At 40.3% G+C, this 71,486-nt stretch overlaps 5 protein-coding genes across 10 annotated transcripts in view; 2 read left to right on the forward strand and 3 right to left on the reverse strand.

Annotated features, from left to right (window-relative positions):
* Positions 1-3,025: 3,025 nt before the first annotated feature.
* On the forward strand, positions 3,026-16,953 carry acanb (aggrecan b). The gene is made up of 19 exons (XM_044035370.1): positions 3,026-3,082; positions 6,952-7,030; positions 7,631-8,014; positions 8,232-8,406; positions 8,740-8,867; positions 8,992-9,285; positions 9,398-9,652; positions 9,900-10,074; positions 10,202-10,329; positions 10,419-10,712; positions 10,841-10,951; positions 11,167-11,268; positions 11,815-12,924; positions 13,005-13,118; positions 13,246-13,404; positions 13,767-13,849; positions 13,998-14,142; positions 14,255-14,437; positions 14,808-16,953. Exons 2-19 carry the CDS (start codon positions 6,958-6,960, stop codon positions 14,897-14,899), a joined length of 4,005 nt encoding a protein of 1,334 aa, XP_043891305.1. The 5' UTR covers positions 3,026-3,082; positions 6,952-6,957; the 3' UTR covers positions 14,900-16,953.
* Positions 16,954-18,584: 1,631 nt separating this feature from the next.
* Positions 18,585-24,661, reverse strand: hapln3 (hyaluronan and proteoglycan link protein 3). Its single transcript, XM_044035321.1, has 5 exons — positions 24,539-24,661; positions 23,614-23,766; positions 21,864-22,262; positions 20,449-20,751; positions 18,585-20,078 (listed from the first exon to the last, which is right to left on the reverse strand). The coding sequence occupies exons 2-5, from the start codon at positions 23,753-23,755 to the stop codon at positions 19,801-19,803; spliced, it is 1,122 nt and encodes a 373-aa protein (XP_043891256.1). The 5' UTR covers positions 23,756-23,766; positions 24,539-24,661; the 3' UTR covers positions 18,585-19,800.
* Positions 24,662-33,736: 9,075 nt separating this feature from the next.
* On the reverse strand, positions 33,737-53,239 carry mfge8b (milk fat globule EGF and factor V/VIII domain containing b). Of its 4 annotated transcripts, none has more exons than XM_044036627.1 (11): positions 53,074-53,239; positions 44,871-44,993; positions 44,635-44,766; positions 43,861-43,893; positions 38,160-38,273; positions 37,744-37,925; positions 37,081-37,236; positions 36,608-36,752; positions 35,391-35,575; positions 35,143-35,298; positions 33,737-34,229 (listed from the first exon to the last, which is right to left on the reverse strand). In XM_044036627.1, exons 1-11 carry the CDS (start codon positions 53,141-53,143, stop codon positions 34,086-34,088), a joined length of 1,440 nt encoding a protein of 479 aa, XP_043892562.1. In that variant the 5' UTR covers positions 53,144-53,239; the 3' UTR covers positions 33,737-34,085. The 4 variants fall into 4 exon arrangements, with proteins under 4 accessions (XP_043892562.1, XP_043892560.1, XP_043892564.1 ...); XM_044036625.1 differs by having other exon boundaries at positions 35,391-35,593; XM_044036629.1 differs by lacking the exon at positions 43,861-43,893.
* Positions 53,240-58,168: 4,929 nt separating this feature from the next.
* abhd2b (abhydrolase domain containing 2, acylglycerol lipase b) lies at positions 58,169-70,842 on the forward strand. Of its 2 annotated transcripts, none has more exons than XM_044035918.1 (11): positions 58,169-58,298; positions 58,602-58,680; positions 59,521-59,754; positions 61,559-61,734; positions 62,060-62,227; positions 62,880-63,063; positions 63,158-63,250; positions 64,567-64,668; positions 64,741-64,810; positions 65,273-65,357; positions 67,736-70,842. In XM_044035918.1, the coding sequence occupies exons 3-11, from the start codon at positions 59,543-59,545 to the stop codon at positions 67,993-67,995; spliced, it is 1,350 nt and encodes a 449-aa protein (XP_043891853.1). In that variant the 5' UTR covers positions 58,169-58,298; positions 58,602-58,680; positions 59,521-59,542; the 3' UTR covers positions 67,996-70,842. The 2 variants fall into 2 exon arrangements, with proteins under 2 accessions (XP_043891853.1, XP_043891854.1); XM_044035919.1 differs by having other exon boundaries at positions 59,524-59,754.
* A 57-nt stretch (positions 70,843-70,899) lies between these two features.
* Positions 70,900-71,486, reverse strand: part of rlbp1b (retinaldehyde binding protein 1b) — a 5,208-nt gene continuing 4,621 nt past the window's right edge. For both annotated transcript variants that reach the window (XR_006361139.1, XM_044035920.1), the window contains exon 9: positions 70,900-71,486. This exon is cut by the window's right edge. The gene's annotated coding sequence lies outside the window, so the exon portion shown is untranslated.

Here is a 71,486-nt window from a genome sequence, read left to right on the forward strand (position 1 = left end):
TCCCAACATCTTTGTTGATGAAGACTGAGGAGTGTTTGGGAGTGTTGCGAGAAATGTGCTTTGTATGGAAATTCAGACATTTTTACTCTATGTTTTTTTTGATCAGCAGTTTTACAAACAATCAGCTCTCTCCAATCATTTTCTATCTATAATGATTTTCCTCCCAGCTGACACTGAGTGAGAGGCAGCGTTCACTCTGAATGGCTCGCCAGTCCATCACTCACATTTACATGTACTGTCAATTTAGAGACTTCACTTACCCTAACTCCAGTCCACATGTCTGTGGACGTTGGGAGGAAACTGGGAGTATCTACTGTTCTGTACAGAATGGTGAAGAATCTTGGTGTAAATATCCAAACATGCTGTAATATTGTAAGAGGAAATGACCCAGAATAGCCCAGATCACATGCAGCATGAGTTGGACTTAAATGGGGGAAGCTAAAATGAACTGAAACCTTGTTTGAGTTATAGTTTACCTCCAGTGTCGAATCCTCACAAAAGCACATTGTTTTTCCTGAAATGGTGACGTCTGAGTCGGTTTCTGTGCAGATGAATAGCTCTCCCTGTTTCAGAGAATTGTGAGAGTGCAGTTTTTCCAACTGTATTAATTGGATGTGGAAAATAAAGGGAGCAGGGTTTTTTTTTTCCTTTGTCAGTTATTGTGTAATGGGGTAATGGTCGGGTTTGGCTCACCTAGATTCTCCCTGGCTGTTGCTGCATTGAGCAACAACAAATGTATACTCACAAATTATGACACGCCTGTGTGAGGTCACAGCACCAGCAAATTTGACTTACTCTGTAGTATAAATGGATTTAACGACACTCCAACTGTCAAGCCGGTTTGTTCATTAATCTGTGGAGTTTTGACTCGTGATGCAGTTTTCCTAACACAAAAACCTAATTTCAAACCCTAATTTTGTGGGTGATTTCGGCCTAAAGATTTAAGAGACTTGCAGTAAACCATTATAAATCCCAATACTTGCCCAGATGGATGGTTGCTGGAGTATAACTTGCTCACCGGCTTTCCACTGGGGTCGCTCAGCTGCCACAATAGAAATCAGGCAAACATTCGCTGTGTAAAAAAAGCTGCAGCATAAATCTATAAAATAGATGTTTGGAGGCGGTTTGGTATAAAAATGTTTTGGCGTCGGACTCTCTGTGATGCTCTTTGAGATATGTTACCCAGCAACAGCTGATTGACATGAATGATGGTGAGCAAACCTAAAGTTTCTATTTCACCCGCGTGCAGCTGCTGAATAAACAGGCGTTCTGCAAATAAGCACAAAATTAGTAAGTGAATCGGCTTTTAATACATTTCTCTTTGAAGATGTGGAGTGCGAGTGTGTTCCAGTGAGCACACAGCCACTAGTCACACATTTGAATGGAGTTTGGTGGGAGACGAAGGGGGAGACACGCCTGTCTTTAACCCCAGGCCAACATTAGCATGTTTTATCTTTAAACTGAATGCACACAGACACGAGTGGCAGTAGCATGTCGCAGGGCAGGAAAGCATTCTCAAATGTGCAAACATGGTTTCAGTGCAACTCACTCACTCGTCTTCTCCTGCTTGGTAGAAGACGGTGCCAATCCCAGCTGACATAGGGCGGAAGGTGGGGTACACCATGGATGGGTCGCCAGTCCATCACAGGGCGAGTGTGCCACTTTTAGATTTAAAAAAACATGTTAGTTATAAACATGTGTCAAATACGATAAAGTCTATCAGCTCCACTCAACTCTGTGTGTTTGGATGTTATGTCACCCAGCGACATTCACAGATGGTCATTCAGCAGTTTGTTGAGGTAAAAGCTTCTTAACCGTGTCTGCCCCTGTATACACACAAAGGCTCCCTTTTAGTCAGGTCAGGTATTTTTGCTTGACCGACCACATTTTCAGATGAAGGACACAGCATGCAAATCATGTTACACAGTTCCTGTTCATGAAGGCCAAACAGAGGAAGAATAATCACATCAACGACAACAAAAATCACCACAAACCTTAAATGAACCGTATGATATGATGATAATTACCACTACCTGAAGACCAAATCCTCATAGGGTCAAAAGACATCAAGTGCCATTTAGTGTTACACTGATACTGGTGAGTGTTTTGAGTGTCTCTATAAAAACCTATCCTACAAAAAAAAAACTACACAACTTCACTCCATACATCACCGACCTCCTCCAACGCCACTCCGTTCATCCGTGCAACCTTCTGTTTCCCACCACCAGATCCAAACACCGCTCCATGGCAGATCGAGCCTACACCATTGCTGCCCCAGCCTTCTGGAACTCTCACCCTCCAAACATCCACTTTACAGATTCACTGAACACCTGACATATGTTTGATTTCTTTGCTTATCTTTGTTTGTTTTGTCTTTTTTGTACTCAAAGTTGAGTACTTGAGAAAAAAGCTCTACATAAGACGGGGCAACTGTAGCTCAGTGGTAGAGCGTTGAAATTGATGGTTGTGGGTTTGATTCCAGGCTCCACAGGTCTACTGACAATGTGTCCTTGGGCAAGATACGACTGTTCCAGCAGCGTGTGAATGGGTATGAAAGGATGAGTGTGAATGAGAGTGAATGGCAAAACTGTTGTGTAAAGCATGTTTGAGTGGTCATCGGGACCAGAAAAGCGCTTTATAAATACAGAGCATATATAAGTAGAATTCTTATTATTTCAACCATATACATCTAATCATGGAGCTACACTGTCCATCACTTTCACACTTTCCATGCTGCCTTCAGTGAGTAGAGCAACATTAACCTTCATTCAAACCAATGAGATGACGATCTATAGAAACAGTAGGATAATGTGATGCTCTCTTCATCATCAGCTTTTCTCTGATTCAGTGTTCCGGTTTTGAACTACACTACTGTTTTGTATGACCTCACCAACTGGCAGGAGTAGTACAGCTCTCTCTCTCTCTTGCTCTTGCTCTTCCTCCCTTTCCCTCCCTCTCCCCGTCTCTTTGCAACATCTTAAAGTGTGGTGGAGTTTGAATAAAGCTTCTTTCTGCTCTCCCACACAGGCAGGAGTGAGAGGCCCTTGGAGTCGCTGGCACTGGGAGCTTTGGAGCATCAACGGTACGTTTACAAGTCACTACTGGAGTCCCTGACTGTGGAATACTGTGAAGGGGTTTTAGGGGAATTCTCTGATTCGGCTTCATCCTCTGCGTGGGGCACAGGTATTGATTTAGGTACTCAGATGTCAGACCACATTTGATACTGCATTAGCACATTATAAAATTACATTTTCTCTTTTTTTTAGTTACAATTTTTTGTGGCTATTATGTTTTATTTAGTTATTTGCCAGAAGTTTGAAGTGGTCTCTCACTTTTGCTAAGCTGATTTGAGTTAGTTTGTGATTTGTTTGATTCACTTTATAACTTAGCTGGGTAACATACGTCCAGGGTAATTTTGAATGTGCAGTATAATGTGGCTAAAATATGAGAAAATTATAAAACTGGTTGTGGAATATGGAAACTCACTATTAGTATCAGGTTTCCATCCTGGACGGCTTCTCTGAGTGAAGGGTATCATACATGACACTGCATTATTAAATAATCAGATCAGCATTGCCCTTTGTAACTGATCAGGTATGAACTATAAAGTGTCAAATAACTGATAAACTTTGTTAATTATTGATCATCTAGACCACTGGATCTTCACGTTTTATTTATTTGGTTTAAAATGAGACCATGTGTGGTGGCTCATTGTCACAGCATGTCTAATAATTTTGACCAATTTAACTAAAAAGCAGATCATTTCTTATGTTTTTTTCTGCTTCGATGTATGGTAATTATCCAACAGCCTCTACAGCCTCACAGGTTTATCTCATGATCCCCGTTGAGATCTGACACTGACGTCGACCCTGAGCAACACAACATGAAATTAAAAAAAAAAAACTGAAATGTGCAGTTGTGTCGAGCTGAGGATGATTACATCTCCAAAAATTTGACACTGCAGTCATTGCATTTATAAGGAAACAATACAATAAAGACAACTACTATATAAGAGGGGCATCCTGTAACTATAGCAACATCAGGCTGTGTGAGGGCGTGTTGTGAATTGTAATTCTCATGTATCAGAGAAGGAAAAGAAAATTGGCTGTGGGTCCGGTTAAAGTAAATATTTCTACTGTTTGGGTACATTTGAGATGTTGTATGGTTTTCGTTGCAGGCATCAGCTTACGTGTGGTTTTATTATTTATGTGTTTCATGCCTGTAAGTGAGCAATGTGCACACGCTGCTCGAGGATGTCCTCCATCTTAAAGTGCTGAGTAAGAAGTCATGTACTAATGATCCTGTATAGCTGCCACGAAATATGATTTTGAACCTGGAACGTTGGACGACGTGCACTGCCACACATCCCCTTCATGATCTATGAGTGTTAGTCTGTGTTTCTGTGAGTATAAGCGTATCAATGTCGACTCTGTTCTGCTGCTGAGGGTGGCAGGAGAGTGGGTGTTTGGGGGGGAGGGGGTAGTGAGGTGGTGGTGGTGATGGAGGGGGGGGCCGCCCCTGGATGCCCGCCTTGTGTTTACCTTGGCAGTGTCGCACCCCTCCCAGTCCCTGCCCCTGTCCGTTGCTGGAACAGACCAAGGCCTTATTGCCCCGCACCTCAGCTGGGAGCGGAACATACCACAGCAACCGAACAGGGGAGCAGTAGCCATCCCACTGACTGAATGGGCACACTGTGGAGACAGGGCTGATTGCTTTGACCTGCCCCGGTGTGGCTCGCTCACGAATGCTGGTGCACATTATGAAGTGGCTGCAGTTTAAACGATCCATTAAAGAGGCCGAGGGTCTGCTCAATGATGGGACAGAAAGCAGAGAGATAGTTTTGGTTAGCTTGGTTGGAGAAATGGGGGAAGGTTTTTTTTTTTGCTGGCATTCTGTGCATTCATGCATTACAGTATGAGAGTGTGAGCAGAGACTGATTGCTGCCTGGTAACTGAATATTTGTATTCATTTTTGGAAGGCCCACCTTGACTGTGAGGACACTGGGATATGAATGAATCCACTTTTTTAATTACAGAAAAATATTCTATTCTGATGCATTTTTTTACTTTTATGGCAGGCAACATCTCTCTTAAAATTAAATGTTAAGACTAAATCCAAAGGCTTTGATCTTGTTAGAACATTTCACCCAAAGAGAAATATTTAATTGAAGATGCTAATACACCAATTTCTCTTAAATATTCAACAGTTTTTGAGCATAATCAAGAAAAACCCACTGTACTTGTATCAAAAAAAGTATCAAATCGTAGATGGATGATAAGTGTGTGAGATTACACACTGGATTTCTGCAAGTTTTTCTGCCCCAACATTCACTCACAGGCACATCTTACACAGCAAAGCAAATAATAGTCCTACAGTGTATCCTGGATCAAAGGAACACTGAGAATGGTAAACACACACATATAACACAATATTTATATAATACAAACCTCACATACAGCAGGTAGGTAGGTAGGTAGTTGTAGGTAGGTAGCTGTCAAATACTTAATGCTAAAATTTAAAGGTTAATAAATTCCCTGCCTACTGTCTTAACACCAGGCTGCCAACCTCAGTTCCACCACCACAAACACTCTGCAACTCTAAGCTTTGAGTTTATTGCTTGTAAAGATCTCTCTGTGGCTGTCAGAGGTGAGAGCATTCAGCAGCCTTCCCTGGGTCTTGTGAATGCTTCACAATGAGCATTCATTTGGGACTTGCAAAAGTCTGCGTGTGTTTAGCTGTGCTGCACGTCACGGCAGTGGAAAGTTGTCAGAAAATAAACCGTGTTGTAATCGGGGTTTGGCAGACGGGGATTATATGACATGGAAACCCATGTTTTTAGAATGAATTTGCCAATTTCTGGTAATATTTGTTACCCGAACATAGAGCAAACTCTTGATCAATCAATTAAAGGGGGTGTTTTAAGCTAAATGCAATGAATACATGCTAATATGACACAAGGGGAATGCTGCATGTGATATTAAGGAGGATTAATTTTTTACATTTTTTGACCAGTTACCAAAAATAGGCACTTTGGATTTGATTGGATTGGCATGACAAGACATAATTCATTCTTTTTTGTACATAATTGCCCTGCAACCCATCTAATTGTTCCAAAAAAAAATTTCAATGTGTACTAAAAGTGGCAGACTGACAAACATTGCCAGGACCACAAAGCTGATGTGACTAAAAAAGGAGTAATCTTGAAGCTGACATGGTCTATTTAATTTAAACCAATCCTATTATATTTGATAGCTCATAGCACTTCCCTGCATGTATTTTACACAGAAGAGGGCACAAATAAATACATTGAGGCCACTAACACACACCCAGAGGATAGTAAGTAATCTGGAAAAATAAACACCCCTTCACTAGTTCTTAACAAATGGAAAAGCATCTCAGATTAATGATTCATTTGTCCCTCTTTCTTCACCTGAACTTATGTTAGCACTAAGAACATTCCTGTGCACAGAGACAGAGGAGCTTTCATTCCTCATTGAGCATGTATGGTATTTCCTAATGACACCACAGACCGTTGACGTCTTAGTTCCATTTTTTTTTGCTCATGTGGGTGACGCAATATCCAAAGGCACTCTATTTCCTGTATAAAATGGAATATGAATGTACAGGAGTTTGGAAAAAGTGCAGTGGCAAAGAGAGGGAGAGAACATTTTGAATAAATAAAACCACTCATTCATCTTAACACTAACTTCACTGTTCATTCAACGAGCATTTCTGGAAACATGACGTAGGGAAGTTTGTATTACAGAGTGTCTTTACACTCACTCTACTTTGACTGTGCTAATTCCAGCACCGCTAATTCCACTTTGATGTATCTATACATCAAAGTGTATAGATACTTTGATGTATACAGATACATCAAAGTACTAACTTGAAGCACAACCTGCACCTTGTTAACTCTAACTTGATTCAATTTCTATGTGTATTTTTTAGGTAACCATGGCTCTCTTGCTTCTGCTGTGTGTGTCCTTGCCCCTAATATCAGCAACAATCGTATCAGAAGATCATGAAGGTAAGTGAGAGAATAAAAAACATCTGTACAGCCCATTTGATATTTTAGCTTCTTATGAGCAGTGCCACTGGCCATAAAAGGCTGATAAGAGTGATGTTATAGATATCTTTGCAGTGTATGAAGTTATTTGCTGGTGCTGAAGTAGTAATCCAACATTGGGTGTAGTGGAACAGCCAATAGGATGGTCTGCATTCTCTGTCACTCTCTGAACTGCCGTGTGATTGGTCAACGCCTCCTGTGATGCTACAGATTTAGTTATGAGGCTGCAAACAGAACTCAGGGGAAGTGCAGAAAAGTAATTTTTTTCTCTATTCACCTGATGCAAATTATGAGGAAAGATTATTATCAATTCTTATTATAATTATGATTGTTATTATTATAATCATAATTTATTATATTGCACAAACTCTCAAGTGCAATCCTGGTTTACACTGTAAATATTAAGCATATATTCTGGTTACTTCTATTTTTTTAATCTTAAAAGTGTAATAAAGGACTATCTTATCTTGTTGCCAAAATGATGCTGCCGACTGTGCCTTTACATTGTTTCCATATTAACAAATTAAATATGAAATCAACCGTGATGTACCTCTTCTCCAGACTTGGATGGCACATTGCGTGTCAGCATTCCAATGAAGATGCCTCTTCTCCCTCTGCTGGGAGGAAAGGTAGTGGTCCCATGTTACTTCCTGGACAACACAGTCAATGACCCCGGAGCCCCGACCATCACCCCACTCTCCCATCGTATCAAATGGTCCTATGTGGTCAAGGAGAAAGTCACCACAATCCTGGTGGCATCAGAGGGAAAGGTTCAGGTAGAGGCAGAATATTTGGACAGAGTGACAATGGTCAACTACCCCCTGGTGCCCACTGACGCCACTTTGGAAATAACAGAGCTGAGGTCCAAAGATTCTGGCACTTACCGCTGTGAAGTGATGCATGGCATCGAGGATAATTATGACTCTGTGGACATCCAGGTTCAAGGTATGCTACTGAAACATACATTCACTCATGCAATGGAAAGTTAAACAACAAACGTTAGACAACAACATAATCTTTTTACATCACAGGTGATGGTTTTTGTAATAGTCAATTTATTCAGATTTAAACCACCTACTGAACCTCTGGATGGGGACAAGAAGCAACAAGTGCAAAGTTATTCTAAGTCATCCTCTGCTCTGGTGTCTTCTAAATCTAACAGGTATTGTGTTCCACTACCGAGCCATCACCGATCGCTACACGCTGACTTTTGAAATGGCCAAGGCAGCCTGTATCCAGAACGGTGCCACCATTGCCACTCCAGCCCAACTCCAGGCTGCCTATGACGATGGATACCACCAGTGCGATGCTGGGTGGCTCTCTGATCAAACTGTCAGGTAGTTTACATCCATATAGACACCAAGCTGCTAATCTATTATTCTGGGTTACTGTGAACAGGTTTCTAAAGAAATAATCAGTTATGGCAAGTTGCAGTAAATGCCACATTGAGTCACATAATGGTTTGACCCTGACATAAAAACACTGAGTGTGCAACATCCACCAAGGCCACTCAGTTTCCAAAAGTGAGTCACCACTATTTTTTGAGTGAGAAAGACAGACAAATGTGAGCAAAAACATTAGCTCCTTGGCTGAGGAAAGAAATACCCTTGATATTTTAACACAAAGATCATAAATAATTGATTTAAAACCAGCATGTTTGATCGCTAAAGGTACCCCATCCATGTGCCCCGGGAGCCTTGTTATGGAGACAAGGAGAACTTCCCTGGAGTGAGAACCTATGGAGTGAGAGAGGTCAACGACACCTACGACGTATACTGCTTTGCAGAGAAGATGTCAGGTACACTCATTTGACCATAGTAGCAACAATCCTACCTAATCCACAGGAAATATTTATACTGTCATTTATACAAACCTACTCCCTGTCAGGTAAATGTGTTTGTTTCCCCTCTTTCTTCTCCCAGGCAGAGTCTTTTACTCCATGTCTGTGGAGAAGTTTACTTTCTATGAAGCAAAAGATCAGTGTGCCAAACTTGGAGCCCGGCTTGCGACCACTGGAGAACTTTACCTGGCCTGGAAAGGTGGCATGGATGTGTGCAACGCTGGCTGGCTGGCAGACGGAAGCGCACGCTATCCTATTAATGTCGCCAGGCCTCAGTGCGGAGGGGGGCTCCTGGGAGTGAGAACTGTCTACCTGTTCACCAACCAGACAGGATACCCCTTCCCAGATTCTCGTTATGACGCCATCTGCTTCCATGGTAAATTCTTCCAGAAAGAATCATTATTTAGTGCTTTTAGGGTGGATTTCTCTTAAAGGTGCTGACTAATCGAGCTTGGAAATGTGTCAATAATCCAATTTGGTTTCCTCAGATGGCGAGGATGAAAATGCTGTGCCTGGGAAGACCACTCCTTTCCCAGACATCATTTCAATTACACCCACTCCTGGTTTGTACCCAGGCCTCACTCCATATCCTGGTAGGGAAGAGGTTAAGCGTGGAGAAGTGGATGTCTTCTCACCTCTGCCACTTCCACCAAGTGTGACAGACACATACACCAAAGTGACCCCTGTTGTACGTGAACCTGGAGTCGACCTGACAGGCATAGATGCTGCAATGGCCTCCACAGGTGAACTGATTTAGTACTTGGTCAAAATCAACAACCTTTTTTTAATAATTATTTGTTATAGACAAGAGTATCTTAAAGTGCTATAATGAAAGATGAATAACCCATTATTGCATAAGCACAAAGCAGCCGCCAATACATTTATAAAATAATTCTGCTATGAATAAATGACCACAGGTATTGGAAGAAATGTGTAAAACTGAAATAAGACTGCACAAATTAGTTTACCGACTCTCCCGTCCTTTTGCAGGTGTTGTGTTCCACTATCGGCCCATCACTGGTCGGTACACTTTGACCTTCCTGGAGGCTCAGCAGGCCTGTGAGAGTATTGGGGCAGTCATTGCTAGTCCTCAGCAGCTGCACGCAGCGTTTGAGAAAGGTCTGCACCAATGTGATGCGGGTTGGCTCCGTGACCAGACAGTCAGGTGAGCCAGAGAAATGTGCAGAAGAAACTGATCTGCAATGATAGAAGAACTTGTAGTTAATCTCTGAAGGTTTATACAGTAACTCAAGACTTTAATATGCTGTACTCTTGTCTCCTTTCATGATCAGGTATCCAATTGTGTCACCAAGAGATAACTGTGCAGGTAATCTGCATTACCTTCCAGGAGTCAGGTCCTATGGCCTGAGGCCAGCCAGCGAACAATACGACGTATTTTGTTATGTAGAACGTTTGCAAGGTGAGCAGCATGAACCATAAGCGAACACATTGGTGGTTTAAATGAGCTGTCAGCTTGTATTTCATTATCTACTGTGTTTATTTTCTCAGGTGAGGTCTTCTTCACCAGTGACTATGACAGCTTTTCCTATGAGGAGGCTGTGCATCACTGTCAGAAACTGAACACCACCCTGGCCACCACTGGACAGCTGTTCGCCGCCTGGAACCAAGGCTTTGATAAGTGCCGTCCAGGCTGGCTGATGGACCGTAGTGTCCGCTACCCCATCACAACCCCCAGGTCCCACTGTGGAGGCGGCCTGGTGGGAGTTCACATCATCTATGCCTTCCCCAACCAGACAGGATTCCCAGACGAGCACTCACGCTATGACGCATACTGCTTCAAAGGCAGGGAACGATTTACCTAAATCCAAAAGAACAACACTGTACTATGATTAGTGCTGATGAAGTTTTCTTTGGTCCTAAAAACTGAACCTGACCATGCATTAATGGAATTTATCTTTATTTTATTCCAGCTGAAATTCCAGTTGTTCACACTGAAAATGAAACCAGTGTAAATATGACAACACTGACAGTGGACGTCATCAACAGGACAACAGTCACAATCGATCACTTTGCTCCCACTGGTGAGATCGATACATGAGATCTGTTCTGTATAAGTTTGTGTTAATTGTGTGTTTTTACAAATGTGTTATTTACAAAGAAGTGCTTTCATTATTATTGATGTCTCTGCATAGATTTGCAATTATTACAGTTTCCTGCTCTACTAAATATGCAGTTGTTCTGTAAGTAATAACAACCTTGTATTTATATACAATAATCCAATTCTTTGTGTTTTTAGTTGAAACTACTGTCGTCTACAATGAAACGGAATTCGGAGTTAATATCACTGAGATAGAGTTCATCAACGAGACGACTATCTCAGTAGAAGTTGTTCCTCCTGGTAAGACAGTCAGAGATACCTGTCTGAATGACAACTGCTTTTGTTTTTTTACTTTCTTTATTGAGGGCTTGCTATCATAAAAAAATAAAATATTGTAGTGAGTGTCCAGAATTCAGTACCACTTTCAAATAACACCACTTAAAGGTTATACATATATATTATAAATTAGTGATGTTTAATGATGAGACACGGCCCTTGCCTAAAGTGTGGACAAAAGGATTATTCCAAGTTTATTAAAGCCAAAACAATTTTATTTTAAAGTGGTATAATGGGAAGTATATTCATTTTATACCATTAAACCCATGCTAAATGCATCACATTGAACTTTAGGCATTAGGAATGTACTGTATTTTAGAATGTAACTCCATTTCTTATAGGTCATGTGCAGACATGAGAGTTTTAGATAATCAAGACAAAAAACTGGACCCGCAGATGTCATAATTAAATGCTAAAATACAAACTAAGGGACATTTAAATTTGCTAAATAAGGCATAACACAGCATGGTTGCTAATTGTCTTCCTTTTCCAAATGAATGTTTCCTGCAGTGAGTCGCCCTTTACCCCCAGTCTCTGTCGATGTGTCAGGCTCTGGTTCAGCTGATCATTCAGCAAGCGGGGAGCCCTCAGGAGTGTCTGCCAGTGCCAGTGGGGACACCTCTGGTTCAGGACAAATCACCTTCAGTGGACACACGGATGTCTTCTCTGGGGACCAGTCTGCCTCTGGAGGCCCCCAGGAGGCAGAAGGAGGAAGTGCTGTCATCTTCTCCTCTGGAGCATCGGGTAGTGCTTCTGGATCTGGGGAGGGGGTTGATGGACAGCAATCTGGCTTTGGGGTATCAGGATCAGGTTTTACCAGTGGAAGTGGGGACATCAGTGGAAGTGGGGTCATAAGCGGGAGCGGGGCCATCAGTGGGAGTGGAGCCATCAGCTGGAGCGGAGCCAACAGCGGGAGCGGAGCCATCAGTGGGAGCGGCGCCATCAGTGGAAGTGGGGATATTAGTGGTGTTGGAGACTTGGTGATCATCATGGTGGATAGGAAGATGGTGGAGGTATCGAAAACCCACAGACAACCTGATGAGCAGGTGTTGGGAAAGGATGGTATTGAAATAATTGAATCAAGTGCATCTGGATCAGGAAGCACCTCTGGGTCAGGCTCTGGTGAATTATCTGGCATCTCATTTATTGACCACAGTGGTGTTGACCTGACCATTCAGCCATCTGGAGAGCAGGAGGTGTCTGGATATCGTCCTTTTGGATCAGGCTTCCACAGTGGCTTTCCCAGTGGTTTTCCTTCTGGTATTTCCAGCAGTGGCTCTGCCTCTGCCTCTGCCTCTGGAGACTCTTTCCTGCACCATGATAATGTCATCTTTGTAACAGATGATGAGGTGATGGAGGTGACTGTGACACCGCTGGTAGATCAACCTCAGCAAGGCCGGGGGGTGGTGGAGGTAAGCGGGCAAGGAAGTGGGTCAGGGATCCACCATGAATTCAGTGGCACTTTGGATCAAAGCTCACATTTCTCAGCAAGTGGAGCCCCTGAAGAAGCCAGCACACTTTATGTTGTGACCCCCGAAGCAGCATATACCAGCCCAACTACAGCACCATCTGTGTTATTAGCAAGTCCTGCTGTTGTGGAGCAGCCTGACGTAGTGGAAGGTACTTGTGGTTTAGGTTTTGCAGCATCTGGTGTCACAAAAATTGGACAAACTGTAACATCTCTGTCTATCTATTGTCAGCCTCTGCAGACCCTTGTAACCCAAACCCCTGTGGTTCAGGAAAATGCTCTGTGCAGGGAGAGCTTGCTATATGTCAGTGTCCTAATGGTTTCACTGGTGAAGACTGCTCAACACGTGAGTCACCATTCACCAAATTACACGCAATGGCTAGAAAGAGTTTAATAGTATAAGATATAGCAGAAATAACATCTTTTATCTATATTTATGTCAATATTGTAACACCTTGTGTGTTTGTGTGTAGCGGTGCAGGGCTGTGCTGAAGGCTGGTTGGAGTTCATGGGCAGCTGTTACCTTCACTTTGCGGAGCGATACACCTGGTCTGATGCTGAGCAGCGCTGTCAGGAGCTCAATGCTCATCTGGTCAGCATCAACTCCCAGGAGGAGCAGGAGTTTGTCAACTGTGAGTAGCTGTTTGATTGCTGATGACATGCAAGGGTCTCAAACTGAATGTTGCAACATGCATTGTAAAATATTAAATATAATATTAGGTTACTGGGGTTTGTCCAGACCAAAACTGGTCCAGCTCATAGAATATAATCACAGCTGCCTGAGCTGAACAGCAGCTGTCCATTCATAAACTGGATCCACCACAACACTACAGTAGCTGACTTGTTCATGAAGGCTGTGTTGGCCTACATATTTTCTGAGTCTGTGTAAGTTGTTTGAGCATTACTGTATAAAATATATTTCTTAATAGCACAACATGGGCATGAGATGAGTCATTTGTTTTGAAGCTAAGATCTGTTGCTCTTTGTGATATAGCAAATGGACAAGACTACCAATGGATTGGGCTCAATGACAAAGACGTGCAGAATGAGTTCCGCTGGACAGACAGGAGTTCTCTGGTGAGTTTGATTTATAAAAACTTGTGTACTCAGGAGGTCAAGTTACTTTCACTGAAGAATCACCACTTTTTACATGAAAATGTTGTCATTTACATTCTTGTGATCATCTACTCCAACATTACAATGTAACTCATAATGCTATGCTCAGACCTTTGTGAACTGGAGGCCCAACCAGCCAGACAACTACTTCAACTCTGCGGAGGACTGTGTGGTGATGATCTGGCATGAGGGTGGACAGTGGAACGATGTGCCGTGCAACTACCACCTTCCCTTCACCTGCAAGACTGGACCAGGTACGCTTACTGGGTTAGAAACAGCATCTGGCCAAATCTTGAATAAGTGGAAATGCTTTAAGGAAACATTTGCTGGGTTGTTGAAACAGAAATCAATCACTTGATATTTCAGTTATGTGTGGAGCTCCCCCTGAGGTGCAACATGCCAAGACAATGGGCAGCAGCAGAGACCTCTACCCCGTCAACTCCATAGTCCGCTACCAGTGTGATGCAGGCTACACACAGCGCCATCTGCCTGTCATACGCTGTATGCCAGATGGACAGTGGGGGGAGCCACAGGTGGAATGTACAGAAGGTGAGTTTGCAGGGAAATGGTGAAATATTAGGGATGCACGATATTTTCGGCACAATAACGGCCGATAAGCCATTATTGTTTTTCGATGCTTATTTATCTTGGACAATGAAGATATATGACAGTATATCCACAAAAATAATGTTAAAGTTAGGCAAAAGGAAAGGCTGATAATTTATCCTTGTATAAAAATGTGTAAGAGTCAGTATCGGTGGAGCAGCACGGGTAATATATTGGACAGACTAAAATACAGCTCTGTGTATTCAAAAACAAATTCTTTAGCCAGACTTGTCACTTAAGGCTAACTTATACCGGTCGTTTGGCCATCCATGTTTTCATGATATCATCAGTATGCGTACCTTTTCTCCTTCAGCTGGTGCCAACAGTAACAGGCTACACAAAAGATCCCTCAGGAGAAGAAGTAAGGCCATCAACAGCCAACAGGAACAGAGGAGGCTGCTCTGAGCAGGAGTGAAAGGACATACAAGAGCCACAAAGGACCCCCTTTTTAAAGAAGCATGGACACCAATGCAAATGCCCGACCAAAAAGATAACATTCCCTCTCTTGTATATACACACAAACTAAAGCACATTTAGACAGCGATAGTGTAACTGACTTATGTTTTGGATCGTTGCGTGTCACTCTGCACCCTCTGAAGACAGTTTCTCAATTTATTTATAGCATTTTAACTGATAGCTGTGAGCCAGTATTTGGAAGTGTTATCTCAGTGCAGTCGGTCCTAAAACAAGTTTTCAGGTCAACAAGGTCAGTAGTAACGAGTGACACACGCAATGTCCAAAACAGTCCAGTACAGATGTTTTCCAGTTGCAGCTGATTTTCTGAGGTCAAACATTGTTACATAGACTTTTTGCTCATTTTAGGGTATTTTTCTAGATCTGTGTTTGTTAGCATTTTTTTTTTATTTCTTCCATTGGTTCTTACATTTTAAATGTGAGTTAAAATTACAGGCATAGACAATGGTTCTCAAGCTTTTTGGTTGTGATTCCTTAAATTTCCCTTTACTTGAATCATCAGAGGAGTAATTGATGCTTACAGCGACTCTGTACTGCATGAAAGATAAAGTTTAAGTAGAGGCAGAGGAGAAAAAACTTACAAAAGTTAGTGGAGTAGATATTAAAAAAAACATAAATAATCTTTCTTGAGACCCAGGTTTTCTTGTCACAACCTCAGGTTTGAGAACCACTGTGCAACGACACCACCACAGCAGTATCACATATACTGACATGATTGTACTCTCTCATTTAATGATGAATAAAAGTCCAAGTTTAAGAAGTACTTACAGTCACTGCTACAAACCTGGATTGAAGTAGTCAGCACTCATGCACTTTGGGGATTCATCAGTTACGTCTGTGCTAAACATTTGAATCCAGTGCACCTTAAATACTAACACAACAACAACAAATACATTTAGGAACAAAAGAAAAGCATTGGTATCTGACAGTAAACGTGTGAGGTATACATTACACTGAATCAGCTGGTCTCTTTTGACTGGAGGAGCCCCCAGATTGGTGCTAAACTCCACCTCATTGGATCATTTCACTTTTGCAAAAGTTTTCATGTTAGATTTTATATTTGCAACTTCTCAAGAGCGCTCCACGACTTCTGTCTGACACTAGAGTCATGCTTTTATGGGATTCAAGGTTCACTGAGTGATGAGTTTCTCACTGTAAATATTCTCACAATTCTCTGAACAGCGGGATCTGTCAATTACTAACTCATATTAGTCAATAACTCATCAGCAATCTGTTTGTTGATATGTTAGTTTAACTGTGAAGCTGCAGTTATGAGTTGCCTCTGAAATGGATAGGACTGATTTAACAGCCAACTGTGCAGAAGTAGACACAAGTGGAGTTTCAAATTCAAGCCTCAATATCTGTGTTTCTGACTGTGCTACACGAGACAGACTGTGATATACTTGAGGAATAATATGATTTGTAGAGGAGCTGGGAAAGGCAGTCGAATGCTTTTGAAATGATGAAAAGGGAGATGGAATTTAAGGTGGAATGGGAAGTTATAAAATGTTGACCATGACCTGCAAAGGTCAAGAATAGCTTCTGCACTGAGAGTGGACACACATGTCCATGTCTGACTTCTCTCACAGACACAGAAACAGCCAAACACAGTTTTGTGGACATACAGGTTATTCAGCAGGTGAGTGAATCTGATCACACCACCAAGTAAAATGAGATGTTTGCTCCAAAATGTGTCTCTTAAAGAAGTTAGTTAACCCGAATTGCTGAAATTTCAACTCTATGTCAACCTTTGAGTGATGGTGTGGAGGACAGTTGACGAACATCAGTGAGCTGGATTAAGATGTGAATCCAAATCTGTGTTTATTTTCCAATTCCTCAACAAACTGAGATATATTTTAAAAGATAACAAATGATGTGTAATGATGCACACAGACATCACCTCTGTTGTGATTTTTGATTAGATCTCTGATGTGAGCATACAGTAAACTCCTGCTGTGCTGTGCCAAATAAAAGTTGGAATCATCTGTCTGTGAAATTATTTCGTTTTACTAGTATAACAAGTACATTTTATTTGTACATTACCCAGACGAAAGATTATTTCCTTTCTGTGGAGCAGTTTAGTGTGAGGTGAACTCACTCAGCCAGAGGAACAAACCTGGCATTTAGTTTGTTTTTACCTTCCTGTGCAACCGGTCTGTGAAAACACACATAGTAAATAGCTTCTTTATCAACCTGTACAGCGAGTGCCTTCATTACGCCAGTGTGAGTGTGCACTGAATGTATATTGGTACGTGTGTGGTGGTGTTTATACACATCTATATGAGGTTTGTGTAGTCACAATGTATAGGCCCCTGCATATTAATCTTATGTGTGTGAGGCAGTGTGTGTAGGGGTATAAATCTGTATGTGTGTGTCCACTCACGTTCAGCCAATAGGTGTAAATAGGATGTGTTTATAAAATCTGCTGGCCACATAATCAGTGGGAGTTCTATTTGCACCCGGATGTGAGAGGGCGTAGCAGCGTGTTTGACTCCACTCATCTAAAAGTGCAGTGGGCCCAGACAGAGTGGCGCGTGTGAGCTTTACATACAGTGGCCGTTTTGTACGGCTCTCGCCTCTCTACCCCGGCATTCCTGTTTGAACAGTAAGTGAAATTGTACCTACCTGTGAGCACACCACTGAATGGTTCACATTCTGCAATAGTTAAGATATCCATTCAGGAATAGGAGAAAGTCAGAAACGTTATTGAAGATAAACACTTATGACGTGTAAGTCGCGGGCCTTTGGATGAAAACGATGGTCATCCGAACTAATACTGCCACAAAATCTAAAACAACAGCAACATGGATTATCATTAAATCTGGTTTAGACATTAATAATCAAAAGAGGAAGAATCTTATTAAACTTGAGGACCCTCTGACTTTTTATGTGTAAGTAAATACTAATACTTTTTGTTGTAATTTTAGGGTTGGTTGATAGTGGTAGATTACATCAATAATGTAATCTTCTAGATGTCATCATCCATTACTTCTTCTCTTTTCTTAGTCCAATCCCCCGCTTGGTGTTCATATTTTTGGTGAGGTGTCAGATTTGCAAAGATAAGATAAGACACAAGACTGAACAAATGCAATACACGGTCGTAAAAGCTGTTGATGATAGAAGTCATCTGTCCCGCAGATGATATTTGACAAGTCAGTTCCTCTTTTGATGTAAGCAGCTAAGACTTTATTTTATAAATAAAAACGTGTGGATGGCAAACATTACGAACTGTATCACTGTCCAAGACAGCAATCAAAATAATTTACCCTCGCAGGATCGTCGGCACATGGGACAACTTCAATCTGTCTCCAGGTGTGTTTCATCAAAATGAGTCAGAGTTACTGGCAAGAAGTTCATTGGAAGTTTGTCCTTTTTTTGTTCTTTATGTTCTATGAAATATATTTATTTTATGTTTCCAATTGTGTTTACTTTGTAGAAAATAGTACAAATGTGTTGACATACAGTATATAATGAAAAACCCCAAAAGGTACATGATTTCATCTTCCAGAATACATGGAAACAAAGGTAGTTTAAATACAACAACAGCACAGAGAATCACACGTAACTTCTACTGCTCTTAATCACCCTTAAAAAAAAAAAGGAAAAGAAAAGGAGATCCATTATATTTTTTTATAAATTTGGATATGTAGACATTTAAAGATGAAGACACAGCAGTATATTTCACACTGTTAAAAAGACAGAAATGGTGGAAATAAAAGTTGAAGATAAAAGATCTGACACACAAACATTGAGAAACACTCCCCACTCCCTCAACAATCGAGTTCATGAACCAAAAGTCTGTGGTTGTAGTACGAAGCTCCCATGACTGAATGTGTAAATGTTTTTCACTGGTAGACTTAAATATTGTGGAGGAGGGCACTGCTGAAAAACACAATTAAAATGTCATGGCTGAATAAATACAGGGTAGGCGAAGCACTGAGATGTGGCTGGAGAGCAGTGTGGATTATTATGAATATGGAGAGGTTTTTATGACAAATATCCAAACACCTTCCCTGAGGGTGAAATTAATCAGCTGTGAATTAGACATCAGTGCTGGTAGTGGTGCGTCAAAGTCGAATTTCACATCAGCTGCCATAAATGTAAAGTACATTTGGCTCAATTTAATACCTATACCTGACATCACTGTACGTTTTTTTGGGCCAGAGGCTGTTTTTACTGACAGATTATGTCCACTTACCATTAATAAAGAAAAAACCTATTGGTACCACTAATATAATTGAAACAGTGGTATATACTGCAAAGTGTGAACATAAAATAATAACCCCTTTGTACAAAACAGGATCAAAATTACAATTTTTGTTCTGGAAGAATCTGACTACCCTTGACAGATCCTGGACCTCAACCTCATCCAACATTTTCTGCAAAAGTCTGGCACTATCACCCAACATTAGTGTTGACCTCAGTAATGCTTCTGTGGCTGAAAGAATCAAATACTTGCAGCTGGGATCCAAGTCTTCCTGAAAAAGTGGAGGCTGTTACAGCAGCATATTAATGCCCTCTACCTTTGAAATGGGTGTCGTTTTGTAGTGTCTACATGCAACTGACCATATAGTGTTGACATGACTAAGTAATAGTGCAAAAACAGTTGTTGACTAGTAGTTAAGTTCAATACTGAGACATGAGTTTCAGTCTAATGGAGGTGGAGAGCGATTTGACCCAAGTGGTCTCACTTTTAAACAGCTCAAAAATGAACAAACTGGCTAACTGCTAATTTGCATCCAGGCTAAAGCTAATGCTAACCTGCTGAGCAAAGCTTTGACCCAGTGTGCTGTCAGAGTGGTTTGTTTCTGTCTTGTGTTGTCTCAGGACGTCTACCGGTAACAGTAGACACCAAACTTTAGGTACATAGGTGGGAACCCAAAACTACGCACCCCTGGTTCAGGAGGGCCACAGTTAGCCCGCACTTTTGTGATTGGATAACGCACACTCCCGTCAGCCAGCCAGCCGGCATCGCAGCGGTCAAACCCCAACAGCCTCCACGCAGCATACAGCTGGCCTACTTTGGCAATCTGACTTCCATCCACGGCACACGCCTGGACTGCTTCGGTGAAGTTGAGGTTGGTCGGGTGCTTTAAGAAGTATATGCTCCCTACGGCAGAAGAGAATCATACATTTAATACACTTTTGAACTGACTAGGAGATGTACAGCAGATAGGAATAATACAGAAACACAGCACGGTCCTTCTCACCATCAATTCTTGCCGTTAGCGGTTAGTTTTTCTCTGACATAAAGGTCAACAGGAAACTGATTCAATATGCACTGGTTTATAGATACAGTGCTACCTATGGAGGTGGAGTCAGAGGTACACTGCCAATAAATCGTTTTTCTCCTACACATACTCGGACTCTGCAATCTTAATCAGACTATGGCCTTAGCTCGATTAAACTATGTATGTAAACTTACTGACTTGTTCTTACGTGCTGGACCTTTACACCGGTTAACAGATTGTTGTACTGACCCTTAATAGAGGCAGAGAAGCAGAAAGCATCATAGCTGTGGAGAAAGCCATGACGTTGACCATAGCTTCGCACACCAGGAGCTAAGTCCACGCCCCCACAGCCATCACGTGGCATTGTGATGGGGTAGTGCACGGTGCCATCAGCCAACCAACCGGCATTACACCAGTCTAGTCCCTCCTCCCACGCAGTGAAGAGCTGCTCAAATGTAGCCAGAGTGGCGTCCTGATCCTGGCACGCTTGTTGGGCCCCAAAGAAGTTAAAGCGGTAGCGCCCTTTCGGAGAGTGGTAGGGAAACACCACACCTGCACACGAGGAGAAATGTTTAAAATCATCATGTATCCTCAGTATGATTTCACAGAAGGGATTTCAGTGGCAAAAAAAATTATGATTGTCTACACTTTTTACATTTGTTTTTCTTATGTTCTTGTGTTGGCATATGGTGAATACATACAGAATGATAAGGTAAATTGAATGGTGCACACTTGCATTAAATCTGTATTAAGGATGTTTTTGGACACTTTTGTGAGAGCAGTTTGGAAGAAAAATGGCCCATCATCAGCTTTTAAGTTATTCTAGCAAACTTGTGAGCAAATTGTATTTTGATTCTGTCCATCTGGTGAATAAGAGTTGGATATTCATTTATGTTTCCACTCTGTTTTTGATTTTTTAGACCCAAACAGCACTGTAGTGGTAATAAATAACAACCAAAGCAAAGCATTTGCAAAAGCAGGTTCCAAAATGACAGAAACTTAAGCTGAGTTCCCACAAGACTATAAGTTCAAAAATCTGCACAACAATGAGTTTCGCAAACGGCCCCTAACTGACTCATGATTGGCAGTTGGCAATCACTAAGTCTGGCATATTCAAAGACACAGCCTGAGGAGACCTGAGGAGGTCTTTTTGATGCATTGCAGACCTTGATCTAATTGTTGGAAAGTCTGCGACGACTCAAGCCACTCAAGCTAATCAGGGACCACGATGGGATAACAGCAGCAGAATCACAAAAACACGAGTTCGAGGGAGAGAGAGAAAAACATGCCAAACCACAGACAACACTGTGATACGGAGCTAAATTAAGCCTGGTTTTTCAATCATTCCCCATCCAATTTTTCACAAGTTTTTGTAACGGTCATCTAGAGTGAGACCCTGTCATAGCAACTGCAAAAAAATCTACACGTTGTGTAGGGTGGGATTGCCAGGGATCATACCAACCAATCTGAACAAAAAGCACCTTTAAAATGTTGTAGCTACACTGAATATACAGAAGATGTTCCTGTGAAAATACTGTATGATATGACATCTGATGGATGACTGCTGCTGCACTCTGATTTACAACCTGCTTTATGACAGTAATGTCACATTTCGTTGCACAGAAAATGACTCATGAATTGAGTATGTTTGATTTTAGTCTCACCTCGCAGCTCCAGCTCCACGGTCACACTCTCATCCTCCAGACCATCGATGACCTCGCAGCGGTATCGTCCTGTGTCGTTCAGTTGCAGCTCATTGATCACCAGAGACATGTCCCCAGGTGCTGAGCGTCTCAGGCGCACACGGCCCCGGAAGTTGCCATAGCTGCGTTGGCGGTTGCCCATGGCAACCATCACCTCGGTTTCCCTGGCCAGGGCTTCTGGGGAAGCAGGTGCAGCAATGGTCTGGGAGGGCAGCCAGGACCACTTGACCCGAGTCCTGCGTGGTGTGGCAACCTCGGGCTCGTAGTGGTAGTGACAGGGCAGGGTAACACTGCTCCCCCTGGAGGCTGAAACTGAAGGCAGCGGAGATTCCACATGGAGACGAATCCCATTGAAATAGACTGGAAAAGACACAAAGCACCACAAATACATGTTCATTTTCTCTCTACATTTGAGATTTTGATGATGGATGATGATGATATACAATGATGCATCTATCTATCTGCCTGTCTGTCTATCTATCTATCTATCTATCTATCTATCTATCTATCTATCTATCTATCTATCTATCTATCTATCTATCTATCTATCTATCTGTCTATTTGTCTATCTGTCTATCTATCTAAGCTTGACTCTCTTGTGACCACAGAGAAAGCAAAATGCAGTCACAGTCAGGTGAATTGTACCTAAGAGGATACAAGGCATTTAAAATACTTAGATGAGCAAACACATTTGCAGCGGAACTAACTAATAAGCCTTTGTTGCCATATGACTTCAGTTGTTTGTCGGCACCTCAGGCTCTGTTGTAACGCTAAGTACAAAACACCTGTTTTTGTTCATTTACCTGGAGCTCGCTCTCTCTCATACACACACACACACACACATAATTATGCAGCTTGGTCTTATGAGGACTATTGGTCCTGTCAAGGACATTGTTTATGCCGGAAAAGGTCCTAAAGAGGATACAAATACATGAATACACACACACACACACACACACAAACAACCTATGGAAACAGAAAGCTCCCATCAATCACAAGTGGAGTTTGTTTTTATGACCTGGATGACTGCTGCGGTTTCATGAATTATAGTTGTCCTGCCTCCACACATCCAGGTGACTTCCTGCCAGCTGTGTTATCATGTACACAACTGTGTGTGACTGATCTGTGTCTCACATGTGCAACACACACGTATGCGCTTCATTCATAGTGAGGACGCCCCTTACCCTAACCTTTACCTTAACCCTAATTCTAATCCTAACCATAAAACCATGTCTTAACAGCCCCCAAAAAGTAGAGTAAAAGTACAAGTGTCTGACCAGAAAATGACTTTGGTAAAAGTTGAAGTCCCTTTTTATAATATTGATTAAGTAAAAGTCTTAAAAAATGAGGAGGTAAAATTAACCATGGTGGCTCATTGGTAGGGTAAGCTGTCTTTCAACTGGAAAGTTGTGGGTTCAACTCTCTGGCTCTGCTAGTCTATGTAAAGCCTTGATCAAGACTAGAAAATCTCAATTTAAATACAGACCATTACCAACTCTTCTTCTTCTGATTTTATTTGGTAGCAATGAATAAAAAAGATAGTTGGAGGAAATGTAGTGGAGTAAACGTAAAAGTTGCTTGAAATGTAAATAATGAAGTAAAGTACAGATATGTGAATGTTGTACTTTGTTACATTGCAACACTGACACACAGTGACAGACAGACAGACAGACAGACAGACAGAAGAGAAGGAGGAGAAGGAAGGACTTACTCTCTCCGTTGCCGTTGCCGTTGCTGATGTCCTGGTAGTGAAAGCCGTTGTTGTATCTGCGGATCCAGCACTGACCGCCGGGCAGCAGCAGCAGCAGCGTGTACCAGCAGACGGCCAGTAGGGGGCGCAGTAGACTGAGCATGGCGCTGTCCTCTGCAGAATAACAAATACAGTCGAGTTTTTTTTGTTTTGTTTTTTAACCTCCCCCTTGTCTCTAGACTGTCATAAATACCAGACACTGTGTAAAATCACAGCCACAGTTAAAATCAAACAGTAGTTTCACAGTTTCACACATAGTTTGAAACATTAAACATTAAACATTAAAACACAAAGTAAGAAGTGAGACTGGACGCACTATTGATCCGTTCTCATCCACAGTTTACCCAGAAACACCGGGTAAACCCGCAGTTATATGTAATGGTTTAACTGAGACGCAGCTTGTAAAATATGAAGATAAATAAATAAATAAATAAATCTGAAGGAATATGTTCAACGTCTATTACAATAATCATTTCAGAAATCATTAGTATTATTATTTAAATGCATTTACAACTGGCAGCATTTAAGTACAATAAAAACAATCTTTCTACCGGCACACGTCTGAAGAAACAAACATTTTTCATCCAGACACAATCTTTAGTTTAGTTTTTGCTACACTTTCGTCTTTCCCTTCATCTCCCTTTTAAAGTCGTCTAATCACTGTCTACAATATTTACATTTAAACATGTTTAAATATGTTAAACTCGTGTCGTTGCTTATAGTTTGTAAAGTCCACAAGTTTCCTCGCAGCAGAATTAAAACCATCAATTTATCTCACATCCACGCGCACACAGTCTGAACCATGACATTTAGCCCACGTTAACTGCACCCGGGTTTAATCCGCGTTATAATCGCCTGTTCACGAGGGGAAAAGATAAAGACTCACAGATAAGAGCTTGTCCACGCAGCGTGTCCTCAGCTCGTCTCATTCTCTGTGCTCACTGTCTGTCTCTCTCTCTGAGCGCTTTGGCAGCGCGTGGCGACGTCACGAGACGAGGCATCCCCTTCTGAGGTGAGCGGAGCCCCGACCGTGACGTCATCACACACGGGTTCAGAGCATACAATAGACAGGCCAGTGGCAGCACACACTGAATGACGCTTACAGTACCAGAGTGTTATGATACACTGACACATAAACCACTGTCTGTTAACAGGCCATCAGCAGTGGCGTGCACACATAATCCAGGGGTCAGGGGTCAGTGAAAAAAGGGGCAACTCAGTGTATAATTTCACTAACCACACACTCACACGGATGTTTTTTAAAGCTTTAGAAGCACTTTGCATTGTGGGTTGTGTCGTTAGAGATGAACGTAAACAAAAGCCGTGTTGTTGCTGTGTGTGTGATGTGTACACTGATGGGCATGCTTAAAAACAATAAAGGGAAGACTTACCGAGAGACACTGACTGGACCGTAAATGTCAGAGATCAGTAAGAAAAATACAGACTATGATACTAGATACTAGATTCTGACTATTCTGTGCACAGCAGACTTCACTTACATTGTTTATGGTGTGAGTGCCTACACATCTCATCGTTTAACTCCTCTGTTGCCGACAGGATTTGGCATGCGTACTTCTCATTACCGTAACTACTAAAGACTCTTGTAACTCCTTGTAAATTTCCCCACTGCAGGACAAATAAAGGACCATTTGTGAGATCTTGAAAATTTAAAAACTATGAAATGGTGATGTGTCCAGGATGTGACCCCGCCTTTCGCCCCCTATGTCAGCTGAGATTGGCACAGCACGCCCAGCACGCGACCATCATATGAAGGAAAAAGCGGTCGAAGATGGAAAGCAGAGAAATAGAGCTTTGCGTCCATATACCTGTCATTACAGTAGACCCTCAGGCTTCCTTTGGCCCAAGGTCACACCTTGGACATGCCTGCCTCCGGTGTTCAGTAGGTGCCCTTTTAATTCTCGCCCCTGCTCTTCCAAATGTCGGTGCACACCACTGCCCATCAAAGTTCACTGCACACTTTAAATCCCCCAGAGATCGACCGATATATCCCAAAACTTGACAGACTGAATATATCTGACCCCTATAATGACCCGGGGTGCTTTTTTTACAAGGTTGGAAACAGCTGGTGAGGACATTATTTTCTGGACCGGCAGTTTCCTGACATGAAATGTGAACTTGTTACTTTAATTTTCCAAAATACTTGATCACAGATAACAACGGGAAATGAAAAGAGGTGAAAACTAAAGCCAAACAACTAAACGTCAGTCGTAATTCAAACAATATTACTACACGTGATCTTATTTTGAAAATAAAAATCATGCCCGTCTTGCTTGCAGATGGAGCCTGAGTGCATTTGCGCCGCTTCACCTTGCACTTGTTAAAAATTGATAGGGGTCAGTTCAACACAGCTGACCGGTTTCATGACCTCATCTCTTTCCACTATGTGTGTTCGCAACGTTTAAACCAAAACAGGCATCATTTTAACACACAATATACAGTATATATACAGCTCTGCTGGGTTTATCCATAGTGCAAATTCAACATACGTCTAAACTACATAGGTAAAAAAGAGTTTACATTTAAAAATCCATGTGCACTGTACAACTTGTTGTCCTAATGGTGTAATCCATTCTGACGCTAACTTCCAGGCAGGAGTTGTAAAGTTTAAAATAGAAATGGAAACCATCCGAAAGCAGTTGCTTTACTTGTTGTAAATTCTTCATAACATACATGAGGTGGAGAAACTCTGCACATTTTATGAACAACATCAAATCACTGACATTTATGGCACGGCCTTTTGCACAACAGTGTCAAGCGTGGATAAAAGTTGTCCTCCTGAAACAATCTGAAACAATGGCATGTCTCGCAAGGCTGCCAGCTTCTGCTCCGCTGGTATGTTGTGGCTGACAGAGCGTATTCCATACCCCCAATGTTTTGCCACGGCCTCAAGTAACACAAGCACATTATTGCCACACAAACTCATATTTCAGTCACTAGCTGAAGCCGCTGTGGTGGAAAACAAGAGCAATTCCAGGGCTCCGCTGGGGCCTCGGAGAATGTGCTGCTCCTGCACCAACGCCCGAACATCTGAGTGATGGCTGATTATCACGGTGCAGATGGAAGTTGCCCTTCTGACACTGGCACGCAGTGAACGCTAATGATCCGCGAGGTATTATCGCCTGACACAACACTGTCATCCTCTGAAGAGTCACAGAGCACAAGAGTCTTGGCGCTTTAGTGAGCCTTACAGCCACTGGTGTTTTTCTTTTAACTTGACTGACACCCAGCTGACTTAATAGAAACCAAAGACCACCACTAATTCAGTGGAGCAGTGGTGTTTGTGGGTTGAGGGTTGTTTTTTTTTAAAAGCTACTCTGAGAGACAGTCAGGATGTTTAGGATTTCAGTTTAAATCACGTTATTTATGGTTAAAAAAAAAAGAGAAAGTTTTGTTTATTTAGTACATTCCCACTATTCTGCCTCTCTGCCTTTCTACTCTTCTTAACTGAAACATGAAGTTTCACCAAATACTTTCCGCAGCGTGCGGTGACATTGTGGCTCTGTGAGGTTCTTCTTAGGCACGCCAGTTAACGGTATTACATTTGGCACACGTCTTAATTAGAAATGAACACTGCTCAAACGGACCTGATGATGGTGATCGACGTGGAAGCATCAGAGGGCACAGCTACCTGTACATTTCACTCCAAAACACAAATGCTAATCCAATGTTGATGCCGGAAAAAAAAGATACATGACCACCAAAGACAATAAGATTCATGAGCAGAGGGGAACATTATTAACAAAATTCTGTGCCAAATCCTCAAAGTAGATGCTGAGATATTTCTTTGGATAAGATCTCCTGAAGTCGGTCATCACAGTGAGTGAATCAAATCAAATATGCTACACGAGGAAATGTTATCCACATAGGAATATAATTCATAGAAAATACAGTAATAGAATAAAAAACCATTGCCCGTACCCGAAATATGATTATATGTGTACTGAAAACACACAAAAATGTAAAAAATGTTAAAATATAGACCAGATATGTTAAAAAAAAAAGCACCGTAACAACAAACCAATTGGGATTAATGCTTCTAGAGAAACATGACAGAGTTAATCTCTTTCCTGCACTCACTCACTCACTCATCTTCTGCTACATTATACTCCACATGAGGGTCACAGGGGGCGCTGGTGCCAATCCCAGCTGACATGGGGCAAAACAACCATTCACTCTCACACTCACGATCAATTTAGAGTGTCCAATTTTCCTAATTCCCACATCTCCATGTTTTTGGACTGTTGGAGGAAACCGGAGAACGTGGAGAAAACCATGCCAACTCCAACCGGGTCGCAAAACCCGGGTCTTCTTGCTGCAAAGGCAGGAGTGCTATCCACTACACCAACTGTGTGGCCCCCTCTTTCCTACACATGAGAATGTTTCCACTTGGGAGAATGGACATCTGCCTCAATGCCTCAAAGTAAAAGCCAGGACACATTTTATTGCAGTCCATACTGTACTTGTAAGGAACTGTCAGTCCAGTGTGAAGGACAGAGCAGCACTCTCATGCTCAGTCATGGAGCCAATGTAACTACAGGAGTCCAAGTTCTCCGTGAAACTAAACAACTCTCTGACTTTTTATGCCAAAGGAATTTTAACCTCAGTTTGAGTTTATGTGACCTTGCTGACAGTCAAGCTACAATAAGGTCACATTCAAAAAAAAAACACATATAAACAAATCATCCAGTGGCAGAAATCCCACATCCAGATTACTACCAACATGTCATCAGCTGTGGTTTGTCCAGAGCTGAGCTCAGTCAAGTTGACACTCAGTGTCTCCGACTATACTTTATTCTGACTTCCTGCTCTTTCGGCTTTGTGTGCGACGTGGGGCTGAAAAGAAGGCTCAAAGGTTCGCAATGGTTCATGAGGCATAAATGTCATCTTTCACCCACGTCTGTGACAGTAAGCCACACTCTCTGTGGTTCTGTGCTTTAATTAAATGAGCCTTAAGCGCATGGTGGTCGTCCACGTGCAGCCCCAAAATGTGTGACCGCACATTGACTGCACTGGGCAAATTATCGCAATGGAATGCACGGCACGCCAGACCAATGCAGACCGTTGTGAGCAGAACACGTGTGCTGTGCTAACGCTGAAGTATGCTCACACTAACACTACCAACATGGTGATATGTAGATGGTGTGTTCATCAGCCTGGTCTAAGGCAGGGGTCTCAAACTCACTCAAACGACCTGGGGGACCAATGAGTGTCCGGTCTGGTCCTGAGGGGGCCGGTCATGTGGAATAAAGGTTCAACTATGGGGGGAAATGATCACAATAAAGCGATATTCATAAGGATATTTCAAAGTAAAAGTGTTCAGTTCACGATATAAACACTAAACATGCTCATATGTATATATATATACACATATATATATGTATATATATATATATACATATATATACATATATATACACACACATTTGTATATTAAATACATTTAAAGTGTGATTCATATAGCGTTAGGTATTATTATAATATAATTATTGCTCACTGTTCATGACAATAGCTAACAATCATATTTTGCATTATATTCTGTGTGTAATCTAGCTGCAGGTGAAGGAGGTTGTTGCCAGTTCTCATTATAACTTCAAGAGTGCCATTCCAAGTTGACATAGGGCAAAAGTTAGTGTCCAATTTTCGTAATCTCCAAATCTGCATGTTTTTGGACTGTGGGAGGAAACGGAGAACCTGGAGAAACACAGGCGCACACACACAGGGAGATAAAACTAATCACTTCTTTTGTGCAGCACTGATTGGCCATTGGGCAACAGAGGATCTAAACCCTACTACACTGAGAAACACAGAGAGAGAGAGAGAGAGAGTCACGTGGAAGAGTTAGGATTGATCAGCATTGTGTGAACTCAGACAGTTTTAACATGTTAAGTGGAGACTTTGACCCACTGCAGTCAATTCAGATCACCAAATTCAGCTGTGGACCATGAGAAAGTGATCCAAAGAATATCTGTTGAGATATTTCAATCTGTAACATGCTGTTTTACCCATCTTTGAACTCATTTCAGTTCAGCAGGGAAGTTGTTTTTATGACCAAATTAAATGAACTTCATAAAATGTTAAGAGGCAGTTTGATTGGACCTGAAGAGTACGGGCTCATAAAAACCTCAGCGTCAGTTAGCGGCTGCAGCCCCCCACTCAGCCTGTGTGACAGCCTGTTCTCCTCTCTGTGTGTCTGGGCCATTATCTCTCTGGTGTTTGAAGAGACCAGATCAGTGCTCTTCCCAAAGCACCAGATGAAAGGTTTTGGCCTCAGGCCGCGAATACCAGCAGCCTCTGTGAACTGCTGGATGACCGTCGAGATGGAAGGGAGTCACTTCTGCAAGTCAGCCACATTCCCATCCCAGAAGGCCGAGTGCAGCGCGGCCCTGGAGAGAGAGACAGAAGACATGAATGAAGAAGAGATGATTGAGTCACGTTTGCGCGCTCTGACTAAAGAGTCGGGCAGCTGATCGTGTCCTACACTGTCATTAGCAAAGACTCCTCTTATAAAAGGAGGGCTGGTCACAAAAGGTGTGTGAGAGAGTGGTTTCAGAGCGACTGTAATGATTAGAGAGGAGGACTTCAATAAAAGACCAACAAGAGAGCGAACTGCAGGACTCGGGTCGACAGTTTCGAGCTCGATTAAAAGATGCACGGTTGAAATGAGCCGTCATAATAAATAAACACTACAATTTCCCATCTTTTTGTAACTCACAGATGTAAGTTTCACCTTGACTGGCAGACAAAAAGCCAAATGAGGGCTAAAGATATAAACAAGTCTATTTCAAAACCATTCATCACTTGTCAAAGCGACAGTTTTGACTATTTATTTGAGCAGAAATGACATGTGTTTCCTTCTCTTTGAGGTAAAGTCCCAGGAGATGTCGTCTATAATGGTACATAACTGATTTAAAATAGCAGTTGTTTTCAGGAGTGGATTCTTCCTGCTCAAAGCCACTGTGGTGCCTCCAGTTTCCTGCCTTGTTTGGCTGGATGCCTCCGTCTGTCTCTGGCCAGCTGTCACACCAGGAAACCAAACAGAAAGTTGTCCAAGACAAGTCCACCAGGAAACATTTCTTTACATATCATTCATTTTAATGTCGGCTTTGATGGCTTGTTTTGGAGTAAAAGGCTGCTAAAATATCATTTGTCAAGCCAATTTCTATAATAAAACATAGTTTTCATGGTTTTTTAACACGTTAGTCTTACAGTGAAGGCTTTTCAGAGGGTATAACACATAATGTTCTTTTGACGGTCTCATTTTACTTGTGTAACCTGTTAAGAATTTTTAAAAAAATTACGCCGTTCCCTTTCATATTTTCATGGGGGTCATATTTTACCTGACTTGACTTTAAATAATAGCCCATTATATTCTCTTCACAAGCGTTGCCACTCAATTGTTTTTTTTTTAACATTTAATTGATTCAGTAATGTCTCTTTAATAACACACTAGGCCCATTAAGCGTCATCTAACATCCCACCAGTAAATACAAGCTGCTCAGAAAAACAACAAGGTGACAGAGAAGATGGAGCTGTGGAGAGTTTTATTAGAAGGGGACGCAGGAGAAAGCCATCATTAGTCTGTGAACACTGTAACTGCCACTGTCTCAGAGACAGCTGCTTCACTGCGCACGGTGGTTAAGTGCACATACGTTATCTAACGGAGGTCGCCTCACACGATAATTAGCTGGAATTTACTAATTGAACTAATTGAAAGGTGTAATGCGGTGAAGCAACGGCCATTTTCTTGACCTGCTATAGAGTTGAAATGCCGTACAATCCACTCAAGGACAAGAGTTAACCTTCTCAGTGATACAATAAGAGTGTATTTTCATACCAGTGTGTAGTTAAACCCTGCAGAGGGATTTTCCCTCTTTAGTGTGACTTCAATAGACTGTAATGAGACCAAGAAGAGGATGTGGCCTCCTCTGGTGAAGATACCTCTGGAAGATTGTGTGGTGGTATAAAGAGAGATTAGGCCCCTAGGCAGTTAAAATGCTAAACAGGCAAAACAACCCTTGGTACTTGTGTCTTTTGATCTTCCACCTTTTTAAATGGAAAACAGCTCCAGTGAATTCAGCCCTATGATTATAATCATACCCTAAATATTCTATATGTTCACATGTATAAGTATAAGTATAAGTAAAGATTATTTCTGTGCTATTCAACCACATGGAGTCAATTCACGATGTTTTGTTTTTTTTCCTTTCCGTTTTTAAATTCTTTATTTATTCTTCATTTTTAGATACAAAGGCCAAACATAAAGGACTTCTCTTAGAAACACAAGACTGGGAGGAAAAAACAAAAATAAAAAACAACCTCCAAATCCAGAGGCGAACAGTCAAAATAGCAAGAAAACAAACCCATGTAACCATAAAAACACATAAATGTCATCAATTTTCTTTTCTTTTTTTTCTGATTAATTAGAGAAAACCTGAACAGTGGGCTATTATAGCTTTAAAGTTGGTGAATATCTAGAAGAAAAAAACTAAGCAACATCACTTTAAATTGAATCGAGCAACACTCGTGGACAGAAAGCATGCAGACGTGGATAACAAGGGTGACTGCTTATGGAATCTTCTGCAATCTTAATAAATACTGTACAGTGTTTGACACCAACATCCATCCTCAACCTCTTGATGACACTGCTCATGCATTTTTAAGGACCTTGAATGAATATCCATTGTTCCACTACCACAGTATAATATTGCACAAGCCCTTAATTCATAATTCATGGGGGTGGAAAGGTTTAGAATAGTGTGATGGGGGCGGCAGAAGCAGATGATACGGCGGGTCGTGTCACGCGCGCAGTGCAACCGTAAAAATCTGTTTTAATTTGGTTTCCCCCTGACAGTCTTATCAGCGCCACCACAGCCTTAAACTGGAGACACAACGTTGAACCCTAAATAAATGGTTTGCAGCAAACATTAACATCCACTACTATGAGCAGAATCCAGTACTGAAGTACTGTGCACTGCATATATGCACATCACATTTTAACACAAAACTCATGTTAAAACAGAATTTGAAAACTTACTTTAACAACTGAACCACAAGACGGTTTTATCTCTTTTTTTTCTCTTCTATGAGTAATAATCAATGTATACAGTTTGTTCTGAAAAGCACAATACTGTTTTTTTCTTTTGTTTTTGGTTATTTCAAATATCAAAACACAAACACCAAAAGTGCCGTAAAAAAGCTAAACTGGGTAAACACAACTCGACGCACAGCTGAGTGAGTGGATTAGTTGCATTTCAGTAGCATTTGCTGTTCATGAGTAGCAGATCTGGTTTGACCTGAGACGTCCATCGTTAGTATTTACACTGTTTTAACCAACTAATACATGCAATTATTGATTTAATACTGTTACAAAAACAGAGAACTCTAGAGTGGTGTACAACGCACATGAGCTATTTATCGTTCAAAGAATCCTGTTAGTAAGAAACAGTGACCAGCTGTAAAGTTTTTCTAAGAATTGAGAGAGTGAGAAAAAAATGTAATCTGATCCACATCAGCTGGAGCAGCCAACGTACGAATACTGCACTAACTGTCATATGAGCCCAGATGAAATGTAATGTATTTGATTCCTTTCTTTGTTTGTATGGATCTACATCAGTTACATAAACCCAGAGGAACAAAAAACCTGCGGGTGTGTTGGCACAAAACTTCACCCTGATTAGACCAACTGCAACCAAATAAGTCACATGTAACTGAAAGAACTGGACGACAGCTTTACACACAGGGTCAGTGAAATTAAGGTTAGATATTAGCCTCTTACTAGCTACTACACTCTCTATGTAATTGCAGTTCAAACACAATGTATAGTATAGAAAATGAAGTGTGGGAAAATACTAAAAAAACACAAACTGTCTCAACATGAAAAATAAGAATCAAAAGCATCAATGTATCCTGTATAATTTATATTCTGTGTGTTGAGAGGGGGTTTTTAGTTCAGTTACAGGGCGAGATTCTGTACATCACCAGCCATGGGTCTTGGAGGTTCAATGTCCCAGGGAGAAGTGATCTGGGATCAGAGCCCACACAGCACCAAGTGATACGGCAGCAGTATTTCTACCCCTGACCTCTGAAACAAGGATGAAGGACTCACCACCTTGGATTTAGCCAGGACATAGAGATAAAAAAATCTGACCTCAGCTCTGCTTGGTTACAAAGAAGACACCGTATCTGTTGATAAAGTGATCACAGATTTGGTTTAGGTGCAATTCAAGAAACAAAACCCAATCCACACCATGGTGATAGTGGTTAGAGGTGATGTGCTGCTCTGGTGTTTGCTGCCCCCTAGGGATGAGAGCAAGGCAGTGCAGGTGCAGTGCTGGAGCGTGAGGGAGGGGAAAAGGGGAGAAGGTGGAGAGGAGCTGGGGGTGTGGATGGAGGAAAAAATCAAACCAGCGATTTTATTCATCACAGCCCAGCAGCTCCATTCGCACGGTGATGCGATCGTGCCACTCCCACGGTAGAAAGCGAACATATCGGCTGTAGAACGGAGGCTCAAAGATGTTCATTTTGTGAACATTGTTGTCGCTGTTGCCTGGAAAGATCTGGAGAGAGAACAAAAGTCAGTCAAACAACATAACTCATCGATGCGGTTAAACTCTTCAACTAGAAACACATGAAACAAAAGGAGTTTTAAAATATTAATGTTCAAGTGGTCTTTGTTCCTGCATACATACCAGAAAATACAGTATGTATGACAGTAAAATGTGTATATCTTAAGAAGTACATGTTTTTGTGGATGTAAGAAGACTAATAAAGTGCAGTTTAACAACACTGTCTGGCACTTCAGCACAACAAGATAAAATCTTTAATTTAGTGGGAGTCCTTTCTTTCCAAGTGAAAGTCTGAAAACCAGAAAATCTGCTTGTTACCTGATTGGACTCCATATAAAATCCTGTAAAAGGAACTTTGGCAATCGATAATGTTCACAAACACCAGTCAACATCATCCTATTGAAAACAGATCCAAGGTCTAAAAACGAAGTTAAGTCATAAACATTTCCTGAATTAGATCAGAGCAAACAAGGCCAGAGTTTGCTCTGGCCTTGTTTGATCCGTCATTTATTACCTTCAGTTTATGTGGCAGATAAATTGTTTTCTGAATGAATTAGGAAAGACTGCAAAAAGAAACGTAATCTGATTCCATGTGTGTAGACGAGTAAGTCAGATACAGGCTTTACTACTCACTTAAGCTATATAAATGTTTACCTTCAAGAATACACAAATTAACTTTTTATATAAACCTCAGCAGTACCTTCTTTATTTTAAATAAATTATTATTAAATTAATTATTATTAAATGTTATATATTAAATTATTATTACATATACTAGTACCTTTGGTTTCATCCACTGCAACTACATTGTTATCTGATGATTTCTATTTGAATTCTACATTATGCTGATCTATGATGTTGTGGCTCAACATTTGTGACCGTTTTTCAAGGTAGTGTGCCTGACCTTGTCCACCTTCGTGGTCTCGTCTTTCACAATGGTCCAGGAATGTCCATTATCACTGTAAGCCACTTTGAAGGCTGTGACAAACTGGACGGAGCCAAAATCTTTGGCTCCCTGCGTGACGATTCCCGTGACCTTCTTGGTGGACCGGAGATCCACCTGAGAACAAAGAAACAGCTGCATTTAAAAAAAGCAGTGTTGGGGGAAAAACTATAAAAACACACAGCTCTGTCCACTCCTCCTCTCGTTACCTGCAGCCACTCAGATCGGTTATTGGTGGCGGCGGTCCAAGCATTGGTCTTGCCTTGTTTGTCCAGCCGGGCGTAGTGAGGGAACCAGGTGAAGGCCTCGATGCCCCAGGTGCGGAAGGTGCTGGAGGCTGTGATCTGACCGTCAGACAGCAATCGGGACTTCATGCCCATTGGCTCTGAACAACCTGAAGTGTTTGAATACACTGTGGTGGTCAGACCAGACAGAGTACCAGAGGAAGACACAGAGAAAAAGAGGAATGGAAAGAAAAAGAGAAAAAAGTATGATAGACAGGGAACACACAGGAAGCATTGCAGGCCAGCCAGTGATGTAAAGAAGTACACATGCACTCATATGTGCATACAAGTGAATGTGTAGCAACATATGAATAGCTTTACATTCATCTTAACACTTATTATCATTATTATTAGCATTATACACTGTGGCAGTATTAGTTCATGTATTGAATGTGAAGAAAATGACAATCTTAATGCAACACACTTGGCTCAGAATAAAGCAGCAGAGCAGGCAGGACAGATGAACACAGGGTGAAAGATACATGAAAGATTTTTTTTCTAAACTACAGCAGTGCTGTTGCTGTTACCTTCGCATGCAACATCGCGTCTTTTTTATTACATCATCCTACATTCGGAGTTGTGTGGAATCGTGACTTTGAAATACTGACCTATAACTTTCAAGACATTTTATATTCTAAGCAAATTTAGTTGTGAAAAGTGAAAGTGAAAAGCTTGCTTCTGTCTTTTATAAATGAAACAAACACTAATTTAAACAACATGCAGGTTAGGAGCTCAAGCAACAAATGCTTTGCAGTCATGCACAAAATGAGGGATGATAAAATGACAACCATCAAGAAAGAAGAAAACTCTGCTTTATGACACAAAAGTGCAGCACAATGAAAGACATGTTTATCACATGGTTCTGATAAGAGATCATCTTGGAATAGATTCATTAGACACTGAGCATCTGTGTTCAAAGTTACTGAGTAATTGTGCAATCCTCTGAGAAACACTCTTTGAAATATGAGCAGTTGCTGAGTGTAGGACTGAAAATAATTAGGGAGGAAACACAGGAGGTAACTGCTGGAAAAAATGTATTCCCCTTCGTGGCAATAATTTTTCCCACCTGGAGTTTGAATAATATCTCTCACAGTTTGTTACAGTGTGCTGAATGTTTTGGTTTTTTTTCTGTGCAGGTTTACCATTGAGCTCACAGCCGACCAGCTCCATGCGCAGGGTGCAGGCCTTGCGACACACCACAGGGACAATGCGGATGTACTGGGCAATGATTGCAGGGTCAAACAAGTTGGTCTTGGTGCCGTCGTTGTCTACATTTCCCACAAATACCTAAAAAAAGAAGGACAAGTTAGCAAACCGAATCCAATGAGTGCAATTAGTTTGTCATGGTACAAAAGAGAATATATTTAATGATCTGCAGTACATAAAATAAACTTTTATAAACAACAATATGTGACAATATACCACTCTTTCACAAGTGGTGAAGTTAAGCACATCATGTCAGAACATCACAGTCATAGGATGTGACTATATACTACATAGTTTGTGTAGAAAAGGTACTGTTCCCCTCTAGTGGTTGTTGGCAGAATGTGCTTTGGCTTTGGCTTTATTGTTTCATTCAGAGGATAACAAGCAGTTTCCACATGTGTCTCCTTACCTGGTCCTTTGCCTGTCCGTCCGTTCTATACATGGTGTATGTCTTGCCATCGAGGCTGGATGCCACTTTAAAGGCTTTGATGAACTCAGCTGTTCCTAAGCGACTGGCACCCTGAGTGACGATACCTGTGACACGCATTTTCCTCTTCAGGTTGATCTGTAATTGATGGAAAAGGTCAGTCAGTCAGGGCCACACACAGCTAGAGACAAAACAACCATTCACTCTCACACTCACTCCTACGGTCAATTTAGAGTGTCCAATTCACCTAATCCCCACATTGCATGTTTTTGGACTGTGGGAGGAAGCCGGAGAACCCACGCACACACGGGGAGAACATGCAAACTCCATGCAGAAAGGCCCTTGTTTCAACCGGGGCTCAAACCCGGGTCTTCTCGCTGCAAGGCGAGAGTGCTAACCACTATACCACCGTGTGGCCTGATAGAAAAGGTATCATATATAATAAGTTCTGGCCTTCTATCAAAGAGTTCACCTGAGAGAAGTTTTAGAAATCATGCAGGTAATGTCAGGACAAATAGTTTTCAAATTGTTCAAAGGATAACTACAAATGCACCGTCTGCAGGGGTGGCCAAGTTTCCCACAATGTCAATAAAGGCTGCAAAACATCCCCATCCATCACGGATGTTAATTGGAGTTTAATCTCACCTCTATCCATGGGTTCCTGTCGTGTGTGGCAGAACTCCAGGCATTAACCAGTCCCTTGTTGTGGAGGCGGGCGAGCTCATGTCCCCAGCGTTGCAGGCCCAGCAGGGTGTAGCGGACTGATGAGGCCGAGATCTGGGACTCGGCGATACCTCCTCCCTCCATGCCGAGCAGAGAAATGCATCCTGTGGTAGAGAGGTGAGCAAGGGTGGCTCAAACATCAATAACACACATCTTACAAAAGACTAACTTTATCACCTGCATCATTTTAAATTCAACAATAGAGAAAAAGCTGAGTGCATAATCAGGATAGAAGTGATACTGACAATAGTGGTCTGAATACACCAATGTCTGTTACATCTCTTGTAGCCACCTGGCCCTCAGCTGGGAGTATGTTATTATTGAGTGCAGGCACTCACGCAGTTGGCAATGTTTGCCCACATAAGGTGAAGGGCAGTGGCATTTGAAATCTCCATCCAGGTCCCTGCAGATACCTCCATTCTCACATGGCTGGCCGGCACAGTCGTTTATGTCTGCAGAGAGATTAAACCCAATGTTACTGTGGGCGGACAAAAACAACCTAGTGTTCAATGTTAATGTCAATGTCAATGTCTGGATGCAGATCACACTTAGAGAGTGAAGATCAAATGTCATGCTTCAGACTTAAGCTTTGATATTTCTGAAAGGTAGGTTAGTGGAAGGAAGCCATGCCAACAAGCCAGTCCTCTAGCAGAGAGAAGGCCAGAGACAGGAGCTGCAGCCTTGAACAATAAAGCTGAGGTCAGAGAACCAGCTGTACCAGGAGATCATGTGGTCAGGATGTGAAGTAGATGGGTCCCCGGAGTAAATATCTTAAGTTGGGTGTCTGTGGAAGATTTCTTTATTACACAAGCTAGTTTTAAAGAGTTGAGTGTCATTAATAAGATCTATTTGAGTACATCTTACAGGACTGTTTAATTGTCTTGTAAATCTCAAAGCTTCCTCCTGATGGCGCCCTCACCAAAACTATTAGTTCAACTCAACATCTGTGTCAGATGACTCAGAGAGGAAAACGAATCATCGAGATGAAATGTGAATTAACTCATTTTTATTGCACACCCTCAACAACTGTCAGTGCGATGAATCCAACTTTAGTTAAGGAACTAGGTTCACATTTAACTCGTCCCTTATACAGATAATGCACAATTAAGGGGGAATTTCAGTTTCTGAAACTTTAATCCTTAGAAGTTTATAGAAGAAAACCCAAGGAAACAACCACAAGCACACAAATGTGATGTTTCAACAAAAAATGCACACATGGCTGTATCTCTCTACCCACATGCTGGCTCTATAAATAGCTCCATGTCCAAACGTTCATTTTCACAGACACGGTAGGAATAGGCTCCAGTAATTCCAAAATGTGCATTTATAATATCTGGATGATGAAGTCCACAGTCATGACAATTTGGGGTCTGGGAGCTCACTGTAAATCAGATTTACCAGACTATAGCCTGCAGCAGCAGCTGAACATCAAACTCTCATCTTCACACTGATAAATGTAAATATTTTTATCACTGCAAATTTTGATAGAAGGCACGAATGTCTGTATCCAGACGTGATAGAACAAGAGAATGTACAAGAGGCACTTTAGTGCTAAATGCACATAATTAGTGTTTAAGAATTCTTAATTACATGAGGGATCAGAGAAGGCTGTTACAAACTACTGCATAACAATTTGGACTGGCCAATTGGTATTATGATGTGCACTGGGTGGTGAACAAATACAAGGCAGATGATATTTAGCACTGTCCATAAGAAAAAGTGGCTACTTGTGTGTGTCTAACCTCATGAAGATGGATAAAAAGATTCAGAAATGAATGCGAGTAGTGGCAGACTGCTCTGCTCCATAAACTATGTCTACAGTATATCAAGGCCGATCTCTTGTTTTTCTCATGTAGCACACAAACAGACATGTGAGATGTGTCACAAAATACTACACCTACTGTACAAGCCAGAGACCTGTATGACTAATTGATGAAAGACAGACAGAAACTCTGGTCTGGTGGCCATCTCTCCAGTAAGTGGATTGGTCACCAGAAGAACCGTACAGTCTGGTCAGCTTCGGGCTCTAATCTATTTACATGTCAACCAGACAGGGTGTTGGAGGGGGCTGAGCTTCACACAACATTCACAAGAACAGGTGACACCCTGCAACAGCAGGGTTTGTTTACTAGACTGACTCTGCATGGTCATGGTACTCAGTTACATGTAAACATGAGACGCATACGGAAGCGTTTATGAGTAATGAGCTTGTAAGTCTCTCAAAAGAAGAAAGACAATATTGACCTATTAGTAGCTATTATGCACTGTGTGTAGAGGTATCTTGAATCAGCACATATAGATTTTAGAGAGAGATCACGTGCAAGGCCTCTGTACATCAAACCCTATAGCTGCCAACAGAAACAGCGCACATCAACAGTATTCAGGAGTGTCGATATCTATCTCAGCATGAAGCCAAAGCCAATATAAACCTTATTTGAAACCAGACCCCGATCAATGAAAAGCCAAGGTCAGCTTGCAGCACATGCAGCAACAAGCGGAGCCATTTACATCCACAAACTGTGCTGCAGCCAGCAGGATTTAGAGTGGACCTAAAAGAAAAACTTGCTTTGCGTTCTGCTGAGCAAGAAGAGTAGATGATGTCACCCAATGTTATCTTCTCCAAACCTCACAGTATGAGGGTCTTAAGGTAGTGACACTGAGATTTGAAAGTAAACCATGTCACCCAAAATGTGAGAAAAGTTTGCACTCAATACTGTGTTCAAGTACCAAATTCACCTCTACTGTTGCCATGGTTCGACAAGGTTGAAAGGTATAGAGATCAACAAAGAAAATCACAACGGCATTATTATATTTAAAAAGGACTGATAGATTTTCAGATGTGTAATTTTGCTGCACACTGTGGACAGGACAAGCTACAGCACACCAGGGTGAGCCACAGCAGAACCCAGAATACAGTAGCTTTAAATAGGATGTCACTCTGCTGGAGGGATACAGAGCTCTGAGTTTAAAATTCTGATGTCATAAAGTTTATTTACAGAACATATTATTTTAGGTTGAGTTCACTATAAAAAGATCAAGACATGATGACATCAGAAGCCGTGGTTCTTAAATGTTCAGTGTCTGCAACATTTAAATATCTATATTATTGCATATCTGCAGTTTGAACTTCAGAGTTTTTATATAAGATCAAATTTCCTTCACCACAAAATGAAAAAAGGAACTTGGCTTGTGACTGAAGGCTTGCACGCTCCCTGCCAGGTTGAGGGGACTCGCTGATTGTTAATTGGACACTCTAAATTGACCCTAGCCACAGGGGGGCCACATCCAGTGTACTTCTTGTGCCAGTCCCCAGCCTGGATAAATGAGAGAGTTACATCAGTAAGGCATCTGGCATAGAAATCTCTGCCAAATCAAATATGTGGATCAGCCACTGTGATGACTCCTAGGGAGGGAGTAGCTGGAAAAAACAACTTTCTTTCGCCAAATGTATATTTGTTACTAAATCTAAACCAAAACAGTCATGACTTCATGTCCTTGTGTTTTGGATGACTAAAAGGGACTTTCTCGGGGGTTAACAACAATGGATTCCTCTTCCTGAACAACATATTATACATTATCACACAACATGTGGTTTAGTTTCTTAAAGCAAATCACATTAACCCAAGCGTGTGGATTGACGAAATTGGGGATTGGCTTCTGACAGATATATATATACACAATCTGAATACCAGTATTCAGACAATAAACAAAAACAAAACACTTGTTTTACTAGAATTATTATTATTAAACCAATGTCTCTATAATGTTGTAGTACAGCATAGCTGGAAATTCAGACCTGTAGAATCCAAAGTTATACAAAATAAATAATTAAGTAAGTAAGTCATGTGTTTCCAGTTTTCCTTGGAAACAGATGTGTATTTTACTCCACATGGGGAAAAAAGACTGTATTAATACCAGTAATACACTGGTTTTGCTGTATTGGTCTGGCCCTTCCACTCAAAACACCCAACAGCCACTTGGGTTGCTTACAACAACAATCACTACAGGTTAAGCAGTAATAGGTCAACCTTACTTTAGGTTTATGTGGAAAGTAGTAAATCAGACTTAGTCAGATTTGTGACAAACATTCACTGTACACACAGTAGTGTCAGTGTATTATATATACTGTATATACACACACACACAATCCCTGTACACAGAAGGAGGCATGGAGCCCAGTCTGCCCACAGTCCCACATCCTAGGAGGAGCTGAAAACTCAAAAGAGAGCAGCAGCACACTCATACACAAACACACACACCCTTTGATGATTTCCATCTACCAAATAACTGCCTTTATCGGATGTTAAAATCTGGGATTTAGAAATTATAGGAAAGAAAAACCATTTTTACACCGACTGTTTCCATCCACCTACTTTAGCACAAAAGTACAATTTATCTTCATCTCCCTCTCTCTCTGTGTATCTCCATACCCCCCTGCACCACCACTACCACCCATAAAGGCTTTTAGAGCAATTTGACAGGACAGTTAGAAGTGCTGCGGCCAGACTTGAGTAGTGACTGTGACATTGTCAGGAGGGCAGACTTAATACACCATTCCGCCTCCACGTTTGCTTTTTTTCGCCTGGCAACAGTAGCAGCGCTGACGTTGAGCATGGACCGCCACTTACTGTTGGCTAGACTGGCACGAGGGCTAAACCGTGCGTGTATGTGTATGCTGTATATGAGATCATGAGCCGTGTGTGGTTGTTCCACGTGGGATGTGCCGTGCATATGTGATGAAGGTTTTTCCAGTAGATTTGTGGTTCTCCCTTCATCAGTTTCTCAGAGGAATTTTAGACCTTTAAGAAAATATATTCAGCCATTTTAAAACAACCACATTTGTTGTTATTGTTGAGTTAAATATTCTCCATTTGTTTACTGTTGAAATTTGTATTGTATATGTCCATAAGTTTACACATAGCCTGTAGCCTATAGTCCTTTTTTCTGTTTTACCTTTCTTTAACCCTTGCTTGTTTTGTGTTGTCTAATGTTGCTGTCTTAACTGTTTGCACTGATGTAATAAAGTTTATCTTATCTTAATCCTACAATATTTCTCCAACTGGCTCCTATTTCCCAATTGTTCCGTCTCAGTTTTTTATTGTTCTTAGATTAAAAAAAAAAAAACAGGTCACCCTCTCATCATAAGCAACTGTTCAACTGATTCTTCAGCTTTTTATTTAAATTCTGCCCTCAGAATGTCTGAGTCAATGCAGTATGCATTTCCATGTGTGAAGTGAGTGTGAGGATGTAATTAAATGTTTAACACCACTACACCTCCATAGTTTTGCCACGGTTACTGGTTTTCACACATACCATGGGAGCTGGCTGCCACACACACACAGGCGTGTGTGTGCACACAGACACAAATTAGAGAAACTGTCATAACATGGTCATCAGTAGCTGCAAATTGAAGGGTTCCTCCCTGGTTCTCATAACCAAACCGGTCAAATAAATTCTCAGTATCCTCCAGGCTTTATATAATTAGTGAAATGCCTGCTCTGCGGTGAGCTTTGTACTCTGGCAGCTCACTTACAGTATAAGCACTGTCCAAACACCAATGTATGGATTTTTATGAGCTGTGGTTTGTGGTTCTCAGGCCCAAGAGAAAAACACAAAGGGTTAACATGGACTGTATTTTTATACAGCAAATGAGAACGTTTGGAACCCAGATATGGGCGGGGGAAATCTAGACAATTACAGATGCTATCTTTGAAACAAGTTGTCAAACAACAAACATTTTAGTATGAAAGGAAGTCATCATGCCAGAGTGAGTGAGCTGATAAAAATGTGGTGTGTCTAATCTCATTGCTGCTTTTGTTGCTGGACTTGAGTCAGAAATAAGGACAGATAATGTTAACCTCAGCAGTTCCCCATCTGCCAGTCAGTGTGTGTGTGCTTGCATATCATTTATATATGCGTGTGGGAGTGTTTGTGGATTTTCTCTGCCTAATGCAGCCAAAAAGAACAGAGAGCACCCGGATTCAGGAAGGAAAACACACACAAACAGCATTCTTTCCTGAATCCTAGATTTACTGTTACCTTGTTTCGACATTAAATCTGCCCCTTGGATACCTAGGATAAGAAGGCACAAATGATCAAACACAGGATGCACTCTGGCTTTTCCTTAAAAATCCTGATAAATTCCTGCACATTTGGCCACTGTTATTCCGCTATCTTCTCATGTAAACAGTAGCCATCTGTCTCTGTCTTCAGGGCTGAAGGAGCTCAGCACATGTTCCCACCATTGCTTCCCTGTCCCTGGCTGACCCTGACTAAACCAACCTGCTCTGAATGGCATGTAAAAGAGGCACGGAAAACAGCTGTCTGTCGACTGGCCATCATTTACAGCAGCTGTCTCCAACTTAATGTGCCAGGTTAATCACATTAACAGTTACCTTATTAGAGACGCCAACTAATTGTATATGAATGACTATGACTTTCGATTGTTTCCAAATACCTAAACCTAATTTACAGTTTTAGAAAACAATAAAGAGCTCCAGGTTTATAATGCTAATATGAGTTTTTTCAGTACTCCTTCATTCTCCAATTTTCCGTGTGTGCGTTTCCATTAAAGTGCAGGCACAAGAATGCAAATTCACAGAAAACCTTGAATCTGGCCAAAACAAAATACAGAGAAATACAAATATAAAACACTGTTCCATATGTAATCACATATTCACATAGAGCATGACACTGGAAATATTCTTAGTTTGCATGAGAACCAGAACGTTATCCAGAATCTCTGACTTATAACACAACTGAACACAACAGTGATGGTTACTGAAAAACCTTTGATATATCTATAATACTCACTGTTCTGGCAGTGGACTCCTTCAAAGCCTGGCTCACACTTGCAGATGTACTCGCTGAAGACGTCACCTCTGCGGGAGTGACTGGTCACCTCACAGATGGCCTCATTCTTGCACGGGTTGGGTTTGCAGGGTCCTTTTTGGAGGAGAAGAAAGATGTATTACAGCCAAGTCCAACACAGGTCCAGGAGTACGGTGTATTGAAACCTCTAATAAAGTGGGGTGGGGTGAATGACTTACCAGTCTCAGTCTCATTGCAGGTATCTCCAGAGAAGCCGTCAGGACAGATACAGATGAACGGAGCTCCTGCTCCAGTCACACAGGTGCCACCATTACTGCAGACATTCACCTCACAGTAATCACCTACAGAAAGAGGTGGGAATGATAGTGCTACAGTCAACATCAATCAGTGACAAATGACAAGCTGCTTAAGCAGAGCAACAAAAAGCTGACTGAGCTGCAGAAATGTGTTGTTCAATTTCAAATGTCATGTTCGAAGATCCTAATGAATACAAAAAGTCACTCTTTGAATAAAACAAATACAGTTTTACACACTTAAGCCATTTCCACACAGAAACAGAATTTTCCCTATACAGCCTTTTTCTTGGTCATTTTTAAAAGGATTTCCATAAACACTGCATAGTTTCAAGAAATGTCTTCATACACACAAGCTGTGTACAAACTTAAAGATGGTAACTACAGCACTATACCAACTGACAAACCTGTGATATTTAAAACTAGAAAACAAGAGGAATCTTGTTCTCTAGTCACAAAATCTAATGCCTTTATATGAGCAAATTATGTGAATTTAAATTACTTGATGGTTGACATTTTTCCTGCTTTTAATAAAAAGTAAAGTAGAGCAAAGAAAAAAAGTAGCAACAAGGAAAATACACCTCTAAAAGGTTGTGTATCCTTGATCCAGCTGTGGTTTGCTGCGCTCCTTCTTTCAGATTCATATATATGTTAATCTGACAGCTCTGCATTTCCTGTCAACAAACATCTAATATTACTAGGCCCGGGTTTCCGGACAGGAAGAAGACAATCGGCTCAGATACTGCAGCAGTTCTGACTTTTAAACAAAGTCAGAATGATATGTTTTCAATAAGCAAGAATGAGACTTTTTTTGAGAGCGGATCAGCTCAAAAATCAGGTTTTGACTTTCTTATGCCAGGCAATTCCCCTGTAGTGTTGCTGAATAAAGCGTGAACAGCCTACAGCATGTTAGCTGTGGTGTTGATATGAACAGCTGAGTAAGCCATCACCCCTCTGTAAACAACATAAACACTGGATGATTCTAGTAGCTTCACCACTGCCAATCCTGAACCTGACAATCTGGCAGCTCTCAGGGCATGAGGGAATTCATGTCATCTAGAACTGGGTGGAGTAAAAAATAGAAGAGAAGTAGTGGTTTTTCAACAGTAAACACTGAATGAGTTATGATCGACTGCCACCATATGTTTAAATTCACAACGATATTCTTGTCAATGTGAAACTATGGCATCTCGAAAAAAAAAATCAAAAAGTATCATAAATTATAAATCCAATTACATAGCATAAATAGCTCAACTAAATGCTACATATATGGTTTAAACAATAAACCACATGTAATTACAGTTTTATGCACATACACCACAATGCTCTGCGGAAGTGGCCTCTTCAATTATACCCTTTTAAACTCATTTTGTCACTTTAAATATGGAGGAAGTAAATAATTTGGGGGCATTCTAACACCCGAGACGGTATTTCCAAGTTAACACTTAGCATTTATATAATTGTTAAGGAAATTGAGGTTGGACCCCAAGTGTGAAAGTGGCAGTATAAGCGCGCTCTGCAGGCTAAAAAGAGCTCTGACCTCTTGTTTTTGTCACTGTTGGGGAAGCCTTTCAGTGGGGAAGCTTTTCCTGCTTCAAATGAACCCTGACTCCTGTGGTTAAATACTTAAATACCAATATACTTCTTTTACGATTGCAACTCCACAGCCAAATAATAACATTTCAAAGACACTTCAGTCTTCATGAACATCTAACATCCTGTAACCTCTCCACGTACTCCATCTTCCAACCTCTCTTTCAACCACTAATGTATACAATTTGCATTGAAACATTATCCAAGAAAGAAAGAAAGAACCACTTTGCTTGGCTGTTTATCCACTGAATTGCATTTCTCATGGATGTCTAGTGTTATCAGTGTTAGATCCAGTGTCATGGCCTTCAAGTGCTCTCACATCTCACAGGACTGTTGGGCAACAGGCTTGGCTGGCACCAACAGCTCATCCTTATCCAAAGCTGCTGCCTGTTTATCTAAAGGGAGGGAACACAACCTCCTTTCTGTGCATGGCAGACAGCTGCCTTCTAGAAGCCCTCCTACTGCAGAGAAAGATAACAAAAGAAAGGAGTACATTTAATATTTCCATGGAGAAATCTGGCTGATGAACTTGCAACACTGACGATATAAACTAAACAAAGTAATCCAACAGTGCAAACCTCTGCCAAAACTCTGCCAAGTTTCCAAAAATGTTAATATACTTCCTTGTCTCACAATAGGAAGAAATCCTGAATAACCTAAATTTATGAAAATGGATCCTTTGTCTTTTGAGTTATGCTGCTCACAAACAAACAAAACAGCTAAAAACTGAACCTCCATGGTTGGAGGTATTAAGAAAGGAAATTGTGCACTCCACTACATTTAACTGCCTCTATAAACACTGCTTGCCGTCTGCTCTGAAGGGCACTGTTAATGAGGAAATTAAATTAGTCACATATTAGGCAAGGTGGTCAACAAAGAGACAGTGGTAAAACCACCAGAGGCTCCCTAAATGAATCCCAGAAGTGATGCCACTGTCAGTAAAAACCAGATCAGTATGAAATTATTCGGTCCTCAATAAATGTAAAAGTATGATGAGATTTTAACAAGCTTTCACACAAGGGTCTTAAGAAAGAAAAAATAACTTCTAAATGAAGAGGAGAGTTGTTCTTCTCTATTATCTTAATGGACATCTGACAGACAAGTGCTGTTACATATTTCTAGGGAAATGTGTGGCTGCAGTTTCACTTTCAGTGTTGGAAAATAACATAAAAAGGTCAGTTCATTCAGATGTGAGTAATCTGATTAAGAAAATATATTTACTAAAAAATAATCTATATCTTGCCAAGAGAGTAGGCATGGCGCAGAATTATTGCAATCATTTTGAAAATTAGCTTTAGAGTTGAAATTAGTTTATGTCAAATTGCCTTTTTGGATCACAGATAGTATATATAACAATGTGAAGATATTACACTAATGGTAGCCTATACTTATTCTAATTACCAAGCCATTATCTGAATATTTCTTTGAAAATAACATGATATCACTGTCATATTACTGGAAATTACATTAGAAATAAGATTATATTACCTTCCTATTGAAGACGTATTATTATAATATTGCTATTTTGTTATTGTACTTACATGTCGAGTTTGAACAGAACCAAAGCCATAATCGTCCAATGCTACAGTCACAATTTAGGTCTTATCTGCAATAGTATGCGAAACACATTAAATACTCACAATTTGCCCAAACTACACCAGTGCTAAATGTGCCCAGTGACTCACTTTGACTTAATGACAGATTAGAAAGGTATGTGAAGTTATGTTTGGCAGCACAAATCTTTTCCACAGGGCATTGTGCTTATTTTCATTATTTATGAGTCATAGTCTGCGCCTTTCCCATGATGCCTCAGCCCCAGAATGACAAACAAATACCAGAACAAAAACACAGAGCCGTTTAAGTCAGTTACCAGATAGTGAGAGTTATTGTAAAGAGACATACTGTAAATATAAATAATCAATGTCTTAGATAGTATGGTGACAACATTGCATATTTCTACCATTAAAACAACTGAGAAATGTTTGTCTACTGTTACAAACTTATAATTATGCAAAGTAAGTTTCAGAAGACCATGATCTATCTTACATGACTGCAGTGACTGTTGTTTTGCAAGCAGGGTGCTTGGTTTGGCATCAGTTACCCTGACGATTCATGTGTTTACTTCTCGGAAACATGTGAGTGGCAGCACAAAACACAGCATGTTCACACATGTTCCCTGGAGAATCTTCACAGATGAATCTGATGAATCTGAGTCAACTCACTTGATCCCTGTTTGTTAAACGGACAAAAAAAGAAACAGGACCCTTTAATAAGGATGAGAGGGATGAGACCCTTTTATAAAACCTGCTGTGAAACATGAACATGAGGTAACCATTTCTGGACACAGGGGAGTGAACAAACTGTGGACACTGACAGTAACTCATATTAGAGAAACAGTTACTGGTGGTAAAATAGTATGTTGGAGAAAAAATACCCCAACTGAGGAAGTGAATCATTATGGGGGACTGCTGTATTTTACAGAGGATTTTTTTTTTTGCTTCATACACACATCAGGGCAGAGCCATGAGCGAAATCTCTTTCATCTGAATTAGCACGAAAACAATACATGAAATCAGTTTGAAAGGGATTTACAGAATTTAGCTTAATAATAGAAGCTGTGAAAAGAGGCAGGTTTGTTTGAAATTATTCCGAATTAACCTGTCCATGCGCCTGAAGAGTAGGGGGCTGAACAGATACACAGAGCTAAGAATACATATAATTGTTAGTGATAATACTGTGTGACGGTTTGTTTGGTTACATCAGTGCCCTCTATTTCCTGAGGCTTGTAAACAGTAAACACTCTGCCCTCTCTCACACACACACACACACACACACACACGCACACACACACACACACACACACGCACACACACACACACACACACACACACACACAAACAAACATTCTGGAGCCTATAGGCTGGCAGGCAAGTGTGGGAACTCAGTGTTCCAAAGAGAAAAAGGAAAGACGCCTGCGTCACACACTCACACATATGCACACATATACACACAAGTCCAGTCCTCTTTAAAACGGCTAAAGATGTGATTAAGCATAATAAGGAGTCTTGAATCCTGTCGAGTGCTCATCAAGTGTTATTACCTGCCTCTGCCAAATTGAGTGCCGGAGACGTAGGAAAGAGAGTTGACTTGGACATGAATTACTAAGAAGTGAATTTATCAAGGTCAGGCCTACTAGAGTCCTGAAATAACCCACATCACTTCAATATGAAGATCAGCGGGACTCGTCCTGCTACATGTTAGCTGTGTATAATCTTTAAGTGCTTTACCAGAGAAGCAAAACCATCTGCTGCTGCTCAGAAAAAAATAAAAACAATGATAGCCAGCGTCTAAAAATATACTCACGCGTCACGCACCATCAACAGCATCACAAGCTTCTCTCTGAAGACCTGCACTGGAATCATTTGTCAACAATAACAACTGCCTAAAGTGAACAAAGAGCCTGAATGCATCACCATATAAATACAGATGTCATATATAAAAAATGTGTTCATTTGGTTTCATGACAGCGTGTAAAATATTCATCATGGCAGATTGAAAAGTAGGGTGAGATACTAATGAAGTGGCTCAAATTAGAAGACACTCCATATTGCAATGAAAGATTGATTAAGGGAGCTATTCAAAATTCAGATGGAAGAAAAAGTCCTGTGCTGAAAGATTTGGTGGGATAAGTAATAATAAAGCCATCGAAGATTGAGATGACAGATGCCTTAGGGGATAAGCCAACACAGGCAGACACAAGAACAGAGGGGGTGTGAATGCTCAACTGATATATGATTCAAAACTGTAACCAATAACCAGTTTATTGTACAGAATACCCTACATTTATGATTTATACATTTGTCTTTCGATAGAGTTAATATTCAATATCAAATTTAGTTTGATCTCAATTTCTAGCATATTTTATTTATCTATCTTTTGAAACTCAATTTACAGTTACAAGTAAAATACCAAAAACAATATTACAATAATAATATAGGAATAAAAGGGGGGAAGATGAATAATTCATCAACAAAATTACCCTAAATAACTCCTAAAAGAAAAAAAAAGCAAAGCAGTCAATGGATAATGTGAAGAGGCACTCCATCACATTAGCAGGAAATTAAATTTCTGCTTAAAGTAATTGTCATTTCTGCTTGATTTACTGGCAAGTAAAGCCCATCTTATTCCCAAAAGTACATTAGTTCAAACTGCTTAGTGTTTCAGTGCACCTGACTTCAATCACAAATCAAAACATGCACGGCAACCGTCATGCCTCTGGTCTAATACAGTATCTGGCTATATTTAGCCTGGTTTCAGTCAGCCGCTTTGTGAATAGTTGTGTGTATGAAGACTATGTACAGTGAACACCAATTTTATACTTTTCTCCTAAAGACAACACTCCTCTCAGTTTATATTATGTCCTGTAAACATTACACATGATGCAGCAGCAGGAAGTCCCTAACACCACCACCCACACCCACCTCCATATACCCTGACAGTGTTGACAAGGTCTCAGTGAGCACTGTTGTGGGTGGAAGTTCACTAGCACTTCTGCGTTGGCTGCTGCACCAGGAAAAATAACTTTATGGTCAGTGTAGCCACACCCACTCTCTGCGGCCACTTCATCCACATGAGCCTCGAGGAGCAAACCTGCTTGTGATTATGCTTCTCATCACAATGTGACCTTTTTCAGCTTCAATGAAAACAAAAAGTTATTTAAAAAAAAACCCGAGTTGAAATGTCGATCACACAGGTTTACAGAACATTACATCAAGAGTTATCAAAAATGAAAATGTCAAATGTCCAAATATTTCAACTGAACAACACACAGCACATGTGTTTCACATCACCAAGCTGTTATATGAACTCTCTTCTCTGTCAGGAAGTGTGCAAGGAGTGGAAAGGGACATCATTCGGAAAATACGCCATCATACCAAGGACAATTTTTGTGTTACATGTGATGCCAGAGCACACATGCAAACAGGAAAACCAGGCCATTCTGCCTCTTTGTCTGTCGCCCTGAATGTGTTTGATGCATAGAAATGCAGACAAAGCCAAGCACCAATGGCACTGAAGAAGTATAATAACAGGTCTAATACTGTTATTAATAAAGGGTCACTGTGCACCAAAGTGCCCTTAGGTAACCACACAAGACCATTCATTCTAACTTGAAAAAATATTTCTAATATCTTAAACCAAATGTAACCAAATGGCAGACTGCCATGCTCATGTGGACCCAAACACTGTAATGTGTTTGGGTCCACAACAATATTTCCCAACAACGAAAAACACTTTTAGATCATGTTTTACATTCTCTATGTAAAATACATCATCCTGGGACATACTTTCCATGTCCATGTGTCTACATGGTCCATGTGACACAAATGTCGGTATCTGTCCACGTAAAGCACGCAGACCAGTTGCAGGCAAATGTGAGCACCACCATATTTAGTGAGAGTGTGGGCCCTGCACACTGACTGGACAGTTCTCCAGTCCAGTTGGTGGCGCACTTTTGTTGGTCAAAAGAGACAGCGGAAAAAATCTGGTAACTATGGACACCAGCTTGAAGTTATGTGGAGAAGTCCGCCAGTACCCACACATTTCGATTAATCACTTTAGGCATACAAGGACATACAAATGAGGGTGATCTCCTAGAGATAAATCACTGCTACTGGAATGGAATGTGAGATTGAGTAAGCATGCGTGGAATGCTAGAGTTGACACGGATCCTCACTTTAGTGTGAAATGGAACCACAGCCATGTATGTGCATGTAGAAATGCATAGTAGGCACTCTGCAGACAGAGAACACAGAAATTGTGAACCAGGCCTAGCCTGTCATCTGTGGTGACAGATGTCAATGAACTAAGTCCCAATAGTTTCTTACGAGCAATGGATAGAAATACAAAATGTTTTCTTTTGCCAGAGTTTCAAAATTGCGACAAAACAGACTGAGTTTTAAAACTGAACAAAAAGAAGCAAAATGGGAACTTAATTTACACATTTTCATCTTTCACATTTTTACATAACACGAGAAAAGGTATTTATTTTATGTATAATCCCTCCAGCTCAATGTGAAAACTGTATTATTGCATTTCAGTTCATAGTTGACGCAGATACACACATTCGACACTGAATTATGAGAGATTATGATGTTCTGAACCTTTACATGAGGAGATTGTCAATCTGGACATTCTCTGTGAATTTTAAATCACGTGAAGTAGAGTCCTCATCCCCCCCATTGCCTGTCCATTTGTTAAAGCATCGCCTGAACTTATGCACTAACAAAAGCCCAGTGCACCTTCTGTCTGCTGTGTCTGTGCCACAAAACCCACGCGTCAGTCTAACAAACCACAAAAACAAACACTTCCCGACAAAACAAAACAAAAAACCCCACTAAACACCCCACCACAAACTTAAAATAGACGTTTACAGCGTGACAAAGGAGGCGAAAAAAAACCGTTGAGAATACCACAAGGTACTGCTGAACCCTTTAACTGACGTTAAGTGTAAACAATTGCAGAGAAGGAAACTTACCGTTAACCCCGAACACCAGAGCAGCGGAGAAAAGTTGAAGCCACATGAAGAACCGCGTGTTCTCCTGCATGGCTGTCGTTCTTCGTAAATTAGGTGAGAGAAGGTTTGAGGGTACAAGAGGGCAGCGGCGTTCCGGACGTTTGTGTGACCGACTCTCGAGCTAGTTGCACGGCTGTGGAGTGAGAGGCAGCAGGCGGAGAGGAGGAGCACGTGCGCTTCCGCTCTCAGCCAATCGCAGGCTTGCTTTTAATTGTAGCCACGCCCTCTCCTTCCCGCTGTTGTTGGTCTACAAGAAAAAAACAACCCACAGAGCAGAGGGCAATAAATTACCATGGAAACAAAAGGCGCTTTAAAGGTGATGGGATGCATTAAAATGAATGTGTGGATTAAAAGACCTTTAATGTAAAAACTCCTGAGAGATAATTGCTCCTCAGTTTTTCTAAATGTAATCACATTTGACTTTATTATTATAATAATAATGATTATAACAGTAATAATAATAATAATTATTATTATTAATAATAATACAAATGATGATGATAGCATAATAACAGTATGTCTAGCTGTTGAATTTTGAATAATTTGGAGCTGCTCTATTGTACGGCTGTGAACACAAGTGGTTACACGAGTGTAGGTGAGAAGAGATGAGGACGTATGATTTTCTTTGTATTATAGGACTGAACAGAATTTAAAAAGGAGCAAGACCCCAAGACTGGGCACAAAACAAGCAAAAACCACAACCACAATCAAAAAGTAATTCCAGAGGTCAGCGGTTTCATGTTTTTTGTGGTTATGTCATGCATATTTTACTCATTCTCTTTGTGGTCCTTTTGCATTTATTTTTAATTGTTTTGTGTCTATTTTTTGTTGTTTTATATAACACACAAAAAATCTAGGATATTTACTAGAGGGAGGAGGAAATCCCTGGGCACACAAGGCCTCCCTGACAGCTGAGGTCAAGAAAGAAAACAACACAGCTTGCCAGCAGATTTTCAAAATGCGTGATTCACATATGTAGATATTGCCTTAAAATAAGTGAAAAGATAAGATTGATTTGTTTTGATTTATAAGTTCTGGAAACAAGACCCAGCAGTGGGTCAGTGTTGATTTCTGTGCTGTCAGAGAGAGCAGAGAGAGTGGGTGTGAAGCAAGAATTGTTTTTAATGGGTGTGACACTGAACAATGTCCAAGAGTGTCAGACTCTTTCAGTCTTTGTATCTTTCACATCATTCATTTTGCAGGGACACACATAGTTTTCCATAAACACTTTTTTTTTTGCCCACAAATTAAGGTTTAATATATAAGACAAAAATAATAAATTGACTATTAACTTTCTGGCTGGATTATAAATGTGACATGCACTACACCAGCAACAACAATATTCACAGAAAATAAAATCTACCCCCCTTTGATTGGCATGGGCAAAACTCACCCTTCTGTATCCTAGTAACAAGCCAAAGTGATTTAAATGCAGCTTAAAATGATCTCACGCTTGCCGATTAGCTCAAAGACAAAGGAGAAAGGCTGCTGTGCTTTGATGCTCTGTTAACATCACATCTCCGTGTTTGGTTTGTCGCTCTCTCCTCATGAACTTTAGCTTAAATGCAGTTAATAAGGTAGAATGTGTTCCATCTTGAACGTGTTCCATGTGAAAAGAAAATCTTTCATATCTTTAACATCAAAGTTTAGTGTCAGACTATGGACGAGCATACTGTATACTCTTGCATTGTCACTCATCAAATGTTTGGGAATTTCCCTGACTTTATATGATGAGAATCATACAAATTAATGATAAGTAAAAGTGCAACTTTCTCTGTAGCGACCTGGTTTTCCAAGAGTTGAGATACTTTCTAAATGACTTGCTTTGATAAGTGGTATCATAACAGTACAAGATCCTGTTCATGCACACAGTATATGAGGGAAAACTAAGAAGTGGTTTAACAGTAAGGCACCATGGCATCTAATAATCTGCTTATTCCTAAATAAATGTTTACAGTGTGCAGTATTTTCTTTTATTCCTTGCATAATCCATTTTCAGTTGAATCCATACTGGTGTGCATTTACATAGTATAAGCAGAACCAGCCCTAACAAGCTTTGGTCTGTGGCCTCAATACTTCCTGTGTGCAAAGTTATACACACGCTGATAACAGACATATACTAGCACAAACACAACATAGACAAATTAATTAACAACAACTTGCTGTATTTGAATATAATGTATATAAAAGCTGGAATGGACAACTTTTGGACAGCACGGTGGTACAGTGGTTAGCATTGTTGATACACCCTGGACAGGTTGCCAGTCCATCACAGAGACAAACAACCATAAACTCATGCACTCAATATCATTCATCTATCATTTACACACAGGGAAGTATACAGTATTATAACATAAAACAACACCAGCTCTGATGGAAAATACCTCCATCTGGACCAGAGTCTCGCCACAGCTGCATTTTTACAACAGTCACCAAACAGGAACAACTAGAGACACAAAAGTTAAAAGTTGACATTGACATTAGCTTCAGTACAATAACGCTATGGAGCTACATTCTGAGTTCAAGTGACCAAGTTAACTTAACACTTGTCAGAACAGAAGAAGAACCAACACATACAGTGAAGTGATCATCTGTCTCTTCAACAACTGCATGGAGTGCTATGTAGATTATAGAAAAAAATATATTCCCCTATTGTTTGTTTTGTTTTCTCAGAAAAGGACTTATCAAAAATCACCGCACTGTGACGACAAAGATTAAAAAAAGAAGAAGGTCGTTTATACATAAATGAAACCATAAGCACTGGTCAGACAGTCATGTGTACTGTGGGCTGACTGAGGTGGAACAGATATTGCATGTGGTGATGCTCCATCCTGTGATGTTCCTCCATCAAACAAAGCCTCTTCTCACAATCAGGTGGAACTTCAGTGAGAAAGAAGCTCGTTTGATCTTAATCCTTGACATAGAATAGTGAATAATCCTGTAAACTCAAACCCATGGACAGCTGGTATGCTTTAAGGGATGTGTTGTGCACAAAATGTGTCAAATAATTCAGTGAATGCTGACAAAAACAAGATGAGTCGACCCAGCCCTCTTCCACTTCTGTTGACCATCTGTAAGTGTGAGAAGTTACACTTATAAACAACATCACATATATAGAAGTGGAAATGATTGAGGATGGGGTTGATTACTGTGGTTTTATTTTTCTGGAAGTGAAACAGCCACAGTGCATGTGAAATCCCTTTTATGACATACGCAGTGAACGCAGTGCAGCTGTTTCTGGTTACAGTTCGACAGGATTGTGCCACGTGTCAACTCTTCATTGTGTTTGAGACTCAGAAACAAATACAGTGATGATGGGATGATCATGTGCAAAAAGAAACCTAATACAATCAAATAATAAATCAAAAGTTATTAGCCATCTGTGCTTCATTTCCTTGAATAAACTACAATTACAGTTACTTAAGTCAACATAAATCTTGCTGACATACTTACCATAAAAAAGGACAAAATATCAATTATAAAACTAAACAAAATATCAACGTACAGAATAACAAAAAAGCGAAAAATAGATAGTAATACATAATGAACACCTGATTTATCTTCTGTTTCCAGGTAATTCCGAAGATATGCCCAAAATGAATACTTAAGAATCAGTATTTGTTTTAATGTTGAAAATTATTATTATTCTATTTCTAGTTTTCTAACCTTAACTGTGGGCAGGTCCTTAGAATATATGTTAGACCAAAAGACAAACAGTCTTTTATAATAGTGAGCATAATCTCCACACTATAAATTACTGGAAAAAAAACTAATTGTGTATGTTATTTTAGTGAATTGTGCCCTCTAGTGGTCAAATACTAAATGAAAGAAGGAAGCGCTGATAGATGGATAAAATAATGCACTAATTTCTGTCACTGCAGGTAAAACCTGTTTTGATTTTATTATGATCTATATAAAAGTGACACTGCATATATAAATGGGAATCCCATTCTTTTTGAGGACTCTCTTTTTCATATAGCCGATTCCATAACAGAAGCAGTCTAAAGTCTTAACCTCTGATGACAGTTTCAGTTAAAGGTAACATGGACAAATCAGTGCAAAAATAAATAAACACAGGTCTGATTCTGCACCCAAAGGTGTTGGAAAGACCTAAGACTAAAATAATGCAGTATTCTTAAAACTACTCCAAGTACATTTTACCCCAAAATGTATGTAAATGTGATTTAATACTACCATGGATGATCATGAGACCTATGCTGACTAAGCTTTATGCTTATAGATATAGGAAAACGACAACATTACTGGACGGGATACATGACTGTTGTACTCAAAGGAAGAGGAGATGAGAAAAATGTGAGTCACAAACAGCTGATTTTGATTTGAAACTGTGATATATTATAAGCCCAACTGAAATTATTATATGGTTACATCAATGCATTTAAATGTATGAAAAAGTTGCTTGTAAAATGTTTAAAAGCTTTCTCAGCTAATCACATGCTGGTTCCATTACAGAATACACAGGATTCACAGAGATTATTTAAATGTGTTGGTTTGTTGAGTCAATGAAATGTAAAATAATGATAATAATAATAATAATAATAATAATAATAATAATAACAATAATAATGATAATAACGATAAACTTCATTAACTTTAGTATAGTCAAAATATTCTGTTATTATAATCAATTTCCCAGTAAATGCTTTTTAAAGTCATTATTCTGAATTGTAGAGTGAGGTTTAAGCCGTTATCCACATGCAAATGAGGTCTCTGTTATTTACTAATGTCATTACTGTAATATTATACTGTTGCTTTCTGGGAAGTAGGAAGTACCCTGCTGCACCGCTGTTTGTCATGTTACCTTTGCTTGCTGTCGGATTTTACGATAATCTGAGAATGAGTTCAACACACACAGCACAAACCTTTTTTAACATTAACATGATTTATATATAGTAAACCTAACCATGCCTGCGTAGTATTTGCCACCAATATCTCTTAATGAGTAAGGTGAAATGTCCTTATTCATGTTGTTACTTGGTTTACACGACGATTGTTTCCATCCGTCGAGTTTTATAGGAGCACCTGAATGCACCATGAGTGTGTGTGTGAGTGTTTTCGCTCGGCGGTGAGTTTACGGCAGACGCTGGTGGGTTTGTGGTTCAGACTCGGATCTGAAGTCTTCGTGGATCAGACCAGAACACGAACTGACAGACAGAAACGCAATGGTAGGACCTGACATCCCTCTTTACGCTGTCATTTATAGAAACTCCGTGTCGCGTTTGGTGGTTTTTCTGAAATCTAGATTGTTTTACAGTTTTACTTGAGTAACAAAAGATAAGAGGAAGTAAAAAAATTTTTTCCTCCTTTCTTTTCTTTTTAATTATTGAAGCTAACTAAACAGGTTAGCAGGTTTCGTGCTCTGTCCTTTTATATCATGTTCTACTTTTTACTTTGAGGAATATTTGTTTGAAATGGCGTTTTCTGAACTCAGGAAGTTGTTGAATGTTGTTTAATTGTGTGTTTTCCAGCTCTGAATGAACAATCTCTCGGCTCTAAAAGGAGAAGGTGACTGAAACCACTGCTCTCTCCTCAAAGTCAAACAACAAGGTGGGTAAATCAGTTTATTGTCGGGATTAGGGAACAACACACGATATTATCGTGCATCGAAACAACAACAATAAAAGCCCCCACAATACGTTTATCAAGGTGGGTTTTAATGCCCGTTAGTCATCAATATACAGTAGTGAATCTAATCTAAATTAGTGAAAATTATGTTACTAGTAATATGACACTTTGACCTCAATGGAAAATGTCTTGAGGTCAAGGAAAAGTGGTTAGGAAAGGATACAGGATGTAACTTGTGAGAGGGAAGGATTATGAACAGAAGGCATTACTTTAGTCTAGGATTTAGGCAACCTTTACCATTTTCACCTCTGAAATGACACATTTATAGTGCTGCTGTGTAAATAACATTTGTGAGCACCACACTTGGATAGGTTACATGTTTTCCTATCTCATTCTGTGCACAGCAGCTCCTCTCCCATATGTATGATGTTTCTGTTGGGATTATAGAACAATATACAATATTATCGTGCATCACAACAATAAAAAAGCCCCCACCATAAATTAAGCATGATGAGTTTTAATGCTGGTTTGCTCATCAATATAATAGTAATGAGTCTAATCTGAATTAACCAAAAAAATTACATTAAGAGTAATATAACACTTGACTTAATGGAAAATGTCTTGAGGTCAAGGAAAAGTGGTTAAGAAAGGATTTAGGAGAGGGATGGATTACAGGCAGAAGGAATTACTTTAAGAATCTATTCCTATGTTTTTCCTCCTCTGTAATTATACATTTATAGTCACAGTGCTGTGTAAATAACATTTATGAGCACCAGACTTGGGTAGGTTACATGTTGTTTTCCTATCTCATTATGTGCACAGCAGCTTCTCTCCCATATCTACGATGTCGACCATCGAGGGTGGCGACATGCCAGCCTTCAGCTCGGAGCTGCCAGCCATGCTCGATGGTATGAAGCTGGCTGCGGTGGCAACAGTCCTGTACATCATCGTGCGCTGTCTGAACCTGAAGAGTACCACGGCTCCACCAGAGGTTGTTTACCAGGACACACCACTCAGCCACTACCTCTTCAAATCCTGCCCGATGCTGACTAAAGAGTGAGTGTCTCATAATGTGTGGTTTAAAGACTCATAATGTAACTGAAAGTGTGATGACTCTAGTTTAACTGGGAACCTCAGCCTTTATCACATCACAGTTGCATTTTTTTCTAGTATTATCTTAATTTCTCACTGTTTAAAATCTTTACAGTTGACTTTGGCTTAACAGTGAAATACTTACAAGGTGAACTAACATGGTTGAATTTTTCATTTGTTTGAGTAATTACTAAATCATTTTAAACTGGTTGAGACATGACATCAATAACTCATACTTGACCAGATGACTCAGACATGATCCTGGTTGAGACATAATTTTAGAGCATTGGACTGGGATTCAAGTTTAAGCCTTGAGCATGTGTGACTCATCTTGGATTTCATTTCACATCACTGAATTTGTTTTCTTAGCAGGGGAATGAAGAACAGCTTTCTGCAGAGGTTTTTTTTCCATTTGTGCCAAATAGAGCTTCAACGATCAGTTGAGTGATTAGTCAATTGAACAAAATTAAACTGGCGATCATTTTGATCATTAATTAGTAAAGGTAAAAGCTCATTAAATATGAGAAGTCCCTACTTTTGTTATAATCTGACATGCATATGTTTTTTTAAGTTTTAGTTTAGTTTACATTTTATTGACAAAAAGATGAATCATAAAAAAAAATCCATAATCACCTGTTAAATGCACCTCTCATCCTACAAAGCAGTAATAAAAAGCATAATGCTGAAACCTTTGCAGACCTTCCTTGATTACTCAGAATGCATCTGGACCACTGAATGTTCCTACAATGATTCTAGTCCCATCTTGAGTTTTCCTCATTTTCAAACTTCAGAACGAGCAGTCACTGACTTCGATCACATCTTTTGAGACAATTTTTCAGACTTCACACTGAGCCATAATATTTATTAATATTCCCCAAGACCAGTAACAAGACAAGTTTTCCCCACAACTCTCTGCTCTGAAAATGAAAATTTATTTTTCACAAAAGCGTTACTAAACTCCCTGATCTGTGGCTAACTCTACCCAAGGTCTGATTTAGAAAAATGCTTAGAAGTAGGCAGCTGTGAGTGAGATGGGAAGAGAAGGAGTGAGGGAGCACCGCAGGGGGGCATGGCCATCTTTGATGTGTGCCGTTAGTTGTCATTCATAGCCATTTTGAATGTGATAGCATTCTTTCCCATAAAATTAGCTATGAGTGACTGCACCAGTTGCAAATGAAAGGTCATTCGAAGATGAGGATTCCCTCCCCCCCAGTCTCCTCCTGTCTGCGAAGACTACAGCGCTCCACCAGTTTGAGCCGATAGCTCCGGCAGGTAGTGCTGAGTGGAAGTACAAGTGGAGGAAAGGATGGGGAAAGTTTCTGAATGGTAGTCTGGCAATCTGCTCAATTAATTTAGTCTACTTTAGTCTCTACTTTCTACAACACCCTCTGTCCACTCTGCTCTCGACACTCCTCAAATTTGAATGAGCATATGAGTGATGAAAGAGCTGGGTATGCCAGGCCAATGGGAACACTCAAATGCAGTAGTACACCGTTTTAACACAATATACATTATTCTTACTGTATACTCTGTTAAGAGTTGGACCTGGATGGTTTAGGCGTTTAGTCATGCTTGTGAACTTGCATGGGCATAAGGTGCATGGTCAGAGTTAAAATCCATTTTAGTTGGCAGCTCTGGTTGTTTAAATAAGTGACATTGCCTGTGGCTTGAGTGGCTGTCTGTGGGCTTATGAACTTCTGTGCTGAAACATCTTCAGGGCATAATGTACAGCTGCTGTGTTATATAACATGGAGTTTGTCCTCCTCAGATACATTCCTCCCTTGCTGTGGGGGAAGAGTGGTCATCTCCAGACGGCCCTGTATGGCAAGATGGGACGTGTCAACACTCCAACACCATATGGTGTACGCAAATTCCTCCCTATGCAGGATGGTGCCACAGCAACCTTTGACCTCTTTGAAGCCCTTGGAGACCACAGCTCAGGAGGTGAGTAAATACTAATACAGTTCTGATCAAGTGAGACTTAATGCATGTTTTTGATTTAGTCACACAACTGCTTATTTTTCTGATGACGACATCAAATCTTCAATAATTATTTTGGTGAAGCAACATTTTCGTGTGCGATCATGAGAACTTCAGCCTAAGTAATCAGCAGCTCATACTAGAGTATGCACAAGAAGAAAGACCACTATTGATTCCATCATGGGAAAAATGCCAATCATATTATCAGTGAGTTAAATCAACACACAACGTCCAATTTTACACCCACACGACTCCACTTTGTGTGTTTGCTCTCTGTGTTATCTGTCAGATGACATTACCATGGTAATCTGCCCTGGGATTGGTAACCATAGCGAGAAGAACTACATTCGGACCTTTGTGGATTACTCCCAGCGGCAGGGTTACCGCTGTGCTGTCCTCAACCACCTGGGAGCCCTGCCCGACCTGGAGCTCACATCCCCACGCATGTTCACCTATGGTAAAAGAGGAACACCACATGAACATGAACATGACCAGTCTAAACCAGTGATTCCCAAAGACAGGGTCGGGACACTCAGATGATTTGCAGGAGATGTTTTTTTGGGGGTCCCAAAACAAATATGCATACTTTTCTCAACCTTTTAGTCAAGATTTGAGTGTATATGTTTAATAACATGCATACAATTCAGTAATTCACATATCAATCATATCTTGGAAATTATTGAACACTTCAAAATGATATTAGGTGTTACACATATGGCTGCTACATGTAGTAAAATTGGGTCCCCAAGTAGAAAGCTTGGGAAACACCGATCTAAACCATAGAAGGAAGTTACCGTAATAATAATAATAATAATCATCATCATCATGAATGTATATATGAAGCAATTTTCTTAATCTAACATTAAAACAGATCAGGTAAACCCAACCAAAATCAAAAGTTGACAAAAAACATATAAACAAATGTGGAATGATGAACTTAAAGGAAAGATAACATAACACAATACAACAATAGAAAGGAGTCAGGGCTGGAGCACAGGCACTCTCTGGAAAACGTTCTCTTAGGTGTAGAGAAATAACTTTGGGGAAGGAAGTGGCAGTGGAAAAATGAAAGTTTTCCCACAGGTTTTGAGTGTCTGTCTTTCATCTAGGTTGTACCTGGGAGTTTGCGGCCATGGTGAGTTTCATCAAACGGACCTTTCCTCAAACACATCTGGTGGTTGTGGGCTTCAGTCTTGGGGGGAATCTTGTCTGCAAGTTCCTTGGTGAGAACCAATCGAACCAGGAGCGCGTGCTGTGCTGCATCAGCGTCTGTCAGGGCTACAACGCCCTCAGGTGAGTAAATAAACTGTATATGTAAAATACAGTATGTTAAAAGTGGTTGCATGTGTTTGTTTCAGTGTGTTCATTTAAGTATTTGTGTGTTTAGGGCTCAAGAAACATTCTTCCAGTGGGACCAGTGTCGGAGACTCTACAACTTTGTGTTGGCGGGCAACATGAAGAAGCTCATCCTGTCACACAGGTGGAGACACACTGCTACTGTACTGTATGTGTGTTCTTATTTGGGTATCTCTGTGAGGACCAAAAAACGTACAAGCCATAGGGACCGAGGACATTTTGGGAAGGTGAGGCCAATTTTGGCAGGCCCTCACTTTCTGTCACACCTTGAAGGGCTCTTTGAGGAGTAAGACTTGGACAGCATTTGTTGGTGTCAGCAGAACAGATGCTGTGCAAATATGTATGTGTGTTTTTACTGTTGTGTTAAACATCAAAGCTGCACTTATATTTTGAACTAAAAACAAGGCAAATGCTAAATCAAAAGGGCAGAAAAGGTTACACGCAAGCACCGGGAAAACACATAGAAAAATATGCTAGAAGGCTACATTGAGGTAAGACGATCTGGCAAAACAACAAAGGAAAAGAGGTGAGTATGTACAGTGGGGAGGAAAGACAACCAGACATAGGTGAAGCACAATAGGGCACAGCAGAGAAAGAGAAATACTGGGGATTCGGGAAGTGACCTGAAACTAGAGAGGTGAGTAACAAAGTGTCACAATAAAACCGAAAATGAGAAGATGATGAAACTTCAATAATGCTAGGAAATCAAAATAAGACCACAATAGCAGGAGCTGGATGTGACGGGTCGTTGCTTGTTCTCTCAGTCATGTGCAGCACTAATGTCTGTTAACACACACACCCCACTAATGTGAGAGAACCTGTTCAGGAACATCAGCATTTCCAAATAAGCTGTTATTACTTCTGTCATCAGCTGTTGTCACTGCACATGATATACAGTAGCTGCAACATATATATATGTATGTATATATATATATATATACATATACATATATATATATATATACATATACATATATATGTATATATATATATATATATATATATATACATTATATACTGTAGTTCTTCATGTGCTGTTAAACTGAGATACACACATTAAATGGCCGAAGCTGAGCACAGTTAAATCATGCAGACTATAGTGCAGACATATCTGACATCTCAGCTTCAGAAGAGCTGATATGACAGGAGCACACTCATGGTGCCACCAGCAAACCCGCCCTGAGCAGACAATCGTGATTGTACTGATTATAAAAGAAGGATTATCATCTACAATTATGTTGCAATATTGAGTTTGACTCTGTCGGGCTCGACAAGATGTCTACAGTATTGTAATTAACGTGACAGACCTAGTTAGTGTAACATCCATCTTCTGAAGAATACTGGTAAATACTTACATTATTAAAAGACAAAATACCATAAGCTTTTCTTTGGAAAAGAAAGTGGAGTATTTCTAAATACCTTTCTTGTTCTGTTTAAAAGGAGCAGTTTGCTGAGCCTGAGCTCCAGCAGCATTGGAGATGCAGACCTAAGTAAACTGCTTGCAGCCACCTCTCTGATGCAGATTGACGACAGCATCATGAGGTGAAATATTCTTGCGTTTGCATCTCAACTCAACTTATCTCTGTTTACGTTATCACATATTTTGTTCTGCAGAAAATTCCACGGCTACAGCTCGTTGAAGGAGTACTACGAGGAGGAGAGCTGTGTCCATTATATCCACAATGTAAGTAAAACAGAAACCTTGCCTTTGTTTTACGACAAATGTTTTACTTTTTCTAACATCGTATCACTTCTAAAGCCTACTTCTGTCCTACAAAATCCATTAGTGCAATATTTTACATTACTGTTATTCAAAAGAGTTATTTAGTTAGCTCCAGATGAAGTAATGAGCATAAGGAGGTTATTATTGTCTGTCTGCCTCTGATTTCAATGAAATTCTGTGGAGGGGTGTGGTTTGACCCAAGGAAGAACCCATTTAAATTGGAGGAGATTAGAGGAGGGGTAGATACAGGAATCTTCTAGCTTTCTTTAACATTGGAGGATGGTTTGTTTTTAGTTTTTACCCCTACAACCTCTACTCTGACTAAAAAAAAAGCTACTAAATCATCTTCTACTCATAACACTCTTAATTTTAACCGTGCATTAACTCAGACATTACAAAATATTTTTTGCTCTTTTTGTCCAGGTCACTGTGCCACTGCTGCTGGTAAACTCCTCAGACGACCCTCTCATCCATCAGTCACTTCTGGCTATCCCACGCACACTCGCAGGTTTGTGGTTATTGTTGTAATGTAATTATCACCCAATATCGCTGCCATTTAGAAGTATATCAGATGTTGTGTAATGGCCACTATCATATTGTGAGTAAGTGATTTTCAAGTATGTCATTTAATTGGACGCCACAGTTCCACGCAGTACATTTTACAATGGCCTGAAAAGAAAAAGAAAAAACTCAGCTCATCTTTATGGCTAAATTAATACAATTTCTACATTAAAAACAAAAGGTTTTGTAGACCCTAATTTTGTCAATTATATGCAATGCTTTGATAGAGCACAGAGTAGCTGTTCAGGCTACAAAAATGCTACAAAAGTAAAGTTAATTTACCATAAGAGAGTATTCTAAACATGCAGTTGTGCCATGTAAGAATGTGTAAACTGTTGTTTTTGTTTGTCTGCCTCCCAGACAGCAAAAAAATTGTCCTCACATAAACTCAAGACTGATGCATAGTGAATAAACCCATTGTCCTGTCTCTAGAGCTGGACTCTTGAGCCAGAGACTTAAGTGTTGATAAAGACTCGGTGGAGTTGTCTACTCAACACCGCCCAGCCCAAACAGTCTTGTTGAATTTTTCAGGGCCATGTGATCTGCTTAGGCAGCTGGATTATATATATAGACCTGTGTGTGTGTGCGTGCGTGCGTGTGTTTGTGGGGGGGGTTGTCTTGTTTTGCTCCTTCAGGTCACACTACACTGACCTCCTGTGTGTAAATTACTTTGACTTAGGCCTTCATAAGTGAAATACTAAACTTGTCTGCTACGTCCAAGGAGACGTAGACACTTAAAGCTGAAGTAGCCCTTTTTGGTTGTAAATGTGTCGGTATTATCGTGGAGAAATGGTGAATCAAATTCATGATGCTAAAGAAACTGCATCATACACTGAATTTAAAACAATGCAGAGAATTCACACGCGGTCCACACACATACTATGACACAACAGGTCTCTATGAAAGTCACCAAACAGGAAAAAGCTGTCTGTTGTTTTTCGTGTTTACTTGTTTTGTTTGTAATGCCTCACAGCTCTTCATTTGACCTCAGTCCCACTAGGAGAGAGTTTAATACCTTATCATCAGTAATGTCATATTTAGCCTAGAAACAAAGGGTGGACTCTAAATGACATTTGAGTGTGACCTGTGTGCAGAAGCGTGGAAGTGCAAATCTGTTGATGATGGATGATACATTTTAAATGTATTATCATAACACTAGTTGGTATGTTTCCAGACATTTACACATTCCTGTAGCACATCCGAAACCCGTTCATTTGAACTGAAAGGCCTTCTTATTTCGAATAATAATACAGTAGATATTAAGGGTGTAATTTTGGCTATCTCACACACATTTATACCTGGCGGAGATTTTACAGTAATGTGCTGGTTTTACTGGATTGAGGGAAGAAACCTTTTATGGGTGCAAACGTTGACAAAACAGTAGGTAGGAGAGTGTGTGCAGGTGGTGTAGAATAACAGAAAGGGAAAGGAAGATAGCTTAACTCTGTGCAGAAAACCTAAACATCTTGACCTCAACTTCAGCCACTGAGCCTTTTTACTGATAACGCCTCACAAGTTTAATTATTTACCCATTACGCCAACAGGATTAGGATTGAATTACCAAATGGACTAGAGATGCTGATGGAGAAAAGTGAAGTAACACAACTGCCAACATTCACCCTCACAATAACCTGTGAGGACTGAGTCCTGTAGGCACAATCTGTGAGTCAAAGGGACTTACCCACAGCTCCAATGCATGTAAATAAACAAACAAACAGCAATATAACTATAAAAAACAACCATAGAATGGCAAAAATATGTGTCAAGTTTAATAATTAACTATTTCTGTTTCTTAGCATTAATTTCCTCGTCGTCTGCTTCATGTTAGGCAGAAATGTGTCATTTGTGCAAGGCACATTCATCTTCTCACTGTTCTAGCCATTAATCTTTGTAAAATGTGGGACAACGGCCACTATTTTTTATGTTATCAATCAGATCATCTAAAAGATGCAACACTGCAGTGTATGAGGTTGTTGTTTTTGTTTGGAGCATGTCGGTGAGGTCATAATTTACACCCAGGTAACACAGGAGTGAAAAAACACCACAGGGTAGAACAATCACTAGCAATGGGAATTGTGCTAATCACCTGTTTCAGCGCCTGGGGTTTTAAAGATCCCAGGTGTACCTGCTAATGTCAGGCTTAATTTTTACACACTGGACCTTTAATATCCATGCATCAAACATGAGATTAATTGACTTTGCAGCTGCTCCAAAAAATGCCAATACTTCTTTTCCCCCTCATACAGACACTGTACACGTCATACGTTTCAAAGGATGAAAATACACAAAAATCTTACCTCTCCCTCTGTTTCTTGTCCTCTCCAGTGAAGATGCCCAATGTGATATTCGCCCTGACCCAACATGGAGGTCACCTGGGCTTCTTCGAAGGAGCTGTGCTGTTCCCTCAACCCCTCACCTGGATGGACAAGTTCATAGTCGAGTACACCAACGCCATCTGCCACTGGGAGAAGAACAAGCCAATGTGTCAGAGGAGCAGCGGCCACCAGGACATGAACTCGTGCCCGCAGTGTACAAGGGTAACACACACCGTGCCTACAGTACACACCCGGAGAGAAGAACAATAGAGCAAAACCTTAAAACACGCACAAATAAATACCCTTTGAATTTGTTCTGCTTTGGTACTAATGGCCATACAATGAAAGGAAGTCATTCTGAAAAATGTATGGAACCACTAGATGGATTAGACAAAGGAAGGTGAGGGAAGGGGTTGAAAATGACAACTTACAGTTATAATTAACATGTGAGTGTGACGTGACTTCCTGCTGAGATGTTCTTCTCACCTCAGTTTACCCTCTGCTGGCTTGTAGAAGTTGTTGCCTCTTATATCCAAACAGCCGGATGAAGTCGTTCACATGGAGGGGTTCTTCACAGAGTCTGTGATCTTTGACCTCTGTGTTGAGAGAATAACATTAATATTGGGGGAAAAAAAAAAATTGCTTAAACTAATACTTAACTTACATAAACTTGATAAAACTTGATAATTAACCGGTTTAAAGCCTTAAAATCTTAATAATATTAATATATAAATTAACGTGATTTGTAATCGGATTATGGTTTTCTAATTCTAGATAAAAAAAAATGTTTTTAACTTGCTTGAGTTAACAACCATATTAAGTGCCTTGCTATAAATGTGAGTCAGATTTAAGTTTGAGCTCGTCTAATAATCGAATAATTGAACTGCTCGTGACGAGCTGCAGCAGCTCATCATGATACATTGTTTACAATGGTGGATTCCAGCTGTGTAAGACTCAGACTCAACATCACATCTGCTGTGTTCTAACTTGTGTTTGTGAGTCTCTTAAACTTAATTATAAATGTTCGCTGATATGAAATAGTTTGTTTCTACTGAAAGTATTTAATTACGGCAAATGACTTGATTTGTTTGTTATGTTCTGAGGGTTAATTTTGACACCCCTGGTTTTCACGTTGCATTTCCGTTGTGTTCACCGGATCACCAGCCTCCATTCTTGCTGCTGACCTTCAAAATAAAAGCCTCAGGTCACGTCGAGGGGTTTATGAAGCGTTTAAAAGTTACAAGAACAAATGTTGTTGCTTTTTTAAAAAAACTTTCCATTGAAAATATGGGCACTTTAAACAAATTAGCCTTAACATTACTGTCACTCAAAAGAAAACAGTAGTGTACACCAGCAGCTGTGACATCCTGCCATAGGATGGTTGAAAGAAATGTCCTAAAAGCTGCTGCTTTATATGGATTATTATCACACAAACATTTTTACTCAACACATCCACAAACAAGAGCAAGAGATTTGTCTTAAAATACTCTAGCCAGAGGTACAGGTAGTACGACATAAAGGAAAGATGAGACTAGTATAGCTGGGATGTAAACAGTTTAGTGCAGGGGTCTCAAACTCAAATGACCTGAGCATCTCGTCAAGTCAAAATCAAACTGTTCAATAGGGGTGGGCGATATGATCTTAAAATTATACAAACAATATTCCATCATCATATTGCAATAAAAATATTTGTGACCATAGTTAACAGAATTTCAAAATAAAAAGCGCAACGACATACAATACAAACATATTTATGGTGCAAAATTAATCTATTAATAAAAAAACATACATAAATAACTCATTGTAACTTGACATTGTTTGGAGGGCCATGAAAATGACTGCAGGGCAGCATGTGGCCCGCGCGCCACAAGTTTGAGACCTCTGGTTTAGTGCATAAAAATGAGAAATCACTTTCAGTGAATGCACTCACCAAGCATTTGGACCAAAGCACTTTTCACTTTATAAAAATTGGCAGCTCAGTTTGGTTATTATTATTATTATTTTTCTTTTTTTCTTTAATGTTTCTGATTCATTTTATCCACAGAGCACAGACACATAATCTTACCGTAGCAGCATGTGCTAGTAAAGTGAGACGGCTGTACACACCATGGAGTGAAACTAAAAACACAAATAAGCACCCACAAAAGTCAATTCTACTGCTCACTAACCTGGTTCGACAGGATAAATACTTGTCGCTCCCTGTGCAGCCGGTGTTACACACACAAATGCTTCCTCAGTCAGGTCTGATAGTCTTGCTTGACAGAGCGTGTTTTCAGATAAAGGACGCAGCAAACCAAACAAAGACAGAACAACAAATTAAAAAAAAAAAATCATCAGAAGTTACGCACTGCAGCTTTAAATAAAGATGAATTGCTTATTATCATGAAGCCGCTTACTGCTACACGCAACATGGGTTATTATTATATACAATTGAACCTTTTTCCTTTCTTTAAGACGTTTTTTTTTTAATTGTCCGCAAAATGCTGACAAAATGCAAAAATGTTCTGCTATTTCTCTATAATCTCTGAAAAAATGAATTGCGAGTGAGGAGCAAATTACCTATTTCAGAAACACTTCTGTTGTTGTGAATGCATCTGACTCAGACAATCAATTGAGGTGCCCTCTTATTCATGTAACTCTGAACTCTGGGAAATTTTTATCCCAATTTGACTTTCTTTTACTCAAGTTCATGTCTTAAAACAGCTTTGAAAACCCAGAAAACTACCACACAGAATTTACTTTGGTGTCTTATGATGCAGTACTGAGCAGATTTGACCTGCTGGAATTCTTTTCTTTTTCGTTTCTTGTGGTATATTGTGACCTTTGTAACTCTGACAAGTGCCTACAGTGTGTCTGTTACTGAACCGTATCCGACTGTCAACAGCACCACTGCTCAACCTGAATGTGCAATAATGTCCTGACCGACTGCTTTGTTTGCACTTTACTGTCTGTCCAGCGCTGTTATACTGTATGAGAACTAAATTAGCTTTGGCGTATGGGTGTAACATTTATGATATAATCACGGTGTGTTCTCCTGTCACGTGGTCTCCAGCCTTGAATGATAGTCATATTTGAATTCACCTGAATAAATTTGTTTTCACATTTGTTTATTTTAAACTGGTCTGGGTTTTTTTTCTCTCCTTCCTTTATATGTAGATGAATAAAGAAATGTCATTTTATTTATATACAATTTATTGTACATTTATCAACATTCTTATTTGTGTACCAGGTAACACAAAGGGTTAAAACATAATAATACTCCAATTGAAGAAGAGCCTAAAATTTATGAGAGACACAGGCACTTGTTGGAATATCAGCCGTGTACTTCCAAGGAGAGACGGGGAAGAGTTGAAATCTGGGGCCTGCCAGTGTTACAACAACAAAACGTGTGGATGAGCTACTACAGTCCAAACAAAGCACACAAAACACGACAAGAGACAGAACCGCTCAGGATGTTGTTGAAAGCCTATGACAACAGCTGTTCATTCATGGACCATGTGACCATCAATCGTGCTGCTGCGCTTTCACCTGAGAAACTTGCCCTTTTAGATTAAGTCTGACCACCATTTTCCTTCCATTTACAAAAGTCCATATTTGTGGGTTTTTTGTAAACCAACATAGTTACGAGCATGTGCTGTTTTGGAAGCTCGGAGATCTGAAAAAAAAAATGGCATTACAGTGTGTAAATATGGCATCTAAAGTTTGTAATATAATGTATGTTCACTTTTTCTGTTTTGTGTAGAGAACTGGAAACACTAGAA

Source organism: Solea senegalensis, linkage group LG10 (genome assembly GCF_019176455.1).
Source record: "Solea senegalensis isolate Sse05_10M linkage group LG10, IFAPA_SoseM_1, whole genome shotgun sequence".
Classification (NCBI taxonomy): Eukaryota; Metazoa; Chordata; class Actinopteri; order Pleuronectiformes; family Soleidae; genus Solea; species Solea senegalensis.

Bases quoted from the DNA above. Each gene is read 5' to 3' on its own strand.
- acanb (XM_044035370.1), top strand. From the start codon at position 6,958: ATGGCTCTCTTGCTTCTGCTGTGTGTGTCCTTGCCCCTAATATCAGCA. The intron at 7,031-7,630 runs GTAAGTGAGAGA...CCTCTTCTCCAG, and splicing joins CGTATCAGAAGATCATGAAG to ACTTGGATGGCACATTGCGT. The intron at 10,075-10,201 runs GTGAGCCAGAGA...TTTCATGATCAG, and splicing joins CTCCGTGACCAGACAGTCAG to GTATCCAATTGTGTCACCAA.
- hapln3 (XM_044035321.1), bottom strand. From the start codon at position 23,755: ATGCTCAGTCTACTGCGCCCCCTACTGGCCGTCTGCTGGTACACGCTG. The intron at 22,263-23,613 runs GTAAGTCCTTCC...TGTCTTTTCCAG, and splicing joins CGGCAACGGCAACGGAGAGA to TCTATTTCAATGGGATTCGT. The intron at 20,079-20,448 runs GTCAGTACAACA...CTTCTGCCGTAG, and splicing joins CTTCTCTGCCTCTATTAAGG to GGAGCATATACTTCTTAAAG.
- mfge8b (XM_044036625.1), bottom strand. From the start codon at position 53,143: ATGCAGGAGAACACGCGGTTCTTCATGTGGCTTCAACTTTTCTCCGCT. The intron at 44,767-44,870 runs GTAAGTCATTCA...TCCTCCAAAAAG, and splicing joins CTGCAATGAGACTGAGACTG to GACCCTGCAAACCCAACCCG. The intron at 38,274-43,860 runs GTAACAGTAAAT...ATCTCTCTGCAG, and splicing joins AGATTTAATGTCGAAACAAG to ACATAAACGACTGTGCCGGC.
- abhd2b (XM_044035918.1), top strand. From the start codon at position 59,543: ATGTCGACCATCGAGGGTGGCGACATGCCAGCCTTCAGCTCGGAGCTG. The intron at 59,755-61,558 runs GTGAGTGTCTCA...TGTCCTCCTCAG, and splicing joins TGCCCGATGCTGACTAAAGA to ATACATTCCTCCCTTGCTGT. The intron at 61,735-62,059 runs GTGAGTAAATAC...GTTATCTGTCAG, and splicing joins TGGAGACCACAGCTCAGGAG to ATGACATTACCATGGTAATC.